Source organism: Lycium ferocissimum, unplaced genomic scaffold (genome assembly GCF_029784015.1).
Source record: "Lycium ferocissimum isolate CSIRO_LF1 unplaced genomic scaffold, AGI_CSIRO_Lferr_CH_V1 ctg2041, whole genome shotgun sequence".
NCBI classification, from domain to species: domain Eukaryota; kingdom Viridiplantae; phylum Streptophyta; class Magnoliopsida; order Solanales; family Solanaceae; genus Lycium; species Lycium ferocissimum.
Window position 1 is genome coordinate 82,822 of NW_026719026.1, and position 72,089 is coordinate 154,910.

A 72,089-nucleotide genomic window follows, 5' to 3' on the forward strand; every position below is an offset into this window, starting at 1 on the left:
GGGGTGGTATAAAATGCTCACATCATAGTCTTTCAGTAGTTCCAACCACCGTCTCTGCCGAAGATTCAACTCCTTCTGTTTGAAAATATATTGGAGACTCTTGTGATCTGTATAAATATCAACATGAACGCCATACAAATAGTGTCTCCACATCTTTAGCGCATGAACAACCGCGTGACCAGTTAGAGGTCATAAGTTGGATAGTTCTTCTCATGTTTCTGCAACTACCTTGAAGCATAGGCAATAACTTTACCGTGCTTCATTAACACACAACCTAACCCAACACCAGAGGCATCACAATACACAACATAACCGTCTGGTCCTTCTGGGAGTGTCAGAACTGGGGCCGAAGTTAATTTATCCTTCAATTCCTGGAAACTGCATTCACAAGCATCAGTCCACTGGAATTTTGCTGATTTTTGAGTTAGCTTCGTTAATGGTGCTGAAATAAAGGAAAACCCTTCCACAAATCTTCTGTAGTAACTTTGCCAATCCCGAAAACTATGAACTTCGTAGGCGTTGTGGACCTTGCCAAGTCTTCACAACCTCAATCTTTGAACATCTACTCGAATGCCATCACCGAGATAATATGGCCCGGAAAAGTCATAGAATTCAGTCGAACTCACATTTTGAAAATTTTGTATACAACTCACGAGTCGAAGAATTCAAGGACAATACGTAAATAGCGTGCATGCTGCGCTTACTCGTCGAGAGTATACTAGAATATCATCAATGAACATGATCACAAACAGATCTAAGAGGGGCCTGAATATATTATTCATCAGATTCATAAACACTGCCGGAGCATTAGTCAACCCAAATGACATCACCCGAAATTCATAATGGCCATATCTCGTTCTGAAAGGTATTTTGGAAATATCTTCTTCTCTAACTCTCAGTTGATGATACCCCAATCTTAGATCAATTTTGGAAAACCATTTAGCACTCTGTAATTGGTCAAACAAATGATCGATTCTTGAAAGCGGATATTTATTCTTTATCATCACCTTATTTAGTATTCGTCTGTAATCAATGCACATCCGCAGGGAACTATCTTTCTTTCTCATGAATAGGATAGGTGCTCCCCACGGTGATGAACTTGGCTTAATAAATCCTTTCTCAAGTAAATCTTTCAATTACGCCTTCAGCTCTTTCAATTCTGCAGGAGCCATTCTGTACGGAGGAATAGATATAGGCTTGGTGTCCGGAAACACATTAATAGCAAAATCAATCTCTCTTTCCGAAGGAAGGCCTGGAAGTTCATCTGAAAATACATCCGGAAATTCATTCATTATCGGGATGGATTGAAAAATCGGTGGCTTTGCTTCGGTGTCATGAACTCGGACTAGATGATAAATATAGACTTTAGCTATCATCTTCCTTGCCTTAAGTTAGGAAATAAAACTACCTCTGGGAGACACCATATTACCTTTCCATTCAAGTACAGGTTCTCTCGGGAATTGGAATCGAACTATTTTCATTCTGCAATCAACATTAGCATAACAAGAAGCTAACCAATCCATGCCTATGATAACATCAAAATCTAACATTTTCAGCTCAACCAAATCGACTTTAGTTTGACGATCACATACCACAATCACATAATTTTTATACACTTGCCTCGCTATTACTGGATCACTAACCGGAGTAGATACCTCGAAAGTTTTAATTGGCTCGAGTTTTACCCCAATACTGCCAACAATATAGGGAGTAATATAAGACAACGTAAAACCTAGATCAATCAATGCATAAATGCCATGAGAGAATATGGATAGTTTACTTGTAACCACATTCGGGGAGAACTCAAGATCCTGGCATCTGGCTAAAGCATAAATATGGGGCTGGGTGCCACCTGAACTAGATGCTCCCCCTCTGCCCCTACCACGGCTTTCTAGAATCTGGGGAGTCTACCCTATCGGGCGCACAGACGAGGAAGAACCAGCTGTTGATCCTGTGGGCTAAACCCCAACTCTACCACTCATCGAGGGATAATCACGCATCATATGCCCAACCCATATGATAATGCGACCAATGCCCGGAATGCAATCTACCACACTGGCTACATCGCGACATCGGTAGTCTCCGTTGGCTAGGATCACCTCCAGAATGAGGAACTGAGACTCTCGAACTCTAACCCAGACCAGAATAAATCGGGCGATCAAATATTCTACCCACAAATCGAGGAGGTGCACTAGTCGCGGACTGGCCCGAATATCTAGAATACTATTGCCGCTGACAACCTCTATACTAACTACTAGCACCGGCAGATCTGGCCCTCTTGCTCTGTTCTCTTTCGATATCACGCTCACCATTCTGCGGTTGTTGCTGCTCTTCTAAATTCTGGGCATGAGCCTGAATACGGGAAATATCCATCCCCTCCTTCAATGAAGCTATTAAGCAGTCTTTGAACAAATATGGCCCTAAGTAACTCACAAATCGATGTACTCTATCTCCCATGCCGGCCACCATAGTTGGAGCACATCTAGCCAATGAATTAAAGTGAAGGCTGATCTCCCGAGCGCTTATATTCCCTTGCTTTAGATTCAAAAACCTGTCAGCTCGGGGCCTTCGAACCTCGTGTGGCAAATAGTGGCGGATGAAAGCATCTATGAATTCTTTCCAAACTGAGGGAGGTGCATTTTTTTTTCTCGAAGATATCCAGTTATTGTACCAAAGAACCGCCACATCCTGAAGTCTGTAAGATGCCAACTCCATAGATTCAGTATCTGAGGCATGGATGATTCTCAACGTTCTCCGCATCTCATCAATAAAACCTTACGGGTCTTCATCCTGCTTTGACTCAAAAAATTCTGAGGCATTTAAACTCATGAAATCACGGGCTCTAGCACTAGTCGCCCTGTCACCTGGACCCGTACTACGCCGGCCGAGCTCGAGCAAGCAACTAGCTATGTCAATAGCTGAATAGCTTCGGTCATTTTTTAACCCGAAGCACCCGGTGGAGGAACTGGTGGCATAGGAGCCGGAGCTGACGCCCCTTCTTGTTCTTCTAGAATAGGCAGAGTGTGAGAGATATTGGATGGAGCCTCATTTAGGAATTCACCTTTTTCTACATTTATTGGCGGCTCCCTTTCCATCCTCCTTTCTGTCGAAGCCTTGCCCTTCTGGGCGGCTCTGGCTTTCCTCTTTGCCGGCATCATTGAAATCATATCACACAATTAGAGGAAAATAAATCTTATAACATGGCTCTATGGCACGATCTAATAAGAAGAAGGACGGTCATTTTTCCTAGATGCCCCCCAGTCTCTTATTTATAAGTGTGGCGCGCCTCACACCCATAAACGAGACTCTGCTGGATACGGCTCGTAGACACACCCTAGGACGGAAGCTCGATACCACTTTTGTCACGACCCGACTAGGGGCCATGACGGTACCGGCCGACTACCGAACACTTCTCATTATGCTAATCATCTTACCCAACCTGAACATACACAATCTCCAAGGCAACACATACATATATAAAAGCTCTCACGGCTGCAAAAATGATATACAAAAATATACACTGGTATATCCATGAGATAAATGCTACCCACACGTACGTATCTGCGAGCCTCTACTAGAGTACTAAGAAATAAGGATGGGACAGGACCCCGTCGTGCCCTAAATATGTCAACAAAATAGTGTATCAAAAATGGCACCTCTAGAACAGTGGAGTGCTCCTGTAAATCTGCTGAGTAGCTCCTGGGAATCTGGGCCACCTCCCTGTCTAACTGTGGGCATGAACACAGAGTCAAAAAATAAAAGGACGTCAGTACGAACATTGTACTGAGTATGTAAGGCATGAACAATAATAACATATCAAAGAGATAAGGAAACATAAAGTAAGGAAACAACCAGTAACTGAATGTCACTTAAGATGGAATAATGCATGCTAACTTACATCATAAACAATATATCAAGTATGTATATATAAGCTGCCCGACCATATTGGTACGGTGTGATCATCATTAGCCCGCGTCCAGGCCTCTCGCGTTCGGGATAAACATCTCATGCCGCCCACTAGTGGTGTCTGCCCATGCCATCTAGACATGGTGTATATGCTGCCCGCCTTAGGTGTGTGTCTACCGGGCTATATAGGTACGGTGTAATCTCATTACAATATACTTATTATAAAGCCTGCATAAGAACTCAAGGATAAGCTATAACTCTATCGGGGTGACGTAAGGTCGAGAACCCCCGATTTTATTATGGAGTAGCCATGATCATCGTGCCTCACCTTAAAGGGACTAATATTATAAGGTGAGTCTAGTAACAACGAATAACATCAAGGAATCATTAGCTTCATAAGAATATAATATCATAAGCTTTGGAATCTCTAGACTTAGACTCATCATCTTTATTGCATATTCACAGTGCATCTCTTATCTTTATTTCATGAGAAGCTCTTTATAATCATAGACTCATAGTTCCAGAACATAAGAAGGTCATGGAAAGATAAAGGAAGTCATGTTACAGGAATCATGCCTTAGAAAAAGAAGGGACTAGCCTTACATACCTTTATGTCTCTCCAACTTTATCAATTAAACGCTTTCCTCCAATGTTCACGATTCTACATTCAGGAGAATTCGTACTAAGATTAGATAATCGGAAACATACTTAAGCTTAAGCTAAAGCTAACAAAAATTGGGCAGCATCTCCCTTGTTTCTACAACTTCCTCCATATGCTATAACAACTCCCAACATCAATAACAATATTCATAATATCATAATCAATAACTTTGTCAAGTTCGACATTATCCAATTCCCACAATTCCCTACCAAAATGATTCATGACCATAGCTATGGGATAACATCGTATTCGTTCTCATATAATACCTCTTTAACATCATTGTATCATTTACAACAAGATTTCACTCATAACATCTCAAGAATCATGATTCATGTCAAACCACCATTCAAGAATACCACTATTCTTATATTTGTAACCCATTTCCTACTTTCTTCCATAATCCAAGTCTTTCAACCATTCAATACTCTTAATAGCATGAAATGAACATAAAACTCACCTTTGATTTTGAAGAAATGGGTTTTGGATGGAATTACTTCACTTGGAGAAAACCCTAGCTCCACTTCCAAAGAAATTTCTAGCTTATATCAATCCTCATTAGCTTTCTTGCACTTGATTCTACTAGTTTTAGTATTGATCTTTGATTTCCCTTGAATTTATGTTAGTGAAATATGTGGAACCTTCTAGAGGTCTTGAGAAAAATGGAGAAGTTGGAAAAATGTAAAATTAGAAGTGGGAACATATATTTATACTTGGAAAATACTTAGCCCGACGGGAGTTATACGGACCCTTATACGGTCCGTATAATATTATACGATCCGTATAAGTGACCGTATTTCACCATCAGGGAAAGTCCCTTTTTTTTAAGGTTATACGGACCCCTTATATGGATAGTATAAAGCTATACGGACCATATAAGTGGTCGTATAACCCCATTTTTTCTGATGTTAATCTCGTTGTTTCGTTTGATCTCCATTCCTTATGGAACCTTCTTAGCACATGTTTAACACTTCATTAACAATCTAAGGAGTGTTATAAATTTTCCTTAAAACATTATTAAATCAACATTAGCTCGGTACTTGCAAACCCCTTCCAAAGCACGACTTATACTTTACATTCTTCAATGAACTTTCTTCTCTTGCCTCGAATGTCTTTAGAGTCTTAATTAAAATAGCCAAGTAACCTTTCTTACTTGTAGGGACATCATATACTTCTTACCCTGCGTTAGTCTATTTACCGTGCAACGACATGAAATTTTTCGAGGTGTAACATTCTCATATCAGCCACTTGGTGAGCCCTAGTTCCCTCGGGGCGTTATCACACTTTATAATCTTTTCAGTATTTCTAGTCAGTCAGGTATGCTGGGGGCCTTGTCCCGGTAAACAGTCAGACTTTATTACTTTTAGAGGCTTCATAGACTATAATTGTTGTCAGTCAAATATTTAGCAGGCTTTTGTGTTAGCCTTATCAGCTACTTATTCTGACTTTCGGGGTTATTCAGTATTTCTATATTTATGATATTTCAGATAGATTCTTAGTATATTAGCATGTGTTAGTATTATTTCAATATTTAGTATGTTTTGATGACACATGTTGATTCAGACAACCATTTAGTTCGCTTGGTCTCAAGCAGTCAGGAACCTAGTGTCGTGTTACGCCCAGGCCGTGGTTCGGGGCCTGACATGGTACATAGACACCATAGGTCCCCTGCAGGTCATGACTATTTGGGGAAACAATACCATTTAGTATGTGTGTACACGGTTGAGATACTTCCATTATTTTATCGCATTGCATCGGACTCATGTTTTTTCTTTTGTTGGCTGATGATGGAACTTATATCAACTCGATGATTGATTGATAGCTGGATTTATCTTATTCCTGTGTTGGCTGATTTCTGTTCATGGCATTATTTGGTTATGTGTTGTTTTGCCTATCTAGCTATGTTCTTGATTTTATGAAGTATGCATGATACTAATCTTAGTCGGCCTATGATATCTACAGGTACATAGTGTTTGTACTGATACTACCTTGATGCACTTTTTGTTTGAGTGTAGATTATGTGCTAGAGACATCTTTCACACCTCATATCTAGCATGAGGCCAGCTCCCGATCAGATCCGAGGGTGAGCTCATATCCATGCCATGCCGCCTGAAGATCTTTCCTTATTTGGATGTCTACTTTCATTCCAGACATTTATTATTATTTTAGATAGTTATGTCATTCATTAGACAGCTTTATGTTTTAAAGTCCCTGTACGATGACTTCCGGATCTTTAGGGTTGTAATAGTTAGGACTTCTGCAGTTATTTTATTTATGGAAATGATTTAGAATTATTCATGATTTATTTCTGGTCATAAATTTATAATTGTTCAAATGATTAAGAAAAAGGGTTAAGGGGATGGTTCGCCCACTAGGGGATTTGTGTGAGTGCCACTAACGGCTACTTGGGTCGTGACAATTGCCTCAAAGTTTTTGTCTCGGACTCTAACCAGGGAAAAATGGCAGGTGTATCCTGGAAGGCCCTTATTAATGAAAGCTTGCATGCTTCTACTCGGGTAAGATCATTTCCTCGACACTCATTCTTATTAACTTTCCTCCATTGAAAAATCCTGATCCAGAATTTCTTCCTTGATTCAGTCTGGTGTCTTAGTTTGGGAAGGTTTGAAACACTGTATTGAGGATCTCAATAAGCTGACCACTGAGTTGGAGGACAAGAATCGAGAGACTAAATTCTATAAGTCTGAGCTCGATATGAGAGTCTCGCAGTTGATCGATGACATCCCATCTTTAAAGGCTCAGCTGGAGCAATCGAATGAGTCCCTTCAAAAAGCTAATCAGGACCTCGCTCAGTTGAAAAATGAAAAGAAGCTTTCCGGCAACAAGCCAATGGACTCCAAGAGCATCTAGACAGGCTTAAGTTCGAGTTTGATACTCAGTATAAGGCCTTACATCTCAGTGTCTTAAATGAATCCTTCTTGGATGTTGAGGCCCGAAGACTAGATGTTGAGCTCTCAGTCGTTGATGATGAAAGGAGTGCGTTGGAAAGAGATTGCGCTGGAAAGAGAGCAAAGTCACCAACTTGCTATGTGGAAAGAACAAAGCTACCATCAATCCTTGGAAATTCAAAGGCTAAAAGCTTAAAGTGATGCCCTTGCAGAGGAGAACAAAGCTCTCTGAATTAAGCGGGATATGGCTCATGCCTTGGTCAGAACTTAAGAATCTCGAGTCATTCTTCACTCTGAGTTCACCACTTAGAATGTTTGAAGGTATACCCTTGAACAAGTCAAGCAAGGGATGGATGACCTTAACAAGAACATTCAAGAGGCCCGTAGACTCGAACTTAAAGCCTCTGCTGCATTGCCTCCAGCCCTAAACTTTGATTCTGAAGAACATGATGAAGACACCAGAAGCAACGATAAAGATCTTGAGGCCAAAGAAAGTGACCATTCAAGTCCAACTCTTTCTCCACCACCCAACTCTTTATCCACTGCCAACAAATCTTACTTTGCCCGATACAATTGTCCCCCTGAGAGGAGTGCATCTCCAAAAATCTAAGCACAAAATCTGTTAGTTTTAAAACAATAGTATTTTTTTTGTTAATGATAATTTGGTTTGGACTATACGGCTTTTCAAACAATTTAATTATATTATTACCAAATCTTAACCATTTTTAATGATGGTCTCCGATTTTGTTGATATCTATGCTTTAACTGTATGAGATTTTCGAATTCATCCCTTAGTTTGCATTTTGTGCCAGGTAATTAGCATCCCACTTTTATTCGGGCAAAATTTCTTCCGAATTTTATTTATTAACAAGGACCTTGTATTTATGCTTATGAAACAAGACGTCTCTCATTCATCTCGTAGCATTATAAACTCTGCGCAAAAAATGAGCTGTAGTCAAGCTTCCTTTTTTCAAAAAATCTTTATTCTTAATTGACTTCTTCATTGTAAATTTCAGTTCTGGTTAAACTAGGATCATAAAGGGTGCCGCCGAGGTTTCCCTGGGAATTACAAAGATTTTTTCCTCAAAGTATTCCCTCGAATACAGTTCCCTGTCTTTTACAAAAATTCAAAGCAAATACAAAAAGAAAACTCACTCGGCAGTCCCCGGTATAAAGAAAAATTCTTACCATTTCCAAGATGCAGAACGTTTCCTATTATTGCCTCATTAAAACCTTGCCATAACAACCCTTTTGGGACAAAGACCGGTCTAAAAAAAAAGAGTTCAGCACGTGTCTTATGAGTTTAATGAGTGGAACTTCCATCTTTTATCAACAATAATACCTCTTCAGATGACTAATGTTCGAAATTATTGGGCATCTTGGCCCTATCATCGTTTCCAACTGATACGAGCCCTTTTCAGTTATACTCGCTATTCGATAAGGCCCCTCCCAGAATCAATTCAAGAACACCCTTCCCTTTAGCCCCATTTCCATGGGTGAATGATTTCTAGGTGTAAAACAACCTAACAAAGGCCTTAGTAACCACTAATCATCAATCTATAACAATATCTAATCAACACATCAATTACAAGCAGTTTCCATGGTCAAGCTACCATTTTTATGAAACCCTAAGTCTCAATTCACTTAGGTCATGGCTCTGATGATTCAATTCATGATTAAGAGGAGTTAACCCAAGCCGTTAGATGATAAATAAGTGGTAACAATCATAACCCATCAACCATAGAAGGTCTATTAAGTTCTAGGGTTACTATTACTAATTCACCATTGAAGACCCATTTAAAGGGTTGATAATCATGAAAATGATAACGTAATGATTGAAAAGGATGGTTGAGACTTACCTCTCAAGAATATTCTTTCCCTAGCTTGAAAATTCACCCTAGGTGCTTGTGGGGAACTGTTTTGGAGTTTTATGAATAAAGAATTAGAAACTAAGTGTTCAAAACCTAGGATTCTGCCCCCATTGACCGTTGCGACGGTCAATTCACCGCTGCAGCGATCTTGCTATAGCGGCCAAGTGCCTGCTATTGCGGACCAAAAGAAATTTGATCTCTGCTATGGCGGGCCATATCCCGCTGTAGAGACATCTCCATAGCGGGCCATTGCCCGCCACAGTGAAAATAACGAACACCGATTGACCGCTTGCGGCGAGGGGTTCACCGCTATAGTGGTGCCGCCGTAGCGGTACCTACCCCGCCGCAGCGTTACCTACCCCACCGGCCGATACCACTGAGGTAGTAAGTATGCAATTTTTCTCAGTTTTTCACTCTATCACCCAACATTTCACCCGAGGCCTCACAGACACAAACAAAATATGCACATAGACATAAAAACACCATACGAATCGACCTGTGGCCTCAGAATTCCTAACGGAGTTCTAATTTCCTACGTCACCCCCCGATGGACTAATCACGACAAACAACAATCACAAACAAGTCAAGTTTTCAATTTTTTGACTTATACAATCGAGTTTCTATTAGCTCGTTCTACCCTTGGGAAGATTCTATTTAGTGGGGCGATCCTATATTTTCCATAATGACAGAGAGGGTCATTACACCTAGTAATAAATGAAGTTTTCTCTTAGTCATCTGAGTTCGTCATTATCTGATTATACCCAGAATATGCATCAAGGAAACTTAATATCTCTTGCCCCGCCGTAGCATCAATCATTCGATCAATCTGCAGCAAAGGAAATGAATCCTTTGGACATGCTTTGTTTAACTCTTTAAAGTCAATACAAATTCCTAATTTATTCCCCTTTTTGGGTTCTACTACCACATTTGCTAACCATTCAGAGTAAGTTACCTCCTTTATAGACCCTATATCTAAGAGTTTAGTTACCTCTTCCTTAACAAACCTGTTCTTGTAATCAGATATGGGTCTCCTCTTTTGCTTTACTAGAGTGAACCTTGGGTCTAAACTAATTTTATGAGTCGTCACTTTCGGTGAAATCCCTGTCATATCTAAATGGGACCAAGCAAAACAATCGACATTATCTTTAAGAAATTTAGTAACATTAAGCCTGAGCTCCGAAGACAACCTGATGCATAGGTATAACTTCTTTTCTGACTGATGATCAAAGAGTACAACTTGTTACAGCTCCTCTATCGTGGACTTCGTGGCATCTGATTCATTTGGGACCACGAACGATATTGGAACTCTATAATTTTCTACTTCATCGGGTTCTTCAATGTTTGAGTTAGTAACTTTTACATCCTGAGAGTCCTTGGACTAAGCAGCTACAGATACGACCTGTTGTAACTGCTATTTTACCCCATTTTCATCATCTCCCTTTTCTATCGAAGATGTTCCCTAATTTTCATGGTTTGGCTCTTTCTTCTCACATGATTCTATAGTAAACATTTCTCTTGACGTAGACTATTCACCCAGAATTTACTTTACCCCGTCAGGCGTCGATTCATGAAACCATGGGCAGCAAGTGCCACTTATTTTTTCATGTTCATATTTGTGAGAGTTGCATTAATTACCGAGAAGGCTTCAAACTGCCTGAAACTACGTAGCCACCGTAGGATGAGGATCGCTCCACTCATGCTTAGGACGATCTCTCATAATGATTGGATCCTTTCATAATATTATTAAATCTCATGTCCCTAGCAAGGTATGAGTGTTCTGCTGGTAGGATGCAAGTACCAGACCATGTTGTTAGTTATATTTACTGCTCTCCCTACTCACGATACTTTACTCATATTATATATGTATATGTACTCATGTTCATGATCATGTTTCAGTTCAGTCTTTATTATGTTATTTCCATGTCCCATGTTATTTGATTCAGTTGGTTTACATACCGGTACATTCAATGTGCTGACGTTCCCTTTCATTGTCGGGGGCCTGCATTTCACGATGCAGGTACTTATTTACAGGACGACGCATCTGCTCAATAGGACAACATTTGTATCAGCTTATTGGTGAGCCCCATCTCATTCGGGATTTAGTCGACTCTTTATTTTATGATTAGCTATGCATCTAAGGTAGGCTGGGGGCCTTGTCCCAGCGAGTATGTTTTCAATGTTCAGACTTATGTTAGAGGTTTCATAGACTAGACTAGACAGTTAGGTTATGTCAGACTTTCGGAATCGTATAGCCATTTTGGCTCATTCATGTTATTTCCGCACTCATGTTTAAACAAAGTATTTTGATTAAGTATTATGACTTATTGCATTTTATAAAGGCTCATAATGCATTCACATTATATTCTGCTCATGTTATGTCTTATGATGATTCAGCAAGCCATGTGGTTCGCTCGGCCACATGCAATAAGGCACTGAGTGCCGTGTTTTGCCCAGGCCATGGTTCGGGGCGTGACAAAGCTTAGTATCAGAGCCCCAGTTTCAAGTGTCTTAGGACATCTATAAAACCATGTCCAGTGGGGTCACTTTTATATGTGTGAGGGCCCCATACATATAAACAGTTGTCCACCAAGACATTTAAGATTGTCTCACTTCTTTCAACTCTAGATCGTGCAATAGAGCTATGTTCTCAGAAATCACTTGGACTCGTGTGTTATTTCCTGTTCTACCGAATACGCCTCATCTCAATGGATAAGGAAGATGTAAATCTAACCATTATTGATGTGTTTCTTTCAGATGGAGTCATTAGGAATTATTTTAACTCGTGCCATGAAGCTTAGAGCTGTAAGTAACATTCTTTTTCCATCGAATTTTGAACGCATAGAATGCGTAAGCAGCGAGAAGGAAATTTGAGACCCAAGACTTGCCAAATAGTGCATGGTGTATTTATCAGGTGTTAGTACCATTTGAAAGACAAGTTTCGGTATGGTAGAACACATAGGTTACATACCCTATAGAATAAGTTTATTTGGACTCTTTGACCATGGACCTATAGTATAAGGATGATGGTTCAGATTTAAGACCCTACGAGGTAACATGTTATGAAGTTAACCGTAGCAGTCATAAATTGTCCATAGTAGTTTTGAGGTGAAATATCCTAAGAGCAAACCACTTGTAATAATAGAAAGTCTCAACTTTTTCAAGGATCTATATTTTTGTCATATGATCTATGCACATGACCAAGAAGGGACGGAGTGCAATAAGAAAACCACGAGCAGACGATATTGAATTTTTTAGGGATAGTTTTAAATTATTTAAGCTTACTCAGATCAGACCTAGAGAGTATGACGTCAGTAAGTTACTACAAGAAGTAGATATGACTATGAGATAAAAGGTATGACAATTTCCTCTTAGGTTATGTGATTAAGTATTTATCCCCGATATGTATAGTATGATATAATTTTGAAAGTGTATAGGGAGTTTGGGGTTAGTTGTTCTAATTTCTCGTTTGAGACAGATGTAATTTTCCTAAGTGTGATCCATGTCTATAGTTCAGAAAGATAGTTTACAACCCTAGAATATAGTCAGATGAAGAGGAAAAGTTAGAAATAACCTTATGCTTCACTTTAATACTCAGAGAAGAATTAGAGAATATGATGCTAGCAAGTGGTTAACAGAAGCATAGTAAGTAAGTTTGAGTAGATACAATGAATTAGAAATTTTCAGCAGAGTTAGTAGAAGTACTATTTGAGATACTTAGTCAAGTTCACACTAGTGAGTGGGTAACCGTCTGAATACACCGAAGGCGTGTTAGAACCCAAAGGGTTTAAGTTATATTCGAGGTATAGAAATTGGTGAAAGAAGAAAATCGTCTATGCAGTAAGGGAGCAAGCTGCAGAAGAAGAGCCTTTAAGAGTTATCAGAAAAGAGTTTTCCCCAAGACTGACAAAGCTAGTGTGCAAGTTACGTACATTAGAAATCCGTTCATTTAAGTAATTCAGTTTTCCCAGTAAGTAAGACTTGCTTGAAGTAAGCCGAAGAAATGAGTCGTCAGTATGTTAGAGGAAATTAGCGGAACTACTAGATGATCACTTATCGCTAACTCGAGGGATCCACAGGCTTTAAACGTTAGCTTTTGAACTAAGGGGGAGATCGTGCGATAAGGTGCCGATATAGATTATGTGTTTCGTAAGTTGATAAGTGTTGAGGAGATTATGTCAGAGGATCACAATTTCATGTAGCCAAGATAAGGTGCGTAGGATGCGATTTTTGTCATGCCGTTGAGATCAAGTACTAGGTAATTATGTTATGAGATAAAGTTCTAGATCGAATAATGGGTTTTAAGGGTGTAACGGTTCCAATTCCAGAGTAATTTTATACCATGTGGTACTTATGCCCAGGCGTACTCTACTCATGCCTCCATGCTATTTCATGCCCAAGTTAGCATCTTACACTCCATGCTTATGATTCAAGAACCAAGACTCCATAATGATAGTAATCCATGCAAAATGAATGTTCTTTCATGTTTTGCACATCAGGTTGTGCTCATGTCTAAGAGCTAAAAACCGTAACCATGTCAAGCTCTTATATTTTTGCATGTTTCTTTCATGTTCATGTATTCAAGCCATGACCAGTCCCAATCCTAACCATGACCCATCATTCGAGGACGAATGATCCCAAGGGGGAGATATTATAACACCCCGTATCTTTAACTTAAGCTTTGACCATGATTCTAGACTTAGAAAACCAGATAAAGAATGTAGGAATAGGAATTTTCTCTTCAGTTGTCAGATGGGGGTTTATGCCCCAGAACACGGATCGTATTTCAGTATACATGCCGTATTTTAAATCGTAAGCTGGCATCAAGATCACTGAGCATTCTGGAATTTTGCTTGAGGGATATACATTGTTAAATACGGATCATATTTTGAAATACGGCCCGTATTTAACAATTGTGATTGGAATTTGGGAAAAACTTCCTTGATAAAAGTTGTAGAGCTTTGAAATACCTTTCTAATGGTATATTATGGGGATCAAACGGACATCTATACAAAGAGTCATGGCCATTTTTACTGAAGAGTCGCAGATCAGTCTAAATAAAATACGGGCTGAAATACGGCCCGTCTTTCAAAATACGGCCAGTATTTTGTCGGGTGTAAAATTTAATGTTCCAGAATAGTATATATTCGTCCATATCAGTCCAAATCATTATTTTTCATTCCTTCAAGCCCTAGAACGACCTCCTACCCTCTCCCATCATCAAGAACACCAAGGTAAGCCTATCCTAATCATTCCAAGTCAATTCTAATACATATCCTTGTAATCTAAACAAGAGATCATCATTCCTAACCTACGGTTTTCAAGAAAACCCATCTCAAGGTTCAAGATTCAAGATTTTGGAAATCTTCTTCAAAGTTCAAGTCTTTAATTCAAGTCTTGGAGCATTACCAGGTATGTGGTGTTATTATCTATGTGTGGGAACATCATTGTTCTTTCCCACGCCTCTTAATCCATAAAGTATGATTCTTTACGAAAACTAGGGTTTTTATACCATGCTTATAACAACCCTAGGTCCATGTCCATAATTATATTATGTATGAATTGCTATTATTCTATCATTGTGTTCTTAATAACTCCATATGATTATTGAGAATCAGTCCGTAATCTATGAAAACCCATATATCTCATTCCATGGGTTCTTACATGCAAGTTATGATATGCTATGATATTTTTCAAGAAAATACTATGTGTTATAAGTTCATGCAAGGAAGTTATAATTCATGATATCCACGTACAAGCAAGTTATGATTCATGAAACCATGGGCAGCAAGTGCCACTTATTTTTCCATGTTCATGTTTTTGGGAGTTGCATTAATTACCGAGAAGGCTTCAAACAGCCTGAAACTACGTAGCCACCGTAGGATGAGGATCGCTCCACCCATGCTTAGGACGATCTCTCAGAATGACTGGATCCTTTCATAATATTATTAAATTTCATGTCCCTAGCAAGGTTTGAGTATTCTGCTGGTAGGACGCAAGTACCAGACCATGTTGTCGGTTATATTTATTGCTCTCCCTACTCATGATACTTTACTCATGTTATATATGTATATGTACTCATGTTCATGATCATGTTTCAGTTCAGTCTTTATTATGTTATTTCCATGTCCCATGTTATTTGATTCAGTTGCTTTACATACCAGTACATTCAATGTGCTAACATCCTCTTTTATTGCCCGGGGGCCTGCATTTCACAATGCAGGTACTGATTTAATGAACGACGCATCTGCTCAGTAGGACAACATTTGTATCAGCTTATTGGTGAGCCCCATCTCATTCGGGGTTTAGTCAACTCTTTATTTTATGATTAGCTATGCATCTAAGGTATGCTGGGGGCCTTGTCCCAGCGAGTATGTTTTCCATGTTCAGACTTATGTTAGAGGTTTCATAGACTAGACAAGTCAGTTATGTTATGTCAGACTTTCGGAGTCGTATAGCCATTTTGGCTCATTCATGTTATTTCCACACTCATGTTTAAACAAGTATTTTGATTAAGTATTATGACTTATTGCATTTTATAAAGGCTCGTCATGTATTCACGCTATATTCCACTTATGTTATGCCTCATGATGATTCAGCAAGCCATGTGGTTCACTCGGTCACATGCAGTAAGGCACCGAGTGCTGTCTTACGCCCAGGCCATGGTTCGGGGCGTGACAATGCACTCCTTTTGAAACTAGATAACGAATTCTCTGAGCAAGGCATCATCTCCTTGAGCAATTTTAAATATATCAGTCTTCTTAGCTGACGCCTTTTTTCTCCAGCATGCGCCTTGATAAAGGCATCCGCGAGCATCTTGAAAGACAGAATGGAATGCTCCAGAAGTAACGAATGCCGAGTCATTACTCCTTTGGACAAAGTCTCTCCAAATTTCTTGAGCAATACGGACTCAATTTCATCCTGCTGCATATCATTTCCCTTGATAGTACACGTGTATGAAGTCACATGCTCCTGAGGATCAGTTGTCCCATCATAGTTAGCCAGGTCCAACATTTTAAACCTCTTCGAGATCAACCTAGGTGCAACGCTTGGTGGATATGGCAACTGCACGTATCTTTTTGAATCTGTTCCCTTTGAAACCGGTGGTGCCCCAGGAATTTGATCTATACGATAATTGAACGCCTTGATCTCATTCTCGCTCCTATGCAACCGGTTTTTTAATTCTTTCTCATTTTTCTCTAACCGGTTAGCAAGAGCTTCCAAGTACTGTATTACTTTAGGTGTTTTCCAATTGCTATGGGCTCCACCATTGCCTTCTCCTTGCCGCACCTCTGTATTAGGTGGATTACCTTCAGCATTGCTGCCTCTTCCTGTTTACAAGTCTGCAATGGCTTTCTATTCCTTTTCTAACTTCTCCAATATTTTCGCTATCCCCGGATCCGCTTTTACAACAACTTCTTCTTCATGATTATTATTTGGAATGAAGTCTTCTCCAATGTGCTTGGGTCCTCCTGGTGAGACTGGAACTTGCTCGCTCCGGTTCCGATCTTCGCCACTCATTCGACTCCTTTCATGAGTGCTCAAGTTGTTTGAGACTCCATCAACTTGGTTCCCATTGTTGGCCGTCTTTCAAGAATTATCTGGTGACAAAAAATTTAAGAATTGTAAATTTGTCGGTTAGAGCAACAAAACAATATCACTTTTATCCTTAGACCCACGGTGGGTGCCAAACTGTTTACCCTACAAAGAGAACAGTTAAATTTGTTTAGTGGTTTAAAGGATACATGATTTTATTTTATTATAGGCAGTGAAAATAAGCTAATTAGAATGTTAATATATTAATTGATTGACTAAAAAAATTAAATATAAAGCAATTGAGCCTGGGCTTCAATGATCCTGGAAGCAAATCCTTTGATAGGTTTCCTGCGGTGGAACTGTAAAGCACTTAAACTTTCTAAGAACAAGTATAATAATCCAGAGCAAAAGAGCAATTTAAGAGAATAAATGAGAACAGAGAATCTTGTAAGAATAGTGTGTAATCCGTGTTATTTGATGATGCTTCTCCTAGGTTAAGCTCTTGTTATTGTACAAATACACGGACCCTTCAACCAATAATTTAATCCTAATAATGAACAATAATGAACAATAAATACTGCCTTAATACTAAATCATAGCGTCTGCTTCAGATCTGATCCGGTCTTGTAACGTTATTCCCCTATTAATTACCCGGTGTGGCTTTCCCTTGTAACTTGACTCGGACATAACTGGGGCTTTTTTCTCTTATTGAATGATGTAACTGGAAGCGTTTCATCTTCCTCTGCCGCGTATCCTATTGTCATCTTGCCACGTGTCAGGCCATATTTTACTATGTATACAACCCTATCTCTAAGAAGAAACAATAAAAAGCAATATTCAGACTTAAAAATCCTACTTCCTCCGATTATTGCAATGGAACAAAGTTAGTGTCTTTACTATTCTTCTAGATTTACTCATCACTACCTATTATTCACTTGCGATCTTGTGTTGAGTTATTAAATTTTTCAACACGACCAACTTTTAATGTGACAGGAGTAATGCCAACAGTTCCCCTTGAACTAACACTCATTTTATCTTTAAAATAATATGGTTTGGTAAATGAAAAAAGAATCAGTACAACGGTAAATATCAGCTACAGCCGTGCTATATATATAGTACTGTAATAACAATTTGAAGCACTAAGTAGGTGTTTGGCCATAGAAACCAAAAAAAAAAAAAATCCCTTTTTTTGGAATTTTTGACGTTGGAGTTGGAGTCAGAGTTGTGTTTGGCCATAGTTTTTGCAAAAAATAATTTGTTGGTGAAATGTACTTTTCAACAAGATTTTGGTTGTGAAAAGCAAGGTTTTGATTTTTTTTCAAATTCCATTTCATGGCCAAACATTGATTTTGAAAAAAGTGAAAAAACAAATTCGGAAAAAAACTGAATAATTCTTATGGAGAATGGGTCCTTTCATTTCGATGGAAAAAAGAAAAGATTTTTTTACCAAATTAATCTATTATTTAAATCAATTAACAACAATAATACATTTTTTTCAAAATTTTCAGATGTAGTATAAATGTATTTCGTAGTAACGTATTAGGCATTATTTTATTCAAAAAATTCAACGAAAAAAATCAATAGTTGACGAAGTAAATAGATATATCAAAACGTTACTGTCAGTAACAGATTTAAAATTTGCTACTCTGAGTCACGACTTAACGATAAAGCGCTACTGATCGTAACGAATCTACAAAAATTTATAAAACATTACTAGCAATTATGTCTTTCTCTCTCCAGCAATCTTCTTCTCCATTTAAACCCCCCTTTCTCTTTAATTACAAGGTCCTATGTTTCATTTGTAAAATCAAATAAAAAGATGGACTGCTCCCTACATTGTACTTCCATAAATCCGCTTGGGTGACTCTTCCTTTCCCAATAATCCTTTTGCACCCAAGGAAAAATTGGCTGAATTTTTGAAAAAAAAATCATTTCACGTCTCAAAAGTCCATGACAAGAAAATAAAAATAAAATGAATCTTGAAACAAGAAGCTTGTACATAATTAAAATTAGCCATAAATATCAGTCAAACACCAAAGCAATGAGAAAGTCTAATTTGATGCCGAAGAAGCTAAAAAAAAAAAAAAAAAAAAAAAAAAAAAAAAAAAATTACATAAATTGATTGGAAAATTCTTCTTCTATTTTCTCCAAAAACTTCACTAGTTCGTAATCCAAATATAAATACACCCAGATTAATTCTATAACCACACTGTGATTGTAGGAATTAAACAAACCTAGATTGCAGAATTTAGAAGAAGGAAGAAGAAGAAGAAGAAGAAGAAGAAGAAGAAGAGAGATTGAGTCATGGAGAGAGAAATATTCTTATTTCATATTCATTCAACTGATCTGTATACTGTGTATACATTGATGTATATACAAATATCTTAATGACTAACTAATCACCTAATCAACTAACTAACTAACTTTGTGGCACCATTAACTAACTTACTGACATAGTGAAATTATAACTATGCCCTTCTAGTTACATGCCTTTTATTCCATTTCATCTACACTCCCCCTCAAGCTAGGTATGGGGTATTTCAAATATATTTAGCATACCCAGCTTGGAACTTAAGTATTCATGTTGAACCCTGGTGAGCCCTTTTGTCAACATGTCAGCTGATTGCTCCATTGTAGAGAGGTACTTGGTTGCTACCATTCCTTGCATTATTTTTTTCCTTATAAATTGACAATCTATTTCTATATGCTTGGTCCTTTCATGATTTATGGGATTTGCAGTAATTTAAATTGCTGCCTTGTTGTCACTGAAAATGTCAACTGGTTTCTTGTGATCAATCCCTAGTTCCTCAAGTAATCCCAGCATCCATACCAGTTCAGACACAGTTGATGCAATACTTCTGTATTCTGATTCTGCCGAGCTTCTAGAGACTGTTGTCTGTTTCTTTGACTTCCAAGTGATTAATGAGTCACCTAGCTAGCCTATGTAGCCTGAAACTAACTTCCTAGAAATGGGACATGATGCCCAATCTGTATCACAAAATGCAGTCAAGTATGTGTTGCTTTTGCTTGATAGACGGACCCCTTGGCTTGGTTGTTTTTTCAAGTATCTTACAAACCTTAAAGCTACCTCCATGTGAGATTGTTTAGGCTCTTTGTAGAAATTGACTTAGTGTTTGAACACTGAATGAGATGTCTGGCCTTGTCATTATTCGATATAGTAACTTGCCAATGATCCTTTGATATGCTCCTTGATCTATAAGTGGATCATATTGTATAGGCTGAGACTGATTCTTTTGTTGATCCTTCTAATGTTTTCTTTGATCTGTATATGTAGAACTGTCTGTAGCCTACATTTGTTTCAAGTGATCATCATACACTTTGGTAGTTAACTTTACATTAGTGTCTATAGGAGTTGCAACTGGTTTAGCTACTGCTAATCTAATTTCTGAAATCAGTTCCAAGACATATTTTCTTTGATGCATCAATAATCTTTTTTCAGACCTTGAAACTCAATACCAAGGAAGTACTTAAGTTCACCAAGATATTCATCCTAAATGCCTTTTGTAATGTCTCTTTAGTCTTCTTGATCAGTTGTAAACTGCTTCCTGTTATCAGCCTATCATCAACATACACCAAAACTATAGTGATTCCTTCTGCAATGTTGTTGATAAATAGTGAGTGATTATATTCACTCTGGTGAAACTGAGTTTTTAATAGAGCTTCAGTAAGCTTTGCATTCCATTGTCTTGGTGCTTGCTTCAGTCAATAGAAGGATTTGATAAGTTTGCACACCTTCATCTCCCCCTGACTTGAAAATTCTTGTGGTATTTCCATATAGATCTCATCATTGCGATCATCTTGTAAGAATGCATTAAATACATCCATTTGATGTATATTGCTAGTACTGTTCTTACAGTTTTCATTTTTACCACAGCAGAGAAAGTCTTTTAATAGTCAGTCCCCTGTTTTTAACTGTAGCCTTTTGCTACAAGTATAGCTTTAAACCTTTCTTCTCTCCTGTTGCTTTGTACTTCACTTTGTAGATCCACTTGCAGCCTTGTGGAAAAGTAACAGTTTCCTATGTGTGGTTGCTTTCAAGAGCTTCTATTTCACTCTCCATTGCATCTACCCATCTAGGGTCCTTAACTTCTTCATCATAGGTTTTTGGTTCAATAATGTTTGATGTAGCTGCTATATAGGCTTGGTAGTTTAATTAGAGGTTGTTGTAAGAAATTCAGTTAGATATGGGATGTGGAACATCATGATGAATGTTTAGTGACACAAAGTCTTTCATCCAAATTGGTGGATTTTTTCTTCTACCTGATCTCCTTTCAAGTTCTGTTGGTAGGACTAGTTGTTGTGTAGGTAAGTTCTCAGGTTGTGGTAGAGATAGATGGTTGATTTCCAATTTGACTATTTGCTTGATCTGGTTATGAGTTCACTTGTTCTATAGGCTCTTAATGATACTCAGTTGACTCATTGTCATATAAGTATATGTCCGATAGAGGTTTCTCAGGAAACAGTGTAGTTGGATCAGTTATGATGGTTTGAAAAGGAAAGATGTCCTCACTGTACATCTCTACTGACAAATATAGTTTTCCGTTGCAGATCATATAGGATATACCCCTTTTGTGTTGCTGACTATCCCATGAGAGCAGCAACTCTAGACCTTGACTTAAGTTTGTCATGTTCTTGCATGTTCTTAGCAAAGCATAGACAACCTATGACTCTTAGATGACTGATCATAGGCTTCTTCTTGTACAGTTTTTCATAAGCAGATTGATGTTGAAGTACAATACTTGGCATTCTATTAATGAGATATACAACTATTTGAACACATAATCCCTAAAATTTGATAGGAATCTTCCCTTGGAATTTGATAGCCCTTGTAACCTCAAGCATGTGCTTGTGCTTCCTCTCAGCAAGTCCATTTTGCTGAGGGGTAATTGACTTATCAAACTAGTTTTTGACATAGTTAATGAAATATTGTATAATCACACATACATCAGACTTCAATTTGAGAAGAAATACCCAAGTCATTCTTGAGAAATCATCAACAACAGTTAGAAAGTAATTATTTCCATCATATGTAGCAGACTTATAAGGACCCCATACATCCATGTGCACAAGTTCAAATGCATTAGAAGTCACCATTCTCCCATCTACCAATCTTTTTCACCTTTGCAGTGTAAAGATCCTGAAATACACAGAAGCCAGGAAAAAAGTTAACTGAGTAACATAATTCTCTAGTGATTTGTGATACTGACATAAGATTATATTAAAACTGAGGTATGTGAAAAACATTCTTAATGATGCTTTTATCTGAGAGAGTACTAGAACCAGTGTGTGTTACAACTGAAACATCCCCATTGGGCAAGAACACCTTCTTTGGTTCACTTGTTTGAATAATAGTTCCTTCATCTAATAGTCCTTTATCAGCTACCATATAATTAGTAGCTCTACTATCAATTATCCAGTCCTGTAAGCTTTTAGATACAAGTAAGGCAATATTAATACTTTTTTATGCAAGCAAAGTTGTATTAATACCTGCAGTAGCTGCTGAGAATGCAGTCTCAGAATTTCCTTTTAGCATATGCACAATTTGGTCATATTGATTCCTTGAGAAGTATGGTCCACCCTATCCTCCTTGGTTTTGATTATGTCCATCTTCTGTAGATGTTAACACTTGAGTTGAACCACCTGATGTCACACTTTGCAAGTTCTGAGTGGTATTAGACATTTTACCAACTTGACCATCATTTTTAGCTATCACATTATAAGCAGTTGAGTTTCCAGTTGCCTTCCCATGGTAATTATTTGTAGGCTGTCTATACTGATTATTGTACTCAAAATTTGGAGCATAAGGTCTCTTCTTTGACCTGTAATCTTCAGGGCATCCAACTACTTTGTAACACTTGATTCCTCATTTTACATATTTCACAAAACTGACTTTGACCTTGACTGTAGTTTTGATTAAAACTTCTTTTGAACTTCTAGTTAACACTGTTTCTGGTGAACATAGCAATATCAACATTTCCCATAGATGTAGGATTTGATCCTAATAGACCTGTACCTGCAGTGATGGACTTCTGACCATCATCACTAGTTATCATGGCATGTGCTTGATTCAAAGTAGGCATGGGACACATCAAGAGCAATTGGCTTCTTGCTCGATTATAAGATTCATTCAATCTCATAAGGAATTGAAACAGTTTCAATTTTTGTAAATGGATGACAAATTCCTTAGACTTCTCACAATTACAACTAGGAGTAGGAATCAAGGATTTTCAAACTTTTCCCACAAGTTTTTAAGTCTGGAAAAATATGCAGATACAGAAGTTGTTCCTTGTGTGGTAGTTGCAATTTCTTTATGAACATTAAACACTCTTGAACCATCTATCTTATGAAATCATTCAAACTTATCTTCCCACACGGCTTGAGCCCTAGTTGCATACATTATTCCACCTAGCATTCCTTTTTCTACAGCAATTAGAATCAAAGAAAGAACTATAGCATTTACTCTTTCACACTTATTCCACATCGATCCAGGGAACTTATCTTTACTACAAGATCCATCAACTAGACCTATCTTGTTTCTTCCCAATAATGCAAAACGCATTGAATTAAACCTGATTGTAAAGTTTTCAACACCAGTTAATTGAAATGAGATGAGTTGTATACCACTTTGATCAGCAGGAGACAGATAGAGAGGATGACTATAATCAATTTCTTGAGTTTCTCCTACTTGTGTGCCATTGCCACCATTGTTGCCGGTGTTATTGACTGGAACTCCATTATTGATGTTGTTATTTAACGATTCTTCGATCGCCATTAACAAGAACTTCAAGATTTCTCAAAATTTGATTGTGCGAAAAAATTGAATCAACCTATCAGCTTATTACACTGTGTAGGCTCTGATACCATGTGATTTTAGGAATTAAACAAACCTAGATTGCAGAATTTAGAATAAGGAAAAAGAAGAAGAGAGATTGAGTCATAGAGAGAGAAATATTCTTATTTCATATTCATTCAACTGATCTGTATCTTTGTGTATACATTGATATATATATATACATATATCTTACTGACTAACTAATAACCTAATTAACTAACTGACTAACTTTGTGGGACCATTAACTAACTTAATGACACAGTGAAATTACAACTATGCCCTTCTAGTTACATGCCTTTTATTCCATTTCTTCTACACTCATTCTTAATTTCAAAAATGAATTTGTTAATTGTCTAGTGGTGGTGTTGTGCTTTAAGTTACGAAGTTTGCTAGACAATTAAACAAAAACAAAGTGTTTTGATTTTAATGAAGTCTAAGTACAAGCCAAAGTAAAAAAGCTGAAATCTTGATAAATTTTTATTCTTTATACTTATTAGGAATATAATTCAAAGAACAGTGAAAAAGCCGATAAAAGATAATATTCAAGTAGTGTTAATTTATCTTAATTTTTATGTTTTGATTTTATATAAATAAATAAGAAATAGAACTATATTTTCCTAATAAAAAGAGAAGGTGAGTTAAAGTAAAGAAGAGCTTAGGCGGGAGATGAAAGAACAAGAATGTCAGTTGTCAAGCATTAATGGCTTACACAAGTACGATGTAGTAGCGTTTTATCGTTAAATTGTACCTCAGAGTAATGGCTTTTAAATTTTATTTTGTCAGTCGTTAGTTTTTTCCCGTTAGATTTTGTGAATAAAATAATACCTAGTACATTACTGAGAAATACGATTATACTAGTTTTATAATTTTTTTTTTAAAATAGTACTATTTTCATTAACTGATTTAAATAATGGATTATTTGTTTCAAAAAGCCCTAGATGAAGTAGTTGAACAAAGAAAAGTCAATCTTCTAAACCGAGAAATAAGGGAGTAAGAGATAAAATATTTGTTAGTGGACTCTTGAGAACCTTCCTTTCTTCTCCTCCTTGAGCGGTTAAATTTTGTGGTCTTCAGTTAAATGCTCCTGCTCACTCTTTTGCCTTTACCATCTAAAGAAGCAGTAATAAAATATTTCTCTCTTTGAATAACCATTCCTCCTTGAATCTCTTAAAGATATATCCAGTAATATATCTCAAGAGTTTCAATAATGGAATGGCGTCCGTTTGATATCACGGTGCTCTCTTCAAACGACATTAAAAATGTCAATCTTTATTACCCTATGGATGTCTATGTAGAAGTATCCATTTTTGGCTATGCCAAAAACAAAAAAAAGACATTTGTGGACAAAAAAGGTGGCACTAGCCCCAGGTGGAATTACCCCATGAAATTTACCTTGGATGAGCCTTCACTCACTAAGCCTGATCTTTCCCTCTTTTTTCGCCTTAGATCAAATCGCTTCTTTGGAGATAAGGATATTGGCATTGTTACTATTCCAATCCAAGAACTCTTTACAGATTCCGGTTCCAACGACGATGGTAGTGTTGAGAGAGTTGTGGAGTATCAAGTCTTCACAGCTGGGACAAGGAAACCTAAAGGTACACTAAAGTTTACCTACAAGTTTGGAAAGAAATTTGCTCATTCCCACCAACATATCAATGGGTATCATACATTGCCAGCTGGCACGACTCAACACCAACATGTTATTGGCTATCCACCAACTCATTTGCCACCAGTTTGGTGTGGTACGTCATCTACTGGGATGACGTACCACCAACATCAATATTCTCCTCCTGGATATGGTGGATACCCAGCTGCAATGCCACCAGCTAGGTATCCACCTGCTGGATATAATGATCAATATCATCAACCTCCACTAGGATATGGATATAATCCTCAAATGCAGCAACAAGTACAACAACAACCAAATAATAATAAGGGTAATAAGTTTGGAGTGATGGGAGTAGGATTGGGTATGGGTGCAGGGCTAGTTGGTGGTGCATTGGTCGGACATGCGGTTTCAGATGCAATGGACTAAACAAGTCTCTATATTTTGGCTTTTGGGATAATTCATAATGGTGCATGTTTTCTGAGATTTTTTTTCATATGGATCTACTGTAAGAGATGTATAGACAAAAAGATTATGTAGTTGCCATTTCTTTTTTGTATTATTTGTATATTAAGCATTCTTTTCAATTTTCAAATTTTTAGTTAGAACCAGCAACATATGTTTTTGTTTCCTTAAAAAATTAATCTTAATTGTATCATTCTTATATTATTTTTTTCTTGAGTTGTTTTGGCATTGTGATTCTCTGTGTTTCTAGGATAAAAGAATTAGAGGAAAAGAATGGATGAAAGATAAATTCCTTCTGAAGTCGTGAAGAGAAAGATGTTTTCTCTGTTTATAGCAAGTCAAAGGGAATGATCTAAGTAGTAATCTATTTTTGTTGTGTCAGGGTTCTATAGAGTTTCTTGCATCTAGTGAAAATTGTTGGGACAATCTTTGAATCTTAAGAATCTGTTATAGTAACTATAGTTTCTGGTCAGTTTCTGGTCACGTTAATTCTTTGCACATGCATTCTGCCTACATTACTATAAGATCAATGCATACTTATTCTATAAATAATGGTTGGAGATATAAAACATACTACAGTACTATTAAGGGGTGGCTCGACTATAAGGCCAATAAAGCAATCACCCCATTTTTTTCTTAAATATGTATTTTATATATATAACTGTTGTCTCGACCAAACAAAGTTTTTCAAAAAAAAATTAAAATTGAAAAAAAATCATATCTAAGATCAACAATGTCTCAAGAGAGATTGAATGGATTAACTATATTATCAATTGAAAAGGAATTGTTAGAACAAATAGATTATAGAACAGTAATTAATGAATTCACATCTAAAAATGCTAGAAAAGTAGATTTTAAATAAAAATATATATGACGATCTTTCCTTTTTAAAAATATTAGGGCCTCTCTCTGAAGTTTGATTTTAGGCCCCCAATGTTGTTGAGATGTCCTTGGTACTACCTAAATCATTTTAGTTAAGATTTAGCTTAATTAGCCGGAATTCTCTAAATCTAGACTTCATTTTTTTCGGCTAACAAGAATTTTCAGGTGAGCCTCTTGCTCCTAAGGTAGATGATTTACATTTAAAATAAAATTGATTTGATTATGTTACACAAAATTGGAAAAAAAAAAAAGTCAAAAGCTAGTGTCAAGTATACCATACCTATTAGTAGCAAGAGCTTAAGCAGTGGAATTACATTTGTTAAATGGAGGAATTGATAAGTGAGAGGGATAAAGCTCGGCCATGGAGATTTAGCAGTGTATGAGAAAGAAATGAAGGACACGGAAAGAGAGAAGAAAACTTCTTCAGTAAGCATAAGCAGAAAAATATCTGTGCAAATTTGTACAACTCTAATCTAACTGTCACTACTTATAGTATGCTAACCAACCTTTCTAACTGACAAGTAACTAACTACCTTTGGCTTACTAATTACAATTAGATAGTTTAACCCCTTTCTTAATCACAACTCACCGACATCTCACTATCTTCAACACTCGCCCTCAAGCTGAGGGATGAAATACACTTCTCATTCCCAGCTTGCCTAACAAATGATCATGTTGTGATTTGCATAGTCCTTTAGTGAGCAGATCATCTGGTTGTTCTAGTTCCAATGTGTTGTGTTTGTATCTTGCCTTCTTGAATCTTTTCCCTAACAAAATGACAGTCAATTTCAAAAGGGAAAAGGGTCAAATTTACCCTCCAAGTATGGTTTATAGTTTAAATTTGCCCTCCGTCAAAGTTTGGGATCAAATTTACCCTCCCAATTAGGATACTTGATAAATTTGCCCTTATATGGATGAAAGTGTGACTTGTCGGATCCACATAGGATCCCATACCCAACTCAATTAGCCTATAACCCGACCCGTTTCCCCATCCAATAAATATTCTTTCAACCCATTTCATTATACGAATAGCGATTAGGTTAAATCGGGGAGAGAGAAAAAGGCAAAGCACTGGACCATTTGCACTTCAACTACACAAGAAGAACATGAAAGTTACCCCACAGAAAAAAGTTAGCAGCCTTTTATTTATTTATATTTTTTTCCACAATAAAGAACCAAAGGAATGTAGGACTTGAGAACAACGTTAGCATACCAGCTTCTACCACGCTAGAGTTCACATAATCTATATCGTTTTCATTGGAATTCTCTGCCATGCTATCATTTCCATCCAATGATGAACTAAAAGTGCACGGGTTTCTCTGCCTTTTTCTCTCTCCCCTAGTCTAATCGCTATTTGTACCCTCTCTCTCTACAATGAAATAGGTTGAAAGAATATTTATGGGATGGGGAAACGGTCGAGTTATGGGTTAATTGAGTTGGGTATTGGATCCTAAGTGGATCCGACGTGGATCTGACGTGGCTATTATTTTTGTGTTGCAGAGTCCAAGTGTCACGCCCCAACCAGAGAGCCACAACGGGCACCCAGAGCTAAGCTATAGAGCATCTCTTAGCATACTTCTCATAATCATATCTAGGTGGGTCATGCATTGGAACAATCCGGATTAATTATGATAAGTTAAGGACAAAACTATTTCGGGATACAAAGTCGGGATTTTTGACCTTCGATTTTATTTTGAGTCATAAGTTGTGCATGAATTTGTTGGCATGGAACAATTAGGAAAATTTGGGACCAAAAGTGATAAAATTGGATGTTGAAAAGTCATCCATTTTCTATGGTTGGCCGTGTAAGTGTGGGTGTTGGCCCACACAATGTGTGGACAATTTTAATTGGTCCAACACATGGTGTGGGCCAAGGGAAATTGTACACTTCATATAATGGCAAAAGATGACCACTAGTCTTCATATACATTTCAACACTTAGAAAAAAATAAGAGAACAAGAAGTTGAAGAGAAAGAAGCTCTCGGCCAAGGGAGCTAAAAATCAACTCCCATTTCAAGCTCTTCCAAAATTATTTCCTTGATGTAAACCCACTATTTTGAGGTCCCTAAGTAGCGTGGAAGTGTCGTTGGAGCGATCAACCCACTAATTTTCATTATTTCAAACCCTAGCCTCTTGTGGAATTGAAGAGAAAAGGTAAGAATTGATTATGTTTTATGTGTTGTAGAGGTTGTATGTATGTTGTAGTATGTTAAAATGAAGGAAATTCATGAAATATGGCATGTTGAAGTGGAGGTGGTGAATGTAGTGTTGAGCCGTGTAAGTATGTGTGTGTTGTGTGTGTTGTGTTGTGTTGAAACTATGAATTAATGTCTAGTTAGCATATTATGATCATTGTAAGGTGAAGAACGATTGAGAATCATCCATATATGTATATGTGTAGTGTTGGTCGAAATGGGTCATATTATATGACAATGAACGAATTGATATCGCTTAATGTTTTAGTCGTCGTCGTTATGAATTCTATGTTGGAAATGAATGTTTAATGACTCAAATTGATGTTGTGATTGTTGCGGACTGATTTGGAGATTTTTGTACATTTAATGTAGTTTATATATTGATGAGAATAGCATTGTTAGAATGTGAATTGTGGATGCAAATCATGATTTGGAAATAAGGAATGGGTTAAAGTGAGGTTCTCGGTTTGGGGGCTGCTCTCGGCTGGATTGGGGAAAAATTTGGATTGTTGGAAATGTTGTATGAATTGCTTAGAATGTCTTTAAATATTGTTGGTATGGGTTCGGGTTAGTATGTGAATGTATAAGCGTCGATGTTGGCTTGAAGGTAAGCCGTTGAATTGAAATTATGAATGTTGTTGAATGATGGAAAAAGAGAGCTATTATTGTTGTATTGCCTTTCGGATTGGTTGTTGATGTTGCTAGGTTGGTTATTGTTGTTGTTGTTGATTGATTTGGCCGAGTTAAATTCTCGGGGTGGCCTATTTACAGGGGAAATGTTGCCCAAATTTCTGTAGAATTAAGGGCAAATTTGGAATTAAATGCCCAAAAAGTCTTTAGCTAATGTTTGGCATTTTATGACTTGTTTATAGATCGTGGGCAGCCCGAGACGTAGGTTGGATTTATCTTGAGTTTGGATTATATTGGAGAGCGTTTGAGGTATGTAAAGCCACCTTCTTTCCTTGGCATGCCTTAGTTAAAATAGGCTATGACACGAACTTCGAGGAAACTCTATTCCCGCAATCCGAGCATGTCTATGATACGCATTTGTTTCTTGATATTCATATGTTGATGTGATGAAATATTGATCCTTATGTCCTTGGAACTACTAGTTTACCAAAGTTGCATGAAAGTTTGATTTCTAAAAGAATTTATTCTTTAACGATTCGAAAACTACAAACGCCCATAACTTTCACAGAAAAGCTCGGATTGCTTTGAAATTTTCGTAGAAGCTTGTATGATCTAGGATGAGTATGTTTTCCATAGGCGGGCCCAGCTCGGGTCTACACCCGTCCGTGGGTCCCGCGATGCCCTTTTATGTAATTTCGACAACTTTTGAAAGAATATGTTGTAATTATTATTCCGATTTCAAATATGACTGTGTTACTTATCTTTTGGATTTATGACAATGATTTTATGCATATGATTACTCACGACTCCGCTCGTGCATTCTGTTATATCCTTCGCCGAGTCCCGGGCCGGTTACGTTGTCGTGCGCATTATGATATACTCCGGTGTTATCTTGTGTTTATGGTTCACCGAGTTCCTCGCTCGAGGGCCGGGTTCCACTTATATTTGGTGTTATCTTGTGTTTGGCGTTATCTTTGTGTTGTGATATGTGACGGGGATTCGGAGATTTGAAACTTTTACGGTGTTATCTTGTGTTATGGCGCCATTGACGGGCGGGCGACCATATTTCGTGCCCTATGCATGATTTGTATTTTGAAAGTAAACATTTTGATACTTTTGGATATGTACTTACTTTTCATACTCTATTTCGACTATTACTCGGATTTTATTACTATATTTTCGCTTTGCATACTCGGTACATATTTCGTGCGACCCCCTTTCTTCGGGGTGCGTTTCATGCCCGCAGGTACAGACGCACAGTTTGGTGATCCACCTGTTTAGGACACCCTCTTCTGTTGTTGGAGTGCTCCCCTTATTCCGGAGCCATATTTTGGTATATATTCGTCCGTTGCATTTGTATACATTTGTTCAGGGGTACGGCGGGGCCCTGTCCCGTCATATGATTCCGTTTGTCTGTTTAGAGGTCTGTGGACATGTATGTGGGTTAGGCCTATTCTGTACAGGTGTGTTTGTATATGTTGTGTTTGGGGCGATCCCATTCGCCGTGGCAGCCTTGTCGGCTTGCATTTGTATATGTTTTTGGGCCGTCGTGCCATTCGATAGCCTTGTCGGCTTTGTTATATACCTGGTTGCTTTTGAAATATATTTGAGACAGTGTTTGATATTCGTATATATATAAGCCATCCGTGTGTGGCTCTTGTTTGTGATGTGTGTTTGGGTGCCCGGATCGGGCACTAGTCACGGCCTACGGGGTTGGGTCGTGACGAAGTGGTATCGAGCGGTTCGTCCTCGGAATGTCACGGACCGTGTGTCTAGTAGAGTCTTGTTTATCGGTGTGTTGTGCACCACATCTATAAACGAGGAGGCTACGGGACATTTAGGATGTTGTCTTTTCTTTTCGATCTTAGATCGTGCGATAGTTTGTGTTATCGGGATGACTCTTTCGACGAAATGTTATGTTTTCGGCGATGCCTCCGAGGAAGGCCACGGCTGCCCGAAGGGCAAGTCTACGGCGGCGGTGAGACCGGCCGAGCCCGGATGACTACTAGGGCTCGTGCCCGGATTGAGCCGGATATTGTGCCTCGACGGCTGGTTCGCTACGCCGCCGGTATCGGAGGGATTTGGAGCGACCACGGCGCGGCACGAGGGGCGGCTCCACCGCCGGCCCGCGGCACCCGCACCTGTTCCTCCGGCCCCCGGCCCGGGGGCGGATGATGGGACCTACGAGGGCGTACGGTTGTTGACTCGGTTGGTAGCGGGGCGAGGTCCCCGGACGGGGAGCGAGGGGAGGATCGTGCGGAGAGGCGCGATAGCCACGGGGCCGTGATTTTCTACTTTGTGGGCCACCGAGTTCTTCGGGTCAAAGCCCGCGAGAGGACCCTCGTGAGTTCATCCGGCGGATGCGGCGTACCTGCGGTTGATTAGTGCTTCCGAGACGAGAGTCGGTTGAGATGGCGTCATACCGGTTGCACGATGTAGCGACTAGCGGTATGAGTCGTGGATGCGTCCGAGGCGAGGGTGCCCCTCCGGCCGTATGGGGCGAGTTTACGAGGCCTTTCCGGCCCATTTTCTGCCTCCCGAGGCACGGCGAGCCGAGTGGACGATTCCTGTTGTTAAAGCGAGAGGGCGGACCGGTTCGGGAGTACGTCTAGAGTTCGATTCGGCGGCGAGATATGCGCCTACATATATGTTCGACATGACCGATCGGATGCACCGATATATAGTGGGGGCTGGACCGGTACTTTGTTGGGTTGCTTGGTGATGGCGGCCCAGACCGGTATGGATATTGCCCGTATACAGGCCCATGCCCAGGGCATGGAGGACAGACGCAGAGGGCGCCAGCCTGATAGGGTTGATGATAGGGGCCAGCCCAAGAGGGCTAGATCGTCTGGGTATTCTGGGGATTTTCGAGGCGAGCGGCCTCATCGGCGGGGGCGGATATCCTCCCCGGTCGGCACGGGGCACACCCCGCGGTTCTCCGGCCGGAGATCGAGAGGGTGCGGGTTATTCGGGGGCGAGCCGAGCTCCGAGGTTTTCGGCTCACGGTTGGACGAGAGGCTCCGGCGGTCGGATGAGACCACCCGGACCTCCGTGTTCCCCGTGGGAGAACACCCCACTGGAGGAGAGTGCTTTCGTGCCACGGGTGCGTGTTTTACTTGCGGCCGTCGGGGGCCGTCGATGAGAGATTGTCGGTTAGAGGTGGTGTGCGGCGGCACGGCTCGGTCCGGGTCGGCCGGTGGTTCATCTTCATCCTCGGTATCTATGCGCCCGCGGGGCGAGGTATGCCGGCATCGGCGGGCCGAGGCGGGGGTCGTGGTGGAGTTCTGGTTCTAGCGGTCCTTCGAACCGCATTTTGCATTGCCGACCGACGAGGACCGGGAGGCGTCGCCTAATGTCGTCACGGTATATTAATTGGTTTTCTCTCGAGATGTGTATGCACCGATTGATCCCTGGTTCTACATTATCATATATTTCTCCCCTTGTTGCTAATAAAATTGGGATAGAATCTGAGCCGATAGAGCCCTTTGAGGTAGCTACGCCAGTAGGGGATTCTGTTATAGCCAGTCAGATTTATAGAGATTGTTCAGTGATTATCTGTGGCCGCTGTACTCAGGCCGATTTGGTAGAGTTAGATATGACTGAGTTTGACGTGATTATGGGTATGGATTGGCTAGCTTCTTGTTATGCTAATGTTGATTGTCAAAAGAAGATAGTCCGTTTCCAGTTTCCAGGGGAACCAGTTATAGAATGGGCAGGTAATACAGCATCGCCGAGGGGTAAGTTTATTTCATACCTCAAGGCAAGAAAAATGATCGAAAAGGGTATATTTATCATCGGTCCGTGTTCATGATTTAGAAGCAGAGGCACCGACTCTTCAGTCAGTTCCAGTGGTTAATGAATTTTTAGATGTATTCCCAGATGAGCTTCCAGGTCTTCCCCCTGAGCGGGAGATAGAGTTTGCTATTGATTTGTTGCCAGATACTCAGCCTATCTCTATTCCTCCGTACAGAATGGCACCTGCAGAATTGAAAGAATTGAAAGAGCAGCTGAGAGATTTATTAGAAAAGGGCTTTATTAGGCCCAGTACATCACCCTGGGGAGCGCCGGTATTGTTTGTAAGAAAGAAGGATGGATCGCTACGGATGTGTATTGATTACCGGCAGCTGAATAAGGTAACCATTAAGAATAAATATCCCCTCCCCAGGATTGATGATTTGTTTGATCAGTTGCAGGGTGCCAGGTGCTTCTCGAAGATAGACCTGCGGTCAGGCTATCATCAGGTACGGGTACGAGAGGCTGATATTCCCAAGACGGCATTCAGGACCCGATATGGGCACTATGAATTCAGAGTGATATCTTTTGGCTTGACTAATGCCCCAGCAGTATTTATGGACCTGATGAATCGGGTATTCAGACCATTCTTGGATATGTTTGTGATCGTATTTATCGATGATATTCTGGTTTATTCTCGGTCAGAAGCAGAGCATGCAGACCATTTGAGGACGGTACTTGGCACACTCCGGCACCAGAAATTATATGCTAAATTTTCTAAGTGTGAATTCTGGCTGTCTTCGGTGGCGTTTCTGGGGCATATTATTGGGGCTGATGGCATCCGGGTGGATACCCAGAAGATTGAGGCCGTAAAGAATTGGCCTAGGCCTACGACGCCCGGCGAGGTGCGTAGCTTTCGGGATTGGCCGGTTATTACGGGGAGATTCGTAGAGAAATTTGCTTCGATTTCGGCGCCTTTGACAAGGCCGACTCGGAAGGGAGCAAAGTTCCGGTGGTCGATGCTTGCGAGCGTAGCTTCCGATTCTTTGAAAGAGAAGTTGACTACGGCTCCGGTCCCGACTCTTCCCGAGGGTCCGGATGGGTATGTGATTTATTGTGATGCCTCCGGTATTGGTTTGGGGTGTGTGTGTTGATGCGGCACGGGGGTGATAGCTTATGCTTCCCGGCGGCTCGAAAACATGAAAAGAATTATCCTACTCACGATTTGGAGCTGGCCGCGGTTATTCATGCTTTGAAGATGTGGAGACATTATTTATATGGTGTTCACGTTGATATTTATACGGATCATAAGAGCCTCAGTACATCTTTAAGCAGAAGGAGTTGAACTTGCGACAGAGGAGGTGGTTAGAGTTGTTAAAAGATTATGATGTTGATATTCTCTACCATCCGGGGAAAGCTAATGTTGTGGCAGATGCACTTAGTCGCAAGTCTATGGGTAGCCTAGCAGACGTGCCATCGGAGAGGAAAGAAATGGTTCGCGATATTCATCAGTTGGCTAGTCTTGGAGTTCGTTTGGGCGATTTCGGAGATGTTGGGGTTTCGTTCGAGGTATTGCGAGTCCTCTATTACGAGAAGATATTAAGCGGCATCGGTATGAGGATCCTATTTCGGTACGGTATAGAGATGCGCCCCCGGCACAGAGAAGACTCCGTTTGAGATTTCATCTGATGGAGTGTTATTTCACAGGGGCAGATTGTGTGTACCTGACGTTGCAGGGTTGCGGCGACAGGTTATGGGCTAGGCACATTATGCCCGATATTCGTTCACCCGGGGTCGACGAAGATGTACCATGATCTCGGATGCTTATATTGGTGGGATGGTATGAAAAGAGATATAGCGAGTTCGTCGCTCGGTGTCCGAATTGCCGGCGGAGTTAAGATTGAGCACCGAAGCCCGGTGGGCTATTGCAGGAGATGGAGATACCGACGTGGAAGTGGGAGATCATTAATATGGACTTTATTACAGGTTTACCTCACACTCCACGGAGGTATGATTCCATTTGGGTCATTGTTGATCGGCTGACAAAATCAGCCCATTTTCTTCCGGTCCGGACCACCTACTCAGCTGAGGATTATGCCAGGCTTTATATCAGGGAGATTGTGCGACTTCACGGAGTTCCTATATCTATTATCTCCGACAGAGGTGCCCAGTTCACAGCTAATTTCTGGAGATCCTTTCGAGCGAGGGATTGGGGACGCGGTGAGTCTCGGTACAAGCATTCCATCCCCGGTCGACGGACGGCCGAGCGCACTATTCGGACATTGGAAGATATGTTGCGGGCCGTGTTATTGATTTCGAGGTAGGCGGGATGATCATTTGCCGCTTGTTGAATTTGCTTATAATAACGACTACCACTCCGGTATTCGGATGGCACCTTATGAGGCATTGTATGGCGAGAAAGTGTAGGTCACCGATCGGTTGGTTTGATGTTGGGGAGACTGAGTTGATTGGCCCAGATGTGGTCCAGCAGGCAGTGGATAAAGTGAAACTCATTCGAGAGCGGTTGTTAGCGGCTCAGAGTCGACAGAAATCATATGCAGATAATCGCCGTCGACCTTTGGAGTTTCAGATTGGCGATTGGGTTTTCCTGAAAGTGTCACCTATGAAAGGTGTTATGAGATTCGGCAAGAAAGGGAAGCTCAGTCCGAGATATATTGGGCCTTATCAGATTGTTCGTAAAATAGGCAAGGTTGCCTATGAGTTAGATCCGCTGGTGATTTGGGAGCGGTACACCCGTATTTCATGTTTCTATGCTTCGTAAATGTATTGGTGACCCTTCCCAGTATTTCCGTAGATGATATTCGGAGTCACAGAGGAGCTATCTTATGAGGAGCAGCCTATAGCCATATTGGATCGTCAGGTAAGAAAGTTGCGGAACAAAGATGTGGCTTCTGTTAAAGTGTTGTGGCGGAATAATAACCGAGAGGAAGTGACCTGGGAAGCTGAGGAGCAGATGAAGAAGAAGTATCCTCACTTATTTCCAGTGCCTACAGGTAATCTAACTTCTTTACTTGACTATGTTGCTTGATAAATGAATGATTAATAAATGCATTGTTGTGATAGTTGAAAAAGAAACTCCCCCAAATTGTTTGTATGACCCATAAGGTTGATTTAACATTCGAGGACGAATGTTCTAAAGTGGGGGAGGATGTTAGAACCCGTATTTTGTACATTGGAACAATCCGGATTAATTATGATAAGTTAAGGACAAAACTATTTCGGGATACAAAGTCGGGATTTTTGACCTTCGATTTTATTTTGAGACATAAGTTGTTCATGAATTTGTTGGTATGGAATAATTAGGAGAATTTGGGACCAAAAGTGATAAAATTGGAAGTTGAAAAGTCATCCATTTTCTATGGTTGGCCGTGTAAGTGTGGGTGTTGGCCCACACAATGTGTGGACAATTTTAATTGGTCCAACACATGGTGTGGGCCAAGGGAAATTGTACACTTCATATAATGGCAAAAGATGACCACTAGTCTTCATTTACACTTCAACACTTAGAAAAAAATAAGAGAACAAGAAGTTGAAGAGCAAGAAGCTCTCGGCCAAGGGAGCCAAAAATCAACTCCCATTTCAAGCTCTTCCAAAATTATTTCCTTGATGTAAACCCACTATTTTGAGGTCCCTAAGTAGCGTGGAAGCGTCGTTGGAGCGATCAACCCACTAATTTTCATTATTTCAAACCCTAGCCTCTTGTGGAATTGAAGAGAAAAGGTAAGAATTGATTATGTTTTATGTGTTGTAGAGGTTGTATGTATGTTGTAGTATGCTAAAATGAAGGAAATTCATGAAATATGGCATGTTGAAGTGGAGGTGGTGAATGTAGTGTTGAGCCGTGTAAGTATGTGTGTGTGTGTGTGTGTTGTGTTGTGTTGAAACTATGAATTAATGTCTAGTTAGCATATTATGATCATTGTAAGGTGAAGAACGATTGAGAATCATCCATATATGTATATGTGTAGTGTTGGTCGAAATGGGTCATATTATATGACAATGAACGAATTGATATCGCTTAATGTTTTAGTCGTCGTCGTTATGAATTCTATGTTGGAAATGAATGTTTAATGACTCAAATTGATGTTGTGATTGTTGCGGACTGATTTGGAGATTATTGTACATTTAATGTATTTTATATATTGACGAGAATAGCATTGTTAGAATGTGAATTGTGGATGCAAATCATGAATTGAAAATAAGGAATGGGTTAAAGTGAGGTTCTCGGTTTGGGGCTTTGTTTTCGGGTGGATTGGAACAAAAATTTGGATTGTTGGAAATGTTGTATGAATTGCTTAGAATGTCTTTAAATATTGTTGGTATGGGTTCGGGTTAGTATTTGAATGTATAAGCGTCGATGTTGGCTTGAAGGTAAGCCGTTGAATTGAAATTATGAAAGTTGTTGAATGATGGAAAATAGAGCCATTATTGTTGTATTGCCTTACGGATTGGTTGTTGATGTTGCTAGGTTGGTTATTGTTGTTGTTGTTGATTGATTTGGCCGAGTTAAATTCTCGGGGTGGCCTATTTCGGGGGAAATGCTTGCCCAAATTTCGTAGAATTAAGGGCAAATTTGGAATTAAATGCCCAAAAAGTCTTTAGCTAATGTTTGGCATTTTATGACTTGTTTATAGATCTTGGGCAGCCCGAGACGTAGGTTGGATTTATCTTGAGTTTGGATTATATTGGAGAGCGTTTGAGGTATGTAAAGCCACCTTCTTTCCTTGGCATGCCTTAGTTAAAATAGGCTATGACACGAACTTCGAGGAAACTCTATTCCCGCAATCCGAGCATGTCTATGATACGCATTTGTTTCTTGATATTCATATGTTGATGTGATGAAATATTGATCCTTATGTCCTTGGAACTACTAGTTTACCAAAGTTGCATGAAAGTTTGATTTCTAAAAGAATTTATTCTTTAACGATTCGAAAACTACAAACGCCCATAACTTTCACAGAAAAGCTCGGATTGCTTTGAAATTTTCGTAGAAGCTTGTATGATCTAGGATGAGTATGTTTTCCATAGGCGGGCCCAGCTCGGGTCTACACCCGTCCGTGGGTCCCGCGATGCCCTTTTATGTAATTTCGACAACTTTTGAAAGAATATGTTGTAATTATTATTCCGATTTCAAATATGACGGTGTTACTTATCTTTTGGATTTATGACAATGATTTTATGCATATGATTACTCACGACTCCGCTCGTGCATTACGTTATATCCTTCGCCGAGTCCGGGCCGGTTACGTTGTCGTGCGCATTATGATATACTCCGGTGTTATCTTGTGTTTATGGTTCACCGAGTTCCTCGCTCGAGGGCCGGGTTCCACTTATATTTGGCGTTATGCTGTGTTTGGCGTTATCTTTGTGTTGTGATATGTGACGGGGATTCGGAGATTTGAAACTTTCTGGTGTTATGCTGTGTTATGGCGCCATTGACGGGCGGGCGACCATATTTTCTGTGCCCTATGCATGATTTGTATTTTGAAAGTAAACATTTTGATACTTTTGGATATGTACTTACTTTCCATACTTCTGTTTCGACTATTACTCAGATTTATTACTATATCTTCTGCTTTGCATACTCAGTACATATTTCGTACTACCCCCCTTTCTTCGGGGGGATGCGTTTCATGCCCGTTGTGTACGGACGCACGGTTGGTGATCCACCCGTTTAGGACACCCTCTTCTGTGTTTGGAGTGCTCCCCCTTATCCGAGCCATATTTTGGTATATATTCGTCCGTTGCATTTGTATATATTTGTTCAGGGGTACGGCGGGGCCCTGTCCCGTCATATGATTTCGTTTGTCTGTTTAGAGGTCTGTGGACATGTATGTGGGTTAGGCCTATTCTGTACAGGTGTGTTTGTATATGTTGTGTTTGGGGCGATCCCATTCGCCATTTGGCACCTTGTCGGCTTGCATTTGTATATGTTTTTGGGCCGTCGTGCCATTCGATAGCCTTGTCGGCTTTGATATATATACATGGTGCGTTTGAAATATGTTTGCGACAGTTTGATATAATTTGAGACAGTGTTTGATATTCGTATATATATAAAAAAAAAAAAAACATTTTCAATACATACATAATATAACTGTTAGTCTTTGCGGAACGTGCAGCCCAATCCATATATCATATCATCCCGCGTCTGGGGTAACATCATAATCTGCCCACTGCAATGATGTGCACATCTACGTGCAGCCCAATCCATATATCATATCATCCTGCGTCTGGGTAACATCATAATATTCCCACTGCAATGGTGTGCACATCTACGTGCCTGCCTGGCCAACTATAACACGACGCGGTGTGACAAAATACATACATATATATAAAGCATACATGAGAGCCCAATAAAAGCTCTAAGTCTATCGGAGTGACGTAAGGTCGGTAAACCTCTAATTTCTATTATGGAACCATCATCATCGCTATATCTCACCTTGAAAGAACAATTATTATAAGATGAGATCAACAACAATGAATAAAACAAAAAATCATGAAACAAGCTCAATAATATCACGAGAACGTCAAGAACTATAAGCTTTGGTATCTTTAGAAATGGAATCATCATCATCATAAAGAACATTTATCAATAATATCATAAGAACCTTGAGAATCATGAATTTCTAGCATTTTTAGGAATAAGGATATTATGGATATCGTGTGTAAGTTCACAACAAACGAATCATTCCTTGAGGAAGAAAGGGCTATCCTTAACATACCTCGTCGTCTCCTTACTACTCCTCGCCTATCCTCCTGAGTTTGCAAATCTACGTTCAAGATAATTCGCACTAAGTTTAAGTCGTTGAAGCGCTTACAAGATCAAACTAGACTACTAGGTGAGCTAATAAAATTTCAGCAGCATCTCCCCTATATCACTTACTTCCACCAAATTCCAAAACAACTCCCAAAGAACAATAACAACATCAACAATACCATATCCAAGAGATTTATATTCAAATTGGACTCAAATCAATCCAAACTGCTTTTCATAATCAATCCATAACAACAACTTCAACACAATCCCTTATACACTTGTATACAACACTTCCTCATCATCATTATTATCTCTCATAGCAAGATTATACTCATAACATACTAATAATTATAGCTCAAGTTAATTTACAACTCAAAATATCATCAAACTCATATTTAAACCTTTCCTCCAATTTCCTCTCCTCAAATCTTAACATAATTACCAAATAAACTCATAAGCATGAGGCTAAGATGAAATCTTACCTCAAAATTCAAGAACACTTCAATTCCAAGGTTACTTCACCTTAAGAAATACTCACCCAAGCATCTTCAAGAAGAGGAGACAAGTGTAGACCTCACTTGGAAACCCTATGTTACACTTCGAAAATTTTCACGTCATGTGTGGTCTGAGCAAACTAACGTAAGCTCGGAGAGGTCATGGAACCCTTATAAGATTAATGAATACTCTTAACAAGTTTTAAGCAAGCGTCTAAAGGTTCCGAGATCAAGCAAATCGAAGAAAATAAGTTTGTCAAAAATTTTAAAAAAAGTTGACAGAATTTTGGGTCAAATTTAGAGGGGTATATCTCCTAGTATATTAGAAGTTTTAAGGTGTTTCAAAAGCCTAAAATGAAGCTCGTCGAGTCTAGTTTCCAACACAACAAATCAATCATCGATACAACATCGGAGTAGAGAATTATGGATGTTACAAGTTAGGCTGACATAGCAGAAATGCACGCTACAGTAACCGACGTGCTACAGTAGGCGCGCTACTACAGTAACTGCTACAGTGTCCGAACCGGCTTTATCCATCTATAAAAGGGTCAAAACCCGATTTTTTTCACCAAAAATCAGATCTAAAGGCTCAGAAACATATAAGGTCATTTTGGTCATAAAAAATTGAGGGATTTGAGTGACTTTAGCTAATCAAGGCTCGAGTGGTGCATAGTTATGACTATAGCATCGTTTTGCGGTGGAATTTGGCATGGATTCAAGGTGAACATCAGAGATATTACTGTTTTAATAAGACAAAGGTATGAATCTTTCCTGATTAATGTTGCCTTAGGTTTATTTACGAAGGTAGAGCAATTAAATGAGCGTATGGTTAATTTATCGGTTAAGAAATCGGAAAAACATCATATGAGATGTCTTATGGAGTATGTTGATGTTAGTGATGATGTTTTTGATGTTGGTATTGTTGTTGTTACTGTTGGTTGTTGTTAATTGTGATTTCGGGCTAGGGATATAAACAGGGGAGATCTTTGCCAAAATTTCGGCAGATTCTAGAAAGATTTAGTTTGAGGGCTTAAGACAGGCCTATGAAGATAAGTCTAACAATAGTATAAATTTTCTTGAATATAGATTTACGAGCCTGGGAGGCGAAGCGTTGAGTAGTTAAAGTTAAGGCGACCAAAAAGGTATGTTAAGGCTTTCTCTTTCTTTCTTTTTGGCATGATCCTATAATATGAGCGAACAACAAGTAAACGAGCTTCCATATTACTCTACTCTTAGAAGCACTAGGAGTACTTCAGTCTTTGATGTTCCTGTACCCCTCTTATGGTTGTCCCTTCTGTTCATGGGTCCTGAGTTTTGTATCATGATTATGTTAGTTCACATTTATGTATTGCATTCATTTACATATATGCATATTGACCCGTGACTAGAAGGTGTTATATACGCGTATATTATATATATGTGGGGTATGGGGAAAGGGCGAGGTGTTATATACGCATTATCACTTGATCATCTGGTGCACTGTTATGATGATTATGATGCCCGAAGGGGCCTATATGATATATGGATCGGGCCGTACGTTCCTCGTCCCTATGACCAATGCATATCATACGCCCTCAGAGGCATCTTCAGTAACTAGAGATATACAGATATGCTCAGATAGTCAGACATATAGATGCATTCATACAGATGTATTCAGTTAGTCAGTTTATCTTATGATTTTCAGATTTTCTTCATGACTCCTATGTGTATGTTACTCTTCTGCCTTACCTACTCAACACAATATCTGTAGTGACTCGCCTATTATTCAGGGGGCTGCATTCATGCTCACAGGTTCAGATAGCCAGAAAGATAGATCGCATCCTTAGGCTGCTTCTTCAGCTAGATAGCGGAGCACTCCTCTCTTGTCAGAGTTGCCGTCTAGACCGGATATATGTTTTGATGTATATGGGTAGGGCAGGGGCCCTGTCCCATCCATAGCATGTCCAGTATATTAGTAGAGGCTCATAGACGCTTATATTCAATCATACAGTGTGTCCCACTCAGCATATGTTTGGTTACATAGTTTTATCGGGTAGCCTTGTCGGCTTGTACCCCAGTTCAGTTTAGTGATGCCTGGTGTTCCTTTGATATACCTAACTGCTCTTAATCTAGCTTCCCAATGTGATTGTTTAGGAGCATGTATATGTTAACTCAAGACCTGGACCAAAAAGGCAATATCAGGTCTGGTCATAGTCAAATATAAAAGTCTTCCAACTAATCTTTGATAACTGCTTTTATCTTCAAGTTACTTATCTACTGACTCTACACCATTGCTTACAAACTCATCATATTCCACAGAACTGAGTTTCTGATTGAACTCAGTGGTGTAGACATTGGCTTGCTACCTGATAACCCATCTCTGAGATAAGCTAAAGTTCATACTTCCTTTAACGCACAAAAATCCACTTATCTGATCTTGAGAACTCAATTCCCAAGAAATACTTCATTTCTCTATATCCTTCATTTTGAACCTTTCCTGTGAATCATGTCTCACTTGGTTGATCAGCTTTAGACTACTTCGTTGATCAAAAGATTATCAACATAGATGAGAATAGCTATCAATCCTTTCCAAACTTCTGAGTAAATAGGGAATAGTCAAAGTGAGACTGTTGGAACCCACATCAACTAGAGCTTTTGTTATTCAAGTTCCATTGTCTAGGAGCTTGTTGAAGTCCATATAGGGACTTATGCAGCTTACAGACCTTCTTACACTCCCCCTAGCTTGTAAAACCATCAGGAACTTGCATGTATTCATGTTCCAATAGATCTCCTTGAAGGAAAGCAGTATGGACATCCATCTGAAACACATACTACCAAGAACCAGCAGCTAAGGCAACCATTTATCTGACAGTAACCATTTTAGCAACAGGATACAATGTCTCCTTGTAATCTAGTCCTTCTTGTTGACTGTATCCCTTAGCTACCAGTCTAGCTTTGTACCTTTCAACCTCTCCATTGGATTTGTAGTTGACCTTGAAAACCCATCCGCAGCCTATAAGAACTTTTCCTTGAGGAAGGTCAACAATGGACCATGTGTGATTATCCTCAAGAGCTGAGATCTTAACTTGCATAGCTTCAATCCAAAAAGGATCCTGACATGCTTCTCCATAAGGAGTATAACATTAGGCGTATAGGTGGACCCAAAGTATAACGAGTGGTATATTTGGCCCTTTTTTAATAGTACAAGGGTATATTTGACCCTTTTCTATTTATGAATTTGGATAGAAGTGCTCTAACTGAAAATAAGCAGATCTTGTGTTTGGTAAAAGAGTGCTAAAAAGCTCATTTTCTGTTCAAATGACTGAAATACACTTAAAGTTGTTAAAAATAAAAGAGAAAATACATAAATACAATCCTGAATTTGGGTCGAATTTCCAGCGATACACTTAATCTTTGTAGGGTCCTATTACCCCCTTGAATTTTTTCGAAATGAAATTATTACCATCTTGGGAGCTGACGTGACAGAAGCAACCAGACGAGTGTTGGTTGGTGTTTTGCACACGTTTTTACATGTATATTTATTATTAAAAAAAATTCTCCTTCCTTTCTTTTTTGCTTTCTTCTTTGACCTTCATAAATTTCTTTGACCTACACTTTTCACCAGAAAAACATCGAAGCACTCGAAGGAATATAAGCTTCGGTCAAGACTTTCTCCTCCCTTTTCTTTTCACTTTGTGGTCAAGTCCCAAACCAATAGAGCCCAAGACTTTTCTAACCCAAAAATAAATTTTTGGAACCAAACTAACCCATTAAAAAAAAAAAACCTAAATAGCCTTTACGCACAGATTATGTGCGTAAAAGGACCAAAGTGTACATTTACACTTTAGTCCTTTCACGCACAGATTCTGTGCGTGAAGTGCCTTCCCCCCCGACCCCAACCTTTATTCTTTGGAAATCAAACTCAAAATTAAGCTTTTTTCCATACTTTGACCGAAATTAGTGACGTTTCAAAACACCGGAATATAAATATTTTATATAGAACTTAATATTTTTTTTCGTGTACAATAATATCGACTCATTACATGAAGTATACATAAACATTTAGATCGTTGATATAGGATTCTAATTAATATAGGACGTCGCACGAGTTATTATTAATCGATAATAAATACTAAAATAACTAATTATCATTAAAAAAATAATACCCAAAAATATATATAATATTAACATAAAATGTACATTTTATTTACAAATATACAATCTCCTTGTCACGACCCAACCGGAGGGCCGCGACGGGTACCCGGTGCTATCCCACCAGACACCTCTTAACATACTTTCACATCTCATCTAGGTGAGCCACATAGTTAAATCATGCTTTTCATTCATCATCATCCTAATCTCATTGGGCGACATTTTACTTATATCATAATTAACAACTATGCCCATATAAATGTACATAAGCCGACGAGGCTTGACAAAACAATATCCCAAAATATAGGCCGACAAAGCCAAACATATCTAACCATATATACATGTCTACGAGCCTCTAAGAAGAGTATATCATCTCATATGGGCGGGACAGGACCCCGCCGTGCCCATAAATATGTACACAAAAGAATCTATACCAAAAGCTGCAACTCCGAATGAAATGGAGCTCCGCTATGTAGCCCCTGAGAAATATAGCTATGGATCAAGTCTGTCTCCCTGGCCACTTGCGGGTATGATGCAGCGTCCACAAACAAAAGGACGCCAGTACGAAGAATGTACTGAGTATGTAAAGCATGATCAACATCACTATAAAAACATAATAGACAGCATATGAATTAACATAGGATGGGACAATATAGTATCATCGTCATAGCACTTACTTGCTTCTCATAGGGACATTTCCATTTCTATTGCGTATCCGTGTATATACATCCATATCCGTACTCATTTAGCTTTCGTATCCATTTTCGTATTCGTGTTCACATTTCCATTTATACTCATGTTCATATCATATACATTGCATATACATAGCCTTTCCCTAGCATTTACGTATACTTAGCATATTCGTACTCATATTGATGTCATATACATAGCATTTATATAGCATACCTGACCACGAGGGTTCGGTGTTTCACATACCTAGCCTTACCAAAGCTCAGTGTCATACATACCTGGCCCTACCAAGGCTCAGTGTTATCCGTACCCAACTGCAGTGGTGCGCGCGCATTACATATATATATACATACATATCCATACATTCTACCCGGCCACATAAGCTCGGGGTTTCATAATAGCCACACATGGGCACATATTCATGTAAGCTCATAAGCATCTTTAGCCTTTCTACTATCGTCATTCATTACATCCTATCCTTAGAGGGTTACTCGTCGTATAAGGAACTTAGTACAATCGTATTATATCGAGGATCATAAGCTTAGTAGCTTTTAGAGATAGGATCATTAGAGAATATCGTAGGCTCATAGAAGGATAGATATTTAGCCGAAGAACCATGCCTTATGAAAGAAGGGTTAGCCTTACATACCTTTCCGTGCAACTATTCTATCACTTGTACGTTCTTCTTCAATGCTCACGTTCTACCTTCATTAGAGTGCATACTAACATTAGAGAATTGATAGCTTAGCATTCAAGACTAAAGCTAGGGAAAATTGGGCAGCATCTCCTTTATTTATACGACTTCCTCCATATCATATATCAACTCCCAAACATCAATAATAATATTCACATTATCATCACAATAGCCTTTATTCAACTACATTATCCTTACTTCTCAATTCACTTCAATTCATCCATATTCATGGTCATATCACACAATTTCGTTCATTCATGTACAAGGTCTATTCCATGTTCTCAATATCATTTATGACATGATTATATTCATAATGTACCAAGAATCATAACTCATTCCCAACATCTATTCAAAAGTGACACTATTCCCACATACATGACCCATTTTCTATTTCCTTATATAATCCAAGTGTTTCAACTTTCAAATACCTTAAACAACATGAAAATATCATAAAACTTACCTTAGATGGTGTAGGATTGAACCTTGGGTGCAAATACTTCACTTGAGCAAAACCCTAGTTTCACCTTCACTTGGATTTCTTGTTTTGGATAAACTTTAATGGATTTCTTACACTTGATTCACTTAGTTTGATGATAAGAACCTTTGATTTCCCTTGGATTCTTGTTCATGAAATGTATGGGATGTTCTAGAGACTTTAGAGAGAAGTGGGGAACTATTACAATGAAAATAATAATGTTGGGATCACCTTTATAGACTTGGAATAATTCAGCCCGTCGGGACTTCCACGGGCACCTTCACGGTCCGTGGAATATTGTATGGTCTGTGGAACTGGTCGTGGTTTAGCACCAGCCAGCCACCACCTCTGCTGGGAGATATACGGACCCTTCCACGGTCCGTATAAGGTTACACAGTCCGTGGAAGTGGCCGTGAAACCCACAGTTTCTCCGAAATTGTTCCCGTCGTCTCGTTTGATCTCCAATCCTTATGGAGCCTTCTTGACACTTATTTAGCACCTCATCAACAATCTAAAGGACATTATAACACTTCTCCAAAATATCATTGAGTCATCATTAATTCGTTACTCGTAAATCTTGCCCGACACATGACATATACCTTACTTTCCTTAACAACTTTCGTCTCCTACTTCCAATGTCTTTAGAAATCTTAATTAGGACCATTAAAGGCTATTTCTTACTTATCAAAACACCGTATATGTCGTACCCTTCGTTGGTCTACTCACTGTATGCTGACGGGAAATTTCAAAGGTGTAACAATCTCCCCCCGTTAAGAACATTCGTCCTCGAATGTTAAGCACTCGGGAATTCTACGAAAATTTCGCCAGAGTTTCCCCTATTGTATGGCACTACCATCCTGCCACAACAACCTATAATAATAATACCTCACAGGGCCGCAACGTAATAGCAATAGAATTTGGCCACACACGACCCAAATGCATAAAAAGGAAAACATACATACCTTATGATCTTGATGTCTCATCTTGGCCCTCTTCCGGGGGCTGAAATAAGTGCGGATATTTGGATTTCATGATTTCTTCTGCTTCCCATGTCATCTCTTCTCGATTATTATTTCTCCACAAAATCTTAACTGAGGCCACTTCTTTGTTTCTAAGCCTCCGTACTTGCCTATCTAATATGGCAATGGGTATTTCTTCATAAGTTAACTTTTCTGTCACTAGAACATCATTTCTTTGGAACGATCCTAGTAGGATCTCCAACACATTTACGAAGTATCGAGACATGGAAAACCGGATGAACTGACTCCAAATCAGGAGGTAGATCTAATTCGTAAGCCACTTTGCCTACCTTGCGCACAATCTCATAAGGCCCAATGTATCGGGGACTAAGCTTCCCCCTTTTGCCAAATCTCATAACGCCCTTCATTGGCGACACTTTCAAGAATACCCAGTTAAAAGAATACCCAGTCTTTAACTTGGAATTCTAAGTCCCTCCGACGATTATCCGCATAGGACTTTTAACGACTTTGGGCTGCTAACAACCGATCTTGTATGAGCTTAACTTTCTCTATGGCTTGCTTGACCAAATCTGGCCCTATCAATTTAGCCTCTCCTGCTTCAAACCACCCAATAGGGGATCTACACTTTCGCCCATATAAAGCCTCATATGGTGCCATTTGGATGCTAGAATGGTAACTATTATTGTAAGCAAATTCAATGAGTGGTAAGTGCTCATCGTAATTACCTCCAAAATCTAACATGCATGCTCGTAAAATATCCTCAAGAGTTTGAATAGTACGTTCAGCTTGTCCATCAGTCTGTGGGTGAAATGCCGTGCTAAGGCTCACATGAGTCCCCAAACCTTTTGGAAGGACTTCCAAAAATTAGCCGTAAACTGAGTTCCTCTGTCTGAGATAATAGATACCGGAACACCATAGTCGCACTATCTCTTTAACATAAAGCTTTGCATAATCTTCTGCCACATACGTCGTTCTGACTGGTGAGAAATGAGCTGACTTAGTGAGTCTATCCACAATCACCCATATGGAATCATACTTACGTCGAGAACGGGGTAAGCACTCCGTAATGAAGTCCATGTTAATTACTTCCACTTCCAAGTTGGGATTTCTATAGCTTGCGGCAATCCGCCCAAACTTTTTGTGCGTCGATTTTCACTTGTTGACAATTGGGACATTGAGCTACAAATTCCGCTTATATCTTTCTTCATCCCATTCCACCAATACACGAACTTAAGATCACTATACATTTTCGTTGCTCCGGGGTGGATAGAATAACGGGAACAATGGGCTTCTCTCAATATTTGGTGGCGTAAACCTGCCACATTAGGAACACATAGTCTGCCTCGACATCGGAGAACTCCGTCTCCTGCAATCTCAAATGATGACTCCTCTTTCTGAGGGAGTGTATCTCTGTAATGCATCAGCATGGGATCTTCGTATTGTCGCTCCTTCACCTCCACTACCACTAGCGACGAAAGCTGTTGAATTCCGAATGGTAGTTCCGCTACCCGAGTCCACTACTCAAACTCCTAGGCTAGCTAGCTTGTTGGAGCTCACGAGTCGTTTCTCTTTTCTCTAGTTGTACATTACACAAAATTCCCATAGACCTGCGGCTCAGAGCATCAGCCACAACATTTGCCTTTCCGGGGTGATATAGAATGTCAACATCATAATTTTTTAGCAATTCCAACCATCGTCGTTGCCGCAAATTCAACTCTTTCTGTTTGATGATATACTGAAGGCTCTTATGATCTGTGCAAATATCTACATGGACACCATATAAGTAATGTCTCCATATATTTAAAGCATGAATCGCTGCAGCCATTTCAAGATCATGGGTTGGATAATTCTTTTCATGTTTTCATAACTGCCTTGAAGCATATGCAATCACCTTACCATGTTGCATCAATACACAGCCTAGACCCACACCTGAAGAATCACAATATACAACATAACCTTCCCATCCCTGCGGAAGTGTCGGGGACCGCGAAGTCAATCTATCTTTTAGCTCTTGGAAACTACGTTCACAAGCATCGTCCATTGAAACTTTCTTGATTTTAAGGTCGGACTTTGTGAGTGGTGCAAATATAGAATAAAAACTTTCAACAAATCTCCGGTAATAACCTGCTAAGCCCGTAAAAGCTACGAACCTCCGTAGGAGTTGTAGTCCTTGGCCAAGTCTTCACGTCTTCAATCTTTTGGCTATCTACCCGAATACCATCGGCTGAGACAATGTGCCCGTAAATATCACTGAGTTCAACCAAAACTCACACTTAGAAAATTTTGCAAACAACTCTCGAGTTTGAAGAACTCTAAGGACGATGCGCAAAATGATCCGCATGTTCTACTTCGGATGTAGAATACACCAAGATGTCATCGATGAATACAATCACAAATAAATCTAGAAAAGGCCTGAACACATCATTCATCAAATCCATGAACAACGCCAAAGTGCATTAGTTAGCCCAAATGACATTACCCGAAACTCAAAATGGCCATATCTTGTTCGAAGAAATTTGTCTTAGGGATATCTTTCTCCCTAACTCTCACTTCGATGATACCCGATCTCGAAATCTATCTTTGAAAACCATCTGGCACCTTGTAATTGATCAAATAAGTCATCAATCCTCGGAAGAGGATATTTATTCTTAATCGTCACCTTGTTCAATTGCCGATAGTCAATGCACATTCTCAAGGAGCCATCTTTCTTTCGAACAAACAATACGGGTGCTCCCCACGGGGATGAACTGGGCCTAATAAAGCCTTTCTCAAGCAAGTCTTTCAATTGCTCCTTCAATTCTTTCAATTCTGCGGGAGCCATTCTATAAGGAGGAATAGATATAGGCTTGGTGTCTGGTAACACATCAATAGCAAAATCAATCTCCCGCTCAGGAGGGAGGCCTGGAAGCTCTTCCGAGAACACATCCAAAAATTCATTCACTACGGGAACTGATTGAAGAGTCGACGGTTCAGCTTCTACATCTTGAACCCACACTAGATGATAAATACAACCTTTTGTGATCATTTTTCTTGCCTTTAGATAGGAAATAAACCTACCCTTTGGTGACGTCGTATTTCCTTTCCATTCTAAAACTGGTTCTCCCGGAAATTAGAAGCGAACCATTTTCATTCTACAATCAACATTGGCGTAGCAAGAGGCCAACCAATCCATGCTCATAATAACATCAAAATCCACCATTTTTAACACATGCAATTCAATCATAGTACGAGGATCACAAATCACAATTACACAATTTCTCTATACTCGGCTAGCTATTACCGATTCACCAACGGGTGTGGACACCTCAAAAGGTTTAATCGACTCCGATTTAACTCTAAACCGACCCGCAATATACGGGGTAACATATGATAATGTGGAGCCCGGATCTATCAAAGAATATACATCATGAGAAAATACCGATAATATACCTGTGACCACATCAGGAGAAGACTCAAGATCTTGGCGTCCGGCCAAAGCGTAAATACGGTGCTGAGGACCGCTAGAACTGGGGACTCTATCTCTGCCTCTACCATGGCCGACCGGGCGCACGTGAACCCGGCCCCATAGGGCGCATAGAAGATGAAGATCCGGCCACCGACCCCGAAGGTCGGGTCCTACTCGCCACCAACCGAGGGGCAATCACGCATAATATGGCCTCGGTCGACCACATGAATAGCAAACCTCTCGAACCCAATCGCACCGACCCCAATGTAACTTTCGCACTAGAACATCGTGGTACGGGTGGCCTCGCTCTCGACCCGAATCACCACCTCGACCGAGATCCCGAAAAGCTCTGACTCAGCCCGGGATGAGTAGATCTATCAAATCTCTGGCCTGAAAATCATGGAGGCGCACTAATCATAGAATGGCCTGAATGCCTCGAAAACTGTTGTCGGTGCCCACCTCTATACTCACTCATCGGACCTGAAGATCTAGCCCTCTTGTTATGCCCCCTATCATGTTCACGTTCACTTCTTTGTTGTTGTAGACTTTCTTCTAAATTCTGAGCATGGGCTTAGATACGTGAAATGTCCATATTGTCCTGAAGGGACGCGGTCAAGCATCTATCCATCAAATGTGGCCCTAGGCCTTTCACAAACCGGTGCACTCGGTCACCCATATCCGCTACCATGGCCGAAGCATACCTAGCCAAGGAATTGAAGTGGAGACTATACTCTAGAGCACTCATGCTCCCTTGCCTCAAATTTAAGAACTTGTCGGCTCTAGCTCGCCGAACTTCTGGTGGCAAATAATGTCGGAGAAATGCATCTACAAATTCTTGCCATACCGAAAAAGGTGCATTGGCTCCCCGTGAAGCCATCCAAACCGTATACCAATGAACTGCGACATCTCTCAATCTATAGGACGCTAACTGCACCGATTCGGTGTCCGAAGTATGTATCAACCGAAGCGTCCTCAACATACCATCAATGAAATTTTGAGGATCCTCATCCAGCTTTGATCCAAAGAGTTTCGGAGGGTTCAAACTAATGAAATCACGGGCCCTTGCACTAACAGCCCTATCACCTTGCTCTGAGCTTTGCCGGCGGTCTGGGAAGCAACCAATTGAGTAAGTAAATGAATGGCCTCTTTTACATCTTGGCTTGAAGCATCCGGTAGGGGAACCGGGGGTGCTGGGGCTGGGGATGAGGCTCCCTCACGCTCCTCTAATATAGGCACTGAACGGGAGGACTGAGATTGAGCCGCACTTTGGGACTCACTTTCCTCTACTACCGGTGGCGGTGCTCTTTCAGCCCAATTTTGTGCCACCGTTTTGCCCTTTTGGGCTGCTGTAGCCTTTCTCTTTACAGGCATTTCTGAAATACATAACACACGGTTAAGGGACAAGAAGTTCTTATATCATAGCTCTATCCCACGATTCTTATGAAGAAAGAAGGTCATTCATTCCTAAAATGCCCGCAGCTTCTTGTTTATAAGTGTGGTGCGCAACACACCCATACCCAAGACCCTACTAGACACGGCTCGTAAACACACCCTAGGAAAGAACTGCTCTGATACCACTTTTGTCACGACCCAACCGGAGGGCCGCGACGGGTACCCGATGCTATCCCACCTGGGCACCTCTTAACATACTTTCACATCTCATCTAGGTGAGTCACATAGTTAAATCATGCTTTTCATTCATCATCATTCTAATCTCATTGGGCGACAATTTACTTATATCATCATTAACAACTATGCCCATATAAATGTACATAAGCCGACGAGGCTTGACAAAACAATATCCCAAAATATAGGCCGACAAGGCCAAACATATCTAACCATATACACATGTCTACGAGCCTCTATGAAGAGTATATCATCTCATATGGGCGGGACAGGACCCCGCCGTGCCCATAAATATGTACACAAAAGAATCTATACCAAAAGCTGCAGCTCCGAATGAAATGAAGCTCCGCTATGTAGTCACTGAGAAATATAGCTATGGATCAAGTCTGTCTCCCTGGCCACCTGCGGGCCTGACGCAGCGTCCACAAACTAAAGGACGTCAGTACGAAGAATGTACTGAGTATGTAAAGCATGATCAACATCAATATAAAAACATAATAGACAGCATATGAATTAACATAGGATGGGAGAATATAGTATCATCGTCATAGCACTTACTTGCTTCTCATAGGGACATTTCCATTTCTATTGCGTATCCGTGTACATACATCCATATCCGTACGCATTTTTCTTTCGTATCTATTTTCGTATTCGTGTTCACATTTCCATTTATACTCATGTTCATATCATATACATTGTATATACATAGCCTTTCCCTAGCATTTACGTATACTTAGCATATTCGTACTCATATTGATGTCATATACATAACATTTATATAGCATACCCGACCACGAGGGTTCAGTGTTTCACATACCTGGCCCTACCAAGGCTCAGTGTCATACATACATGGCCCTACCAAGGCTCAGTGTTACCCGTACCCAACTGCAGTGGTGCGCACGCATTACATATCTATATATACATACATATCTATACATTCTACCCGGCCACATAAGCTCGGGGTTTCATAATAGCCACACATGGGCACATGTTCATATAAGCTCATAAGCATCTTTATCCTTTCTACTATCGTTATTCATTACATCCTATCCTTAGAGGGTTACTCGTCGTATAAGGAACTTAGTACAATCGTATTATATCGAGGATCATAAGCTTAGTAGCTTTTAGAGATAGGATCATTAGAGAATATCGTAGGCTCATAGAAGGATAGATATTTGGCCGAAGAACCATGCCTTATGAAAGAAGGGTTAGCCTTACATACCTTTCCGTGCAACTATTCTATCACTTGTACGTTCTTCTTCAATGCTCACATTCTACCTCATTAGAGTGCATACTAACATTAGAGAATTGATAGCTTAGCATTCATAACTAAAGCTAGGGGAAATTGGGCAGCATCTCCTTTATTTATACGACTTCCTCCATATCATATATCAACTCCCAAACATCAATAATAATATTCACAATATCATCACAATAGCCTTTATTCAACTACATTATCCTTACTTCTCAATTCACTTCAATTCATCCATATTCATGGTCATATCACACAATTTCGTTCATTCATGTACAAGGTCTATTCCATGTTCTCAATATCATTTATGACATGATTATATTCATAATGTACCAAGAATCATAACTCATTCCCAACATCTATTCAAAAGTGACACTATTCCCACATATATGACCCATTTTCTATTTCCTTATATAATCCAAGTTTCAACTTTCAAATACCTTAAACAACATGGAAATATCATAAAACATAACTTAGATGGTGTAGGATTGAACCTTGGGTGCAAATACTTCACTTGAGCAAAACCCTAGTTTCACCTTCACTTGGATTTCTTGTTTTGGATAAACTTTAATGGATTTTTTACACTTGATTCACTTAGTTTGATGATAAGAACCTTTGATTTCCCTTGGATTCTTGTTCATGAAATGTATGGGATGTTCTAGAGACTTTAGAGAGAAGTGGGGAAGTGTTAGAATGAAGATAATGAAGTTGGGATCACCTTTATAGACTTGGAATAATTCAGCCCGTCGGGACTTCCACGGGCACCTTCACGGTCCGTGGAATATTGTATGGTCTGTGGAACTGGTCGTGGTTCAGCACCAGCCAGCCACCACCTCTGCTGGGAGTTATACGGACCCTTCTACGGTCCGTATAAGGTTACACAGTCCGTGGAAGTGGCCGTGAAACCCACAGTTTCTCCGAAATTGTTCCCGTTGTCTCGTTTGATCTCCAATCCTTATAGAACCTTCTTGACACTTATTTAGCACCTCATCAACAATCTAAAGGACGTTATAACTGTTCTCCAAAATATCATTGATTCATCATTAATTCATTACTCGTAAATCTTGCCCGACACATGACATATACCTTACTTTCCTTAACAACTTTTGTCTCCTACTTCGAATGTCTTTAGAAATCTTAATTAGGACCATTAAAGGCTATTTCTTACTTATCAAAACACTATATACGTCATACTAGTGTCGGTAAGATGAACTATCCATGATGTATATGCCACTATTGTCACGACCCGACTAGGGCCATGACAGGTACCCGGGCCTAACCACCGAGCACCACCCATTCTATTACTTATCCTGCCTTCATTCATATTTCTTATCATTCATAATCATAGAAAAATGACTTTCATTTAAAACATATTTTCCTTATAAACATCTGCCATCTAGGCTATCAAAATAATATGTACATACATATACATAAAGACTGTGAGACCATGCTACCCACACATACGTATCTACGAGCCTCTACTAGAACACTGAACATATAGACGGGACAGGACCCCGTCATGCCCAATATATAAATATACACAAGATAACATCTCAAAAATAGCACCTCCAGAATAAAGGAGGGTTTCTGCAACTCTGCTGATAGCCCCTATGGATCTGTACCGTCTCCCGGTCTACCTGTGGGCATGAACACAGCGTCCAAAGAAAAGGACGTCAGTACGAATTATGTACTGAGTTTGTAAGGCATCAACAATAATAATGCATAACAGAAGCATAAGGGATAGCAGAAGATAAATGAACTGGTCGTTTCTCGTAATACCTTCTTAAACATTCACCATACGTAATTACCCCCTTTTCTTCCTCTAGAGGTACGCTTATTACATCCATACGCTTACATATACAATAGTTATAATGCAGTACAACCACGTACCCGGCCATATAGGCTCGATATCATCCGTACTCGGCCCTCTCGGGACTCGATAATATCCGTACTCGGCCCTCTTGGGACTCGATAATATCCGTACTCGGCCCTCTCGGGACTCGATAATATCCATACACACATATACATAAAAATTCATAAATGAAATCAACATCATCTTTAACATTAATATACATCGCATAGGCATATCGTGACCTTAGCATAACTAATCGTATCCTTGTCGTCATCTTACTTTCACCATAACACATACATATACATATCATAGTACCGTATCTGCTTATACACATTAAACCATTATCCGTATTCGGCCACGTAGTGGCTCGACAGTATCACATACATGTCTTCCGTACCCTGCCATGACGAGGCTCGGTATATCTCTTATCATCACATACACCTCATACGCATATCATGACTTTCCATAAAATATGTATTTAAATTAAGGACAATCTATTAAAAATAATATCGTTTTCATGGCGTGGACTTCATAACATATACCGTATACTTACCATTATCGTTCATCACATATGCATATACATCATCATAGACTCGTCATTATTAATTTTCTCGTAAGCATATCATAATTGCTCATCATAATTCATCATATTGCATGCATGGGACTTATGGACGGTTATACTTTATCGGGGTGACGTAAGGTCGTGAACCCCCGATTACATTATGGAGCATTCATGAACATTCCACCTCACCTTGAAGGAAGTAGCACATAAGGTGAGTGCACACAATAATCAACATCAACGAACTGTGGATAGCTTCTTTAGCTTTATAGAAACATCATATCATAGACTATAGCATGTCTTGGACTTAGCGTGTCATCATCAATATCGTACTAATTGTACATCTCTTATCTCATATAGCTTATTCATGAACAAGGACTCATAGTTTTCTTGAGGATAGGAAATTCATAAAGAAGGAGGAAATTCATACCATAAGATTCATGCCTTAGAAAGAAAGGACTAGCCTTACATACCTTTATCGTTTAGCTATTCTATCACTTGCTCGTTCTTCTTTAATGCTCACGTCTTTACCTTCAAGAGAGTTCGTATCGACATTAGCTACGCAATTACAAGAACGTGCTTCTTAAGGCTAAAGAAAATTGGGCAGCGTTTCCTTTGTTTCTACTACTTTCCGCCATATTCCATATCAACTTCCAACATTCATAACGACAATCACGATATTACTAACAACAATCGTCATTCATTTACATTATTCGCATTTCACAATTTCATTCCAATCCCCCATAATCATGACTAAAGTCTATTTTCGGGTTCTTTTATATCCAATGCTTATTCCATGTTCTAAATGTCATTTATAACGTATTTAGACTCTCAACATATCCATTTTCATGATTCATTTCAACTACTATTCTGCAATGACATTTTTCACCCATTTGTGACCCATTTTCCATACTCTTTCATAATCTAAGAGTTTCATCTTAACAATACTTCAAACAACATATAAAGATCATGAAACTTACCTTAGATGATAGAGAAACAAGCCTTGAAGGGTAATACACCTTTTTCCACTAAAACCCTATTTCCTCTTTCTTGAGATTTCTTGGTTTGGATGACTTTAATGAGGTTTCATAAGCTTGATTCACTTCAAATCTTATTATTGATCTTTGATTCTCTTGGTTTTCTTGTGGATGAAATGTGTGGAAGGTTCTAGAGGTCTTGAGAAGTTGAAGAAAAGTGTGGAAATGAAATAAATGAAATGGGAGCATCATTATATAATTGAACTGAGTTCAGCCCGTCGGGAGTTCCACAGACTGTTCCACGGTCCGTGGAACCAAGTGCTGGCCGTGGAACTGGTCGTGGTTCGCGACCAGGTAGCCACCTCCTCTGCTGGCAGTTCCACGGTCCGTGGAATATTATATGGGTCGTGGAAGTGGTCGTGGAATTCACTGCTTCTCCGAAATTGTTCCTGTCGTCTCGTTTGATCTCCAATCCTTATGGAACCTTCTTAACACTTGTTTATCACTTCATTGGTAATCTAAGGGACATTATAACTCTCCTCCACACATCGTTAAGTTGTCATCAACTTACTACTCATAAATCCCTTCCAATACTTATCGTATACATGGCCTTCCCTTGGAAACTTTCTCGTCTAACGTCGGATGTCTTTAAAATCTTATTTAGAATCATCAAATGCTATTTCTTACTTATTGAAACATCGTATACTTCGTGCTCCTCATGAGTCTGTTCACTGCGCATCAACGAAAAATTTTTCGAGGTGTAATAGCTATCTTGGGGTCGGTGGACTCCGTAAGGGGAATGCTCTCATAGCGTATCATCAAAGTCATCTGTAGCTGCATATATTTGCAAATTTTAAGAATTGAATAAATTCGTAAAGTAATACATAATAAGACAACGATTGAATAAACTTACCAGCGCCTCATACGCTCCTGAGAGTGATGCATATCCTCGGCCATCAGGACGCGGCGTCGAGGGGTGGGCAATCAAGGAGCGAGTGATATGCATGTACCACGTCATGTACTCATGGACCAGAGTGTCATGTCTGACCCCCGCTAGAGTCGTCATCCTCGCGTTCCATGCATCGACTTCCTGGTGCATACGCGCCCGCCATGCCGCACTATCAATCGAACGCTCGTCCCTGGTGTAGTGGGTGTGCTCCCAACGTGTAACCGCGGGTATGTTCTGTACATGCCCAAACTGCCGTAATGCGCAGTCGGCTCAACGATGTCCATATGGATCAATGGACACCGTGCAGTCCACATGTGCTCTCCAACCCTATAAAACGCTGGCAGCTGACCCAAAATCTGATCATATGGCGTCCATATGAAAGCCTATAAAAGGAAATCAACTAGTTAACAATAAAAGACTAACAAAAATAACAAACTAATGTTAAATAAAAAGAACTTACCTTGGGCGCCGTCATGTGGTCTAACTGATCCCTAAACGGGAGAATGACATGGTGCCTCTCCACACCTCTGTTATGGCCTCGCGACCATCTCCGCGCATATGGCATATCCTCAGTAACATAGTCATCGGGAGGGTGAGCAGCTATGGGATGAAAAGGTCTCAACCTAGTCCACACCCATATCTGTCATAGTCATCAAAAAAATTATTTATCAGTCATCATTTTGAAAAAATATATTTAGTGTTTTATCTACACACACTTAAATATATTACCTGAAGAAGAGGGCTAAATGCAGCGACCTCAAGCCTCTCGCCCATAGAGGCTCGATCAAATCCTTTGTACATGTAAGCCAGGACAGCGGCGCTCCAACTATAACATCCCAGCTGGTCTAGGTGCTCAATAAAGAGCAGCTATCTAATGCTCATATCCGCACCCGACGTGTTTGGGAACATGATGCCCCTAAATATGATGAGAAGATATAAGCGAGCACGTCGGTCAACATCAGCCTGAGGCGTCTCCTCGTCAATCGGACCCTGCAGATCTACGAGGCGCAAGTGAGCATGGAGGGAGGACCGCAACAACCAACTCCTGCCACGCATATCCCTCTGTAGAGGCTCAAAACCAGTGAGCCTAGTCAACTCCTGGCGATACGGCAGCATCTCCGGAGGCTCCACTCTATACAATGCATGTCCATCAATCTGTAGACTATAAATCACCTCGACATCCTGCAAGGTGATGGTAGACTCGCCAGTGCAGAGGTGAAATGTATGGGTCTCCGGCCGCCAACGCCCAATCATGGCCGTCACTAAAGCCCTATCGTGCACAAACCGACCAACCTCGATGCACCGGTAGATACCGCCCCGACGTAGTATATCTGTGACACGGGGATGTGGGGGAATAGCCTCTAGAATATCCCATGCTGACTCCCCCAAACGGGTACGGACCACTCTACTAGAGGATACCGGTGCATCCCATACATACTGGGACCTATGCTCATGCTATCGATAAAGTACCTCTCTGTTGTCGAAGGGTCCCGGCTCCATGGTGGTGTCCTAGCTATTTTAGGAATTTTAAATTAATCATTAATACATGAAGTAAGGATTAAAGTGGTATATTTTTTACGCATTTTAAATTAATCATTATTTTTTTAATTAATCTCTAATACGTAGTATTAGTTATGTAATCTTTTACCGAGAAATTATACAAAGGATTGAATCCTAAACTAAGGATTTTCAATTTCTAATTAGCAAATAAATAAATTAACAATTAAAGATATAAAGATTAATAATTATCAAATAAAAAATTAACAATTAGCTAGCAAACAATTAGCATATAATTAATAAATAAATAATTAACTAACAAATCAAATAATAAAAAATTAATTAGCATATAATTATTAAATAAAAAATTAACTAACTAATCAAATAATTAACAAATTATTAACAAATAAACAGTTGGCTTAACAAAAATTAAATAAATAATTAGCTAGTCTAACAATTGAAATAACTAATTTAACAATTACCAAATACTAAACAAATAATTAAAAAATAAACAACAAATAAACAAATTTAAAAAAAATTAAAAAATGAAAAATAGGTTGAAAGCAGCCCTTTTGAGCACAAAAAAAAGTGCGTAAAAGTTTTTTTTTGGTTCATATTCACACAATAGTAATGCTTACGTTAATAAATAAACAATTAACAAATTAACAACAAATGAACAAAAAAAAAATTTTAAAAATTAAAAAAGGGGCTGAAAACAGCCCTTTTGCGCACAAAAAAAGTGCGTAAAATTTTTTTTTTGTCCATATTCGCACAATAGTAATGCTTAGGTTAATAATGTAATAGAAAAATTGTAGTGAAATACCTAGATTGAAGCTTTGATTTTGAGTTTTTGAATTGAATTATACGCCGCTTTATTGCGAAGAAACTTATTCCTAGACTTCAATATACCACTTTGGGTTGGTAATCAACAGGAAAATGATGTTTTTGATCGCGTGGGACCTCGGAAAGGGACCTTTAATGGCTGATTTTCATTTTTTTTTCTTTTGAATTAGGGGACCAGTGGGGAAAAAGAAGGGCCCGATATATTCTACCTCTTTTACGCACAGATTCTGTGCGTAAAAGGACTTAAGTGTAAAACTACACTTTGGTCCTTTTACGCACATAATCTGTGCGTAAAGGCTATTTAGGTTTTTTTTTTTTTTTTAATGGGTTATTTTAGTTTCAAAAATTTATTTTTGGGTTACAAAAGTCTTGGGCCCAAACCAACATCTTCTAAGTTTTACAGTTAGTATTAGAAATCATGGCTATTTAACTTGAAGAGGAAAACTATCTACAACGGCAGCAATGACGAAGAAAACATTTTGAAGAGAATTTTAGTTGAGTAGGTTAAGGTGTAGAGAAGATGGTTGCGAGGCAGTGGTGGTGCAAAAGGTGGCAGATTTGAGGAGAAATTTGAAAGGAGGTTTTAGTTATTTAGCTTAATTGGCCGGAATTCCCTAAATTTAGACTCCATTTTTTTCGGCTAAAAAGAATTTTCTCGTGACTTCTTGCTCCTAAGGTAGATGATTTACATTTAAAATAAAGATGATTTGATTATGTTACAAGAAAATTGGGAAAAAAAAGTCAAAATCTAGTGTAAAGTATACCTACTACAGCAAGAGTTTAATGAAAAGCACTGAGAATTGCATTTGCCAAATGGAGGAGGTCATAAATGGGACAAATCATGACATTAGTCTAAACGTTATTGCTAGTTGCTAATATAGAACACAAATGTCGCAAAATGCTCCTTTGTCTATCTTATTTCGTCGTTATCCAGCAAGGAATTTTCGTTGCTCCGACATGGCGACATCTCTTTAGAGGGAAAGGTGATTAAGAAAATATGATAGTTAAGTTAATTATTAAGCATAATTAATTACAAAATATCCAATTTAGAAAGGACATGTGTACAAATCAGTCAAATTTTGACCTATTTTTTGTCTTTCACACCTCTCAGAGTGTATACTTTCTAGTCAGGTCAGCTCTTAAGGTGATAATAATTTCATTTCGAAAAAATCCTGGGGTTAGATTAAGCGTGTTGCTGGCAATTCGACTCAAGTTGAGCGTGGTATTTATGCATTTTCCCAAACTAAAAATAAGCTTGATATTTCAAATTTTTGAATTTTAAATAACTCAAATACAGATTAATTTATGTCTCAATTCACTTAGTTATAAATTCTTTTGATAAGATTAACTTTAATAAATATATATCATTTTATTCAAAAAACATATAATATTAATAATTTGACTTAAGTTTGTAACTTATAAACATACTCAAATACTGCAAAAAATCATATAGAAATCACTGGCGTTCAGCAATATCATCATATTAATATGCCTTCTTGAGTATGATTTTTATATGATTTTAACTAAAAGTCTGCCCCATAAGACGGAACTTTTCTGTATGCCCCATAAGACGGAACTTTTCCTTAAGGCATAACTAAAAGTTTGACTTATAAGGCAAAGACTATGTCTTAAGAAAAAATTATGCCTTATAGGGCATAATTTTAGTTATGCCTTAACTAAAAGTCTGCCCCATAAGGCATAACTTGGAAAAGACTTTTAGTTAAGGCTTAACTAAAAGTCTGCCCATAAGGCATGAGTATGTCGGGTCCGGCATAACTTTGGTTATTCCTTAACAAGTGTATGTCGGGTCCGGCATATACACAACCCAAACCTTGCCTTGCGAATTTTTTTTTTATATATATGCTTGAGCGGGGATTCGAACCCAGAGCCTCATGATATCTCAAGCGAAGCTCATGGTTGCAATGCAAAGGGCAAAAATTAAAGACCAGCAATATGGGGGGGTAAAATTTAAAGACCACAAATATGAGGGGCAAAATTTAAATACCACCCCAAAAGAAGGGCAATCTGCGCAAAAATATGAACTCTATTGCAGATTAGAGAATTTCAAGACGGGTTAATGGGCTTCAATTAGTAATTAAAAATGTCTTGTAATGGAAGAAAAGCTCCAGCCCAATCAAGATATTTTGCTCAAGTCTTACATCTATTTCGAGGCCCAAATTAAAGTCTAAATTGAGATGGAATGACGCCCAAATCAGCTCCAAAAAGAGAAATTTCTATCAGCCCAAAAATTAGTTTCTAGAATATATATTTAATAGTTGTTTTAATCTATGTTGACTTGCATTGGTCTATATGCATGTTGACTTCATTGGTCTAAGTGTGGGTAGTCTTCTATGCTTCTAGGTAATATAATTCTCATTTATTGAAGTCTTGACTAGCTCCATCTTTACTACTATATAAAGGGAAGCGTCTATCATTGTAATTCAGATTTTGAAGCATATATTTATTTTGAGAGTTCTTTTGAACCTTTGTGGCATTGCTTTGGGATTTATCTTTCAACCTAACTAGTTCATAGTTCAAGGTAGTAAGATAATTTCTTCGTTGATATCTTTGATTTCTTTCTGGTATTCTTTAGAATGCGATTATTTCTAAATACTAATTGTTGTCTTAAGTTACTCACAAAGCGGTCAAGATCCGAATCTATTGTTTTTTATTCGTTATCTCAAGTAAAGGCGTTAGATTTCTTCTTATAAATCTATACGTTGTTACTTGGATCTTGTCAAGACTTTAGAACTTACATTCTTGGAAATTCTTCGATTGTTCCTTCGAATTTCCCATATCTTTTTTTCTAGTTTTAGGATTCTTTTCTATTTTTGCTTCCGCACTTCTAATATTCAATTCTAAATTTGGGATCTCCCTAACCTCGTTGTTAACAAGTGGTATCAGAGCGATTCTATCAAGATTCCGTTCTTGATAATCTTGGAGATATGAAAGAAAAAAAAGTAAATCATTAAAAAACCACTGTAGCAGTGAACAGCAGCGTTGTTACAAAAAAAAAAAAAAAGATGTATATTGTTTGCTCTCCAAGAAATTGCTTTCATTTATTTGTTTTCTAAAGATTAAGATAGAAAACAAGAAGTGGGGATCCTAGATCTTTAAAGATAAGAAACAATCAATTTTTTTCTTTCTCCTTTTGTCTTGTTTTTTTTTTTTAAAAAATCCGTTTTGTTCGAGTCTTGTTTCAACTATATCCTAATTCTTTCCAGGTTTGGTTCTTCATTTCTTTAGTGCGCCAAAATTCTTTATTTTACTACTAGGGGCTTGATACGAGTGGGGTTTAATTATAAATTCACAAAGTATTTTCCCAAAGGTTATTTGAGGGGAAAAAGGCAAGAGTGAGTGAGAACAATTGAGGGAAAAAAGCCAAAAATAAAATAAAATTGAGTGATACACATTTTTTTTTTTTAAATAACTATGTCTTTCACAGGTGCAAGAATATATAATTATGAAGGATTAGCCAAGTAGGATAGTTGTCACGACCCAATCGGAGGGCCATGACGGGCACCCGGAGCTAGCCCACCGAGCACCTCCCATCATACTTTGACAACCATTTCTGGGTGAGCCGTGTGGCCTGTTAACAATCTATACACATCAATAATACCATTTCCATTGGGCTAAGGCACTTTTATATCAACATCAACGAACATGCCCATATATATATATATATATATATATATATATATATATATATATATATATATATATATATATACCGACGAGGGTCGACAAAATGATATACACAATATGAACCGACAAGGCTGAAAGACATCTAACTATACATGACTGTCTACGAGCCTCTAAGAAGAGTATGTAACATCATAAAGATGGGACAGGGCCCCGCTATGCCCATATATATACACACACAAAAGATTAGTACCAACACACATAAATGTGTCAAATGGCTGTGGGATGTGTGTGTGTGTGTGTGTGTGTCTCGAATAAGCAATCTAAGGATCAAGTCTATCTCCTTGTCCACCTGCGGGCATGACGCAGCGTCCACAAAAGAAATGACGTCAGTACGAACAATGTACTATGTATATAAGGCATAATCAATAACATAATAGAAGCAGGAACGATCACATAAGATAGAAGTGTCATGGAATGATAGAGCCATTTATAGTTCTAGCGACGTTCATCATATTTACTTACCCTTTTTCTAATGGAAACCTTCCATTACATACACTTATATATATATATATATATATATATATATTGTAGTACTATACCCGAGCATAGAGGTTCGGTGTTTCACATACCCGATCATGACAAGGCTCGGTGTTATACATACCTGGCCCTACAAAGGCTCAGTGTTATACATACCTGGCCCTACCAATGCTCAGTGTTATCTGTACCCAACTGCAGTGGTGCGCACGTAATATACATCATACCCGAGTACATAGGCTCGGTTTTACATACTGACCATACATACATATTTACTTATACACCTAGGAGTACTTACATAGCATCAACATCATCATCGTCCATATATTTTTCTTTAGAGGGTCAACTATCGTAGAATGAGACCAATGGTATCATGAGGATATCAAGAACTATGAGCCCTTGTGATTCTAGGAATGAAATCATCATGGAAGACATTATGGATTTCACATGAAGGTATACGACAAATGGGAACATGCCTTAAGAAGAAGGGTTAGCCTTCTATACCTTTATGTTGTCTTATCTACTTAACGTTCACCGCCAAAGCTTGAGGAATCTACATTTATAGGATTCATACCAAGCTTACGTCTTAAAGACACTCTTAAATTCAAACTAGAATAATTCATGAGTTGACGAAAATTGGACAGCGTTTCCCCTATTCCATTGACTTCCACCATATCGCAAAACAACTCCCCAACAACTATGATAACATCCACAATATCATAATCAAGTAGTCATATTCCATTAAGTCTCAAAATTCATTCTCATATTCAACCTACATCAACAACTTTACACCAACCCTTTGCACAATGGCATACAACACTTCCTTGTCATTATTATCACCCTTCACAACAAGATTATACTCATAGCATTCTAAGAATCATATCTCAAGCTAATTTACTACTCAAAATATCATTAATTCTACATTTAAACATAATTTTCTACTTTCTTCCCTCACCCAAGTTATTCAACAACCAAGCTTGCTTAAAAACATGAAATAGACATGAAAACTAACCTTTTATCTCATAGGAATGAGCTTTGGATCAAGTTACCAACTTTTATGAAAACCCTAGCTTCAAAACCAAAGAAATTCTTGAAGTCTACCAATCCTAGTGAGTCTCTCAACACATGGATAGCTTGATTCTTGCTATTTGATCTTTGATTTCTCTTGAGTTTGAGTGGAATATGCTTGGAGGATGGTTCTAGAGCTTTCAAGAGTTAGGAAGATGTGGGAAATGAAATAATGAACAAGGGTGGTCATATATAACAAAAAAAGAAAACTGACCCGACCCGGATATACAGCCAATTATACGAGCTGTATAAATTATACGGTCCGTATAATTGGACCGTATAATCCCACCAGGGATCCACCCAATTCTGGAAATATTCTACGGACCATTATACGGGCTAGATAAATTATACGATCCGTATAAATGGCCGTACAACCCAATTTTTTTTTAAACTTATCCTCGTCGATTCGTTCAACCTCCAATCCTTATGGAACCTTATTGGCACTTGCATAACGCTTCATTAACCATCTAAGGGCCCTATAGCGCCCCCCTCAAGACATTACTAAACACATTATGGCTCACTTGTCGCGAAACCTTCCCGAATATTCCTTACATTTCCACTTCTTTCGACAAACTTAGTTTCATTGATTCATAGGACTCCAAAATCTTATGGTACGCGCCTTAAGTTATCAAATTCTCTCCTTAATCTCATAAGGACTTCATGTTCACCTTAAGCTCGTGTTAGTCTTCTCACAACACATCAAGCCAAAATCTCCGAGATGTAACATTTTCCCCCCCCCCCCCTTAGGAACATTGGTCCTCGAATGTTAGATTCTTAGCGATTCTACAAAAATTTCACCAGAGTTTCCCCTGTAATATGACACTACCATCCTGTAACAGCAACCCAAATATATTGCCTCACAGGGCTACAACAACAACATCAACAACCATGGCCACACACGACCAAGAAAGCATAAAGGAAAGCATTACATACCTGAGGATGATGGCGTCTCTACCTGAGTGTCCTCTAGAGGTGGAAATAAATGTGGGTACCTGAACTTCATGTCTTCTTCCGATTCCCATGTCATTTTCTCTCCATTAATATTTCTCCATAAGAATTTAACTGAAGCTACTGTAGCGGGTCGATATTTTTTTCGATTCACATTTGCACTTGCCTCATTTAAAAAGGAAAGTATCCCGGGGAAGTACGGTTGTCAATCATACCGGGAAAAAGGAAAAAACATACCTCTACGTAATGGTACTCTAAATGGATAATATTTTAGAGTCGCCGATTTTTAGGAAATTAGAAAAACCGATTCGAAAAGGGTTCATTTAAAATAGTTAAATTTTAAAAGAATCCTAATCTAACCAAAGTATGGGTAAGGGTTCTGGTGATCCCCCCAGGGGAAGGTGTTAGGCACCCCGGTATTAAGGATCCGTAAAATACGGTTGACCTACGGGTTGTAATAGTATGCCTTTGTAGATATAAATTTCTTGTGATAAAAACTGTTTTTGTTTCATATTTCCGCAAATAGAAATTAGTTATTCATGCCAAAAAACACTCCTTTTCAAGAAACGAAAATGGTAGAGTTTTGCCAAAAATTGGGCATTTTCAGATTTTGGACTAGAACACCTAGGTTAAAACCCGAAGGCATTAACCCAAGTAGAACACTACGTAAGCCCACCCGAGTTTAGAAAAAGGGTTTTTAGAAAACAAAAACGTTTTTAAGTATAGAAAATAGTTTTTTATAGGCATACTAATATACTCCATAGGATAGCCATATTTTTAGAATTTTTATCCAATTCTTGGTTTTAATCTTTACAAAAAGTCTCAAAGTTAACTCATTAGCTTTTTTTTAATAGTCAAAAAAGTTCACCCAAAATGATAATCCAAGTTTACAAAACAACTTTTCCAACTCAAGTTTCAAATCAATCATAGTAATCCTAAAGTTTGCCTATAAGTTCAAAATCATATCAAAGGTATCCAAAATCCTCAAAATCATCCACAATCCTAAATTTTCCTAAACGGCTTTTAAAAAAAAAAATCAATTTTAGCAACTCTTAGGCGTGATAATCTCATTCAAGCTTCCAATTTATATACAAACATACATATATATAATCAAGTAAATAATAGAAAGAGTAGGGAATTGGGCCGACCAAGCTCAATAGAAAAATGCATAAATAAATATTTTCGTTCTAAATTATGCTCCAATGCCTTAGTCCTTCCATGATAAGGGTTGACTCGATCTATAAATTTTAGTGGGCCTCGAAAGATCCACCAACAAATTGGGGAGGTTACAAAAGATAGGTGTACAAAACATTAGTAATAGGCCGAGGTTAATTATTTAATTTACAAAGCCAAAAAAATGAATTACAATACTTTTAAACCAAGCCCATAATTATCATACTTATAAATAAAAGGACAATTTATGCAAAATGCCCAATAGTTGCTATGAATTAGTAACAAACTCACAAGAACTAAGGTTTTTTTTTAAAAAAAATTTTTATACATAAAAAGCTATCAAGAATGAATAAATCACACTAAACCTATCAACACAATGTCAAAATTCTAACTTAAGCTACTATTTTTCTTATTTTTATCGATTTTAATTAATCTAAAATCACTTAGCAGTGTCAAAAATAGTAATAAATCCATAAGATACTCACTTAATCAAGTAAACAAAGTTAGGCTAGAACATAGTCCTTTTCAACTACTCAAGCATCATAAATAACATATAATTATAACTTAAAATGAAATAAGGGATGTAATCTCTTTTTCTTATTTTTATCGATTTAACTAACCTAAAATCACTTAACAATGTCTAAATCAAACTTTTAATTTATTTTCATTTTTTCAAATAGAAATAAATCCATAGGATACTCACTTAATCTTATAAACAAAGTTAGGCTAGCACCTAATCCTTTTCAACTACACAAGCATCATAAACAATATATAATCATAACTCAAAATGAAATAAATGATGGAATTTTTTCTTATTTTTATCAATTTAACTCACCTAAAATCACTTAACATTGTCTAAATCAAACTTCTAATTTTTTGCATTTTTTCAAATGGTATCAAATTCACATAATATCCACTTAATCATCAAGCAAGACTAAGCTAGCAAAGAATTGTTTTTAACTAACACAAGTATCATAATAAATATATAATCATAACTAGAAATAAAATAAAGGATATCAATTTAACTAACCCAAAATCACTTAACATTGTCTAGATCAAACTTCTAATTTATTTTCATTTTTTTCAATGGTATCAAATTCATATAATATCCATTTATTCATCAAACAAGACTAAGCTAGCAAAGAATTATTTTTAACTAACACACGTAACATAATAAATATATAATCATAACTAGAAATGAAATAAAGGATAGAATAAGAGGTTACCTTTTGATGGGGCAACCTAAAGATCAAAATGAGAATTGGTTTAATCTACTTCAAGCACCAAACACTTCACAAATCTTTAAAATCCTTTTTCTTTTGAATTTTTTTCCTTTTTTTCTATATGTATATCTTATATTTTGTATCTTTTGTTGCTAAGCTTTGAATATATAAATCAAACTTTAACTTTTAGAACGCCAAATTTGAACTTTTTTTTTTCTCTCTCTTTTTTTTTTTCCTTCCAAAAATAGAAAAAGAAGATTCCCCTTTTTTTTCCCTAAAAAATGTGACCTCCCAAAAAATAAAATCCCCCTTTTCTTAATGTCCATCCCTTCTATTTGTAGGCAAGCCAATTTAGAATTTCATGAACAAAAATAGGCCATGTGGCCTTATCTTTTCCCCCAAAAATCCTTATTCAAATTTTTTAAAAATCATCCAACTAAGCAATTAGAATTCTATGGACAAAAATAGGCGACTTGACCGTAATTTTTCCCCCAAAATCCTTATCCAAATTTTCAAGATCATCCAACTAAGCATTTAGAATTCTATGGACAAAAATAGGCCACTTGGCCATACTTTTCCCCTAAAAAATCCTTATCCAAATTTTCAAGACCATCCAACTAAGCATTTAGAAATCTATGGACAAAAATAAGCCACTTGGCCGTACCCCCCCCCCCCCCAAAACAAAAAGACCATATCCAAATAGTATCAACAAAGGTACAAATGGATAAAATTCCCTTCTTATTTTTTTATAAAAATGTAGCATAGTTTTTATATAGTTTTAGGTTAATTAGTCTAATACACCCCTCGTAAAATAATGTTTTGACGAAATAAAAATTATAATACGTCGTTTTAAAATACGAGCTTCAAAACGAGCCCAATATTGATATACTTCCGAGCAATATTTAAAAATGTAAAAAAATGCGATCAAAATTGTCACGACCCAGCCCCGTAGGCCGTGACTAGTGCCGGATCGGCGGGCACCGTACCCACCTATCACTTATAATCAGATCATAGCAAATATAATGAAAACTTATACGTACAGAAAGGCACGACACCGCGCACACACTTATATATACAACCTGGAGATATACAGAACACAAATGCAACCGAACAGTGCTACCCACAACCCACACTTATGTCTACAGGCCTCTAAGGGTAATAACAGAACCATATGACGGGACAGGGCCCCGCCGTACCCTGAATAAATATATACACATATAGCAAAAGAGTCTGTACCAAAATCTGGGCTCCGGATAAGGGAGCTCTCCAAAATAGCTGAGAAGTGATCCTAAGCTGGCGGCTCGCCCAAACGGGTATCTGTACCTGCGCGGCATGAAACGCAGCCCCCGAAGAAAAGGGGGTCAGTACGGAATATGTACTGAGTATGTAAACCAAGAACACAAGAATCGAATTATACGGAAATAAAGAGGACAGACAAGTAGTACAGTAACCGGATCTCATAAAGCTTACCTCGAACGTAAATCATGCTTTTCAAAATCATTAATGGACTGAGTAACATAAATAAAGAAATCATCCTGAACATATGTATACATAACATGCCCCGGCCCTCTAATGAGGGACGCGGTAAGTAAAATCATCATATCTAAATACATGTAACGTGCCCCGGCCCTCTAGTGAGGGACGCGGTGAATGGAATCATCATATGCCATCCTGGACACCTCCCCGTCATCACATCATCATATATATATATATATATAACGTGCCCCGGCCCTCTAGTGAGGGACGCGGTGAATAATGCAGTGGAATTGCACGAATACATGCCCTGGCCCAGGACGCAGTGAAAGAAGTAACAACAGCTCGCACGAGCAGAGTAGTGAGAAACCATATGCACATAAATCGTTTCAAAGACTCGATGAAATAAGTTAGGCGAACCATCATTTGAAAATCGGAACAATGGTTATCTCAAGTACCTTTCGGACATCTCTCGGAACTTATCAAACCGGACTTAGAAATCATAATTACATATCGGAGTCATATGCGGAGCAACCTTCATTTAAAATGCATAAAAATCACAATCCTAAACTTATTAAACAAGTAAAAATCCGTACTCGGAAGTTAAGGTGAAAATAGTACCAAGTTTTTCTTAAAGGTCATTAAGGATAAACATAGAAAAGCCGCGGGCCCCACGGACGGGTACCAACCCCATCCGAGCCCGACTACGAGGGTTAGGGGAATGTTATGTCTCATGAAGTTACCTATTAGGTTTCGGGGCGATCCGAGCTTGTATGCAAAAGTTACGAGCGTTTGAAGTTCGGGACCTTTTAATAGCGAAACTCTTTATAAGACTCTTGAAATTCAATCGTTTGAAAACATAAGAACCTTAGTCTTGGTTACATTAAGGAGTAAGTCTTTAACAATGAATAAGGTACACATCTAAGCTCGGATCCTAAGAGTGGAGTTATCCCGAGGCTCGGGTCATAGCCTAGTTAGCACTAAGACATGCCAAAAAAAAAAAAAAAAGTTACGCCTTACATACCTCGTCCGCTCTCAAGCCAAGTCAAGCTTCAAGTCTCAGGCGCTCCAAGATCTACATAACGCCAACATACCAAACATTAACCATAAGCATTGAGGCATTCCATTCCAATGAACATTAAATTCTACAAAAATTTCAAAGATTTCCCCTATAAATACAACACCCCGAGAATTCAACTCGGCCAAATTCAACAACAACCAAACCAACAACCAAGCTACAACATCAACAATGAACTCAAAATACATTCTAACATTAATAATTCTTTTTCTACATAATTCAACAACATCCATAATATTCCAATAACTCACCTCAACTACTTATATTCAAACCAATATCGACATTTATACATTCGATTACTACTCCAAAACCATTCAAACAATATTCAAGAATGCTTTAAACAATTCACACAATTTTCCAACCAACCCAAACCATGTCCCAACTCACCCGAAATTGTCTCCAAGCCCAAGAACAACACCAAACACATTTTCCTCTTCTCAGATTCATAATTTACGCCATTAGTCCGT

At 38.8% G+C, this 72,089-nt stretch overlaps 1 protein-coding gene across 1 annotated transcript; it reads left to right on the plus strand.

Annotated features, from left to right (window-relative positions):
- The first annotated feature begins 24,840 nt into the window (after positions 1 to 24,840).
- On the plus strand, positions 24,841 to 25,941 carry LOC132043045 (protein SRC2 homolog). The gene has a single exon (XM_059433532.1). The coding sequence runs from the start codon at positions 24,935 to 24,937 to the stop codon at positions 25,760 to 25,762; it is 828 nt and encodes a 275-aa protein (XP_059289515.1). The 5' UTR covers positions 24,841 to 24,934; the 3' UTR covers positions 25,763 to 25,941.
- The last annotated feature ends 46,148 nt before the right edge of the window (positions 25,942 to 72,089 follow it).

Coding starts and splice junctions, on each gene's coding strand:
- LOC132043045 (XM_059433532.1), top strand. CDS start 24,935: ATGGAATGGCGTCCGTTTGATATCACGGTGCTCTCTTCAAACGACATT.